Below are 72,089 nucleotides of genomic sequence, written 5' to 3'. Positions count from 1 at the left end.
GATATACTTATAAAATTCTGCCCGGGCCTTTAGGTAAGGTCTGAAATTTTCCTCAGGGCTGTCTAAAGCAAGTTGGAAAATTTGTCTAAGGTTCTTTTTCTCTACAAGGCAACTTTTGTCAAACCACGAGTTCCTCCCTCTAATTGGATTTATATAAGTAGCTGTTTTATTACTCACAATAGATATTACTTTCCCATAATTTACCAGTGCATTTTCTATTGTAGTACTATTAGCTAGGTCATTTATTACCGTTAAGGCACAGGCTTCTTTAAGGATTTCACTGACTGCCTCTATTGTTCTAGAGTTCCAATAAATTCGTTTTAATCTTTCGTAACTAAGAAATATCTCAGAATTTATAGAAGATGGAACAGCTAATCTGGGTAATACCATAGAGACTACTAGTGGCATATGATCACTTTCTATTCTATGGCAGACCTCAAAAGCTGTAATCAGATTCATCAGGACTGGACTAGATAATACATAATCAATAGAGCTTCTCCCTCCTGCAGCCATAAAAGTGAAACCATTTGTATTTGGAAAATACTCCGAACCATTTAGAATAAGTAAATTATGGGTGATACAAAAATTTGCCATCAATATCCCATTCTTGTTAGTAACTGAATCCAAACCAACCCGGGGGAGATTCAGTGGAAAGGGAGGCATATTAACATCGAGCATACACTGCTCACAAAGATAGTCATTAGAGGGGCCAATTCTAGCATTAAAGTCCCCCATCAATAAGCACCCTATAGGATCAGGTTTGTTAGTAAACTCATGAATATAATTAGATAGGTGGTCCCAATAAATTGAACTTGTTAAATTATTGTTAGATGCTGGTATATAAATGTTAACTAATATTACTTTAACCGACTCAAATTGGAGAAGAATTGCCTGAGCAATTTCCTCACAAGGGGTTAATATTACATGCTTAAGGCCACTAATTATTTTTATCATAATAGCTAATCCTCCCTTATATCGACCCCTTATACCGGTTCTTACTGCCGGGACACAAAAAGATGTATACCCATGTAAGCAAATGTCATAAGGACTCCATGTCTCCTGTAAACAAACAATGTCAAACTTATTGATATAATCAGTAAAATCAACATCCCCACTTTTCCTTCCCCAACCCGCAATATTCCATGAAAGTAGCGTAAAACTTGGGGAACTCTTAGGAGCACCCTCCGGCAGTCACTGGAAAGGATCAGGCACAATTGACGATGTAATTTGATCATCTAACTGGATACAGCCATTCCAGTTAGGATTATACAGGTCACTTGTCAGTGATACTGCTTGAGAAGTCACTTCTAGAGTAGTCTGAATCGTCTTTCGGGATTTGGCTGTTAAATCTTTGGGGATTGATATAACCATTGATTGATTTGTAAGAGAGAGACCAAGGGGTCCCTGCATAGCCTTTCCTTCAGTCTGTTTAGGATCAGGGTCGTCTTTCTGGTGAAACTTGTCGTGAGGTTTATCAAGGGGTTTATCAGTATGTGGGCTAAGAGAAATGAGTTCATTTAAGTCTTTAGCCCAAATTTGGTGTCGAGATTCCACTTTTTCCACCGCTTCAAAATCTATTAGGAACTTTTCCTTAGTTGCTTGGTGAGCGTTAGGTGATAAAGGTTGTGCTTTATTCCCATGGTTGGTTTGACAATCCTCATTTCTTGAGATGATTGTATCAGAAGATAGGGACGCTTCTGTTACGTCCTGACTGTTGATTACCAATTGAATTGCTTGACACATTTTAGACCATTCATCCTTAAGTATATTAAGTTCATTGATGTTAAATTGTTTATCCTTCAATACACGTCCAGAGCTATCAGAAGCAATTCCATCATTTTTCCTATCTTTAAGGGATATAAGAGGGTTTAACACTCTATTGGTATATACCCTCACACAATGTATGTCATAATTTTTTATCAATAAGAACTTTTTAGCCAATAATGTACTGGGAGCAGCCGGGGAATTAAAGGTCAGAATTAGTCGTGAATAATGACCTACACTTGGTAGGAAATGAAAAGATTTTAACATAACCTTCCTAAATTCCCAACCCAATAGCCTGCTTAAGGAGTTCTTGATATTGTACAAATTGGACCATCTACCCTTATTGATTGAGTTATATCCTGTAGCTAGCATCACCTGGGAAGACTGAATAGTTAGGGCTGAGGAAAATTCTGTGGGATTGGGATACTCGTAAAGAGGAATTGAATGTAGATTAAGTCCGTTTGAATAGTTTGTTCTCTCCTCATTATGTATATTATTTATTAATGTCTCTAGACCCTTACTAATGGAGGCACAATTTTTTAATAAAAGTTCAAAAGTTTTTGAGATTAAAAATGCTTCCTTTGCCAGGAGTTCCTTCCATGGGCATTTTGTTGATAAGTGTTCTAGGTCAACACTATTTTTGACCTTAATAGATGTTAACAGATCCTCATCCTGCAAGGAGTCCAGAATTTCATATCTATTGTGTAATTCAATATCATTTTGAATGTCTGGGGCACCTTGACTGCTGGAAAAGTGGTTATCTATTTTAGTTTGTTTAGAAGGCTTATTATCAAGGTCATGTGAGACCTTAGAACGGCGACGTTTCCTTAATTTCATTTTAAAGCCTTTTTAACCACGATTGATCCCAAAGGTAAATCCCGTTGCTGGAAATGTCAGGGACGGGCAACTCACAACCCCACTCCCACAAGTGTCGAATCTGCTAATGAAACTGTTCCCCACTTCTATGACTCTGCATATTGGAAGCCTATATCCTCAAAAAAAAAAAAAAAAAAAAAGGAGGGAAGGTGTTCCCCTGGGTCCTGGGCCCTGCTCTGTCCTCCAAACACTGCTGCCGCTCGTGGAGGGCGGTGGTAAAGTGGAGGCTTTATGCCTCTCGCGTTGCTCCTCCCTGCAGCCGCCTCCCGTGGAGGGAAGGTGTTCCCCTGGGTCCTGGGCCCCGCTCTGTCCTCCAAACACTGCTGCCGCTCGTGGAGGGCGGTGGTAAAGTGGAGGCTTTATGCCTCTCGCGTTGCTCCTCCCTGCAGCCGCCTCCCGTGGAGGGAAGGTGTTCCCCTGGGTCCTGGGCCCCGCTCTGTCCTCCAAACACTGCTGCCGCTCGTGGAGGGCGGTGGTAAAGTGGAGGCTTTATGCCTCTCACGTTGCTCCTCCCTGCAGCCGCCTCCCGTGGAGGGAAGGTGTTCCCCTGGGTCCTGGGCCCCGCTCTGTCCTCCAAACACTGCTGCCGCTCGTGGAGGGCGGTGGTAAAGTGGAGGCTTTATGCCTCTCACGTTGCTCCTCCCTGCAGCCGCCTCCCGTGGAGGGAAGGTGTTCCCCTGGGTCCTGGGCCCCGCTCTGTCCTCCAAACACTGCTGCCGCTCCTCATCTGTTATAGAAAGGCATCATCCAATTCCTCAGTTTGACTTAGGGGTCTGTAGCAGACGCCCACAATAATATCCCTGTTGTTTCCCTCCCCTTTAATTTTAAGCTGGATGCTCCCCACCTGGCTTCCAGAACTGAAGTCTGGGATTTCTTCACAGGTGAAAACATCTCTGGTGTATAATGCTGGCCTGGTACAGCCAGGCCCTCAGTGATGCCCTTGTCACATGCTAGGGTTGCCTCAGGGAGTAGCGCCCACACGCCCCACAACCCTAGCACATGTTGAGGGCGTAATAATGGTGGCACCCTGTATACATGGGTGCCGCCATTGTTACGTAAGCTGTGCATCCAACTTTTTCAACTTCTTAGCCAAAGCTTCATAACCCCTACTGATATTCTGGAGGCTGTGCCTTGCAGTATCGTTGGTTCTCACATGGACCAAAAGGAAGTCTTGTCAGCCTCTGTCAGATCACAGATTTTTGCCCAGGGAGACAACACACTTCCCGAGACACCTTTTCAAGCCCACAAACCACTGCTTCTGCAGCCTTCAGCAAGGAGATCCCCAATACTACCACACACCTCCTCCAAGGCTTAGCAGTAGCTGTTCCCTGTGGTGGTACTCCTAGGGTCCCCTGCACTATCCCTGTGAACTGTCCTTATTGCTCTTCTTCATCATCCCTGATAAGAGAGAGGGAGAGAGCTTCAAATCGATTCTGTAGCTGTAAGCTCCCAGAACGATCCCTGGTTTCCCTACTGCTGTGCATGACATTCTGCCAACCATCTATCTCCTGTGTTTGTCAAATGACCTCCTCTCCAGCAACTTCCTCTGTGTGTTCCCCATCCATTCCATTCTTCCTCTGTCCAGGAAAACCTCTTGCTCCATAATATGCTGAAGTGTAGATACCCAGGCCTCCACCTGCTGGACCTTCTCTTCCAAGAGGGCTACCAACATGCACTTGGTGAAGTTCCCCACATCCATAGACAAGAAGATAAACATCCCACAAGTATTGTCATTGACTGCAGCAGCTCCCTCAGTGTGCATACTGATAAGTGTTAAGAAGGTATTGAAACAGGACTGTAGGCTTCCCCCTCAAAAAGTCCCCTGTTAAATACCCATGTAAAGGTTTAGTAGTTTGGCAAGGTGGAAGTCAGGTCGTAACTTACAGAACTACTAAACCAAATCCCTGTTGGCCTGGTCTTTGTCTCCAAGCTCTGTCAGCGAGCTCAATCAACTGGACCTATCCAGAGAGCTCCTGGCTGCTGTCTCCTTCTAGAAGCAGGTGTCAAACCTCACTACCTTTGAACAAAAGCCCCCACAAGCCCTTTAAAAGAAAAAATGAAAAAGACAAAAAGGGAAAAATTTAAGAGGAACCCATCAAATACTATTCCCACCTCAGCTTCTCCTCTGAGCTTTAAGTCTTTCTTGAATGTGAAAATGCACACATATGGCCCTCAACTATCTTTAGGGAGGAGGCAAGCCACAACCTTCTGAAAGTGCTCCCAAATCAATATTTCCATGGAAGACATCCCCCAAGGGTTAACTCTGGCATGTTCACACAAAGAGATATGAGCTTTCAGATTGTGCCCCACTCAGAACAAAGGGGCCAGACACAAGTGAAGGGGTGTAAAAATTGGGCCGCTAGTTACAAACCCACTAACCTACAATGGGGTCTTTGTTTAGTGTGGAATCTATGGCATGACCTCCTCTTCCCCAGAAAGAGGAGATGACATCTGGGCTCCACTGTCAGTCTGTTACCCAAATGTTACCCTATTTGACCATATTAAGTAAAGTATGTACCACACAAAGTACATGTCAACAGTGAAAGTGTAGTGAAAGGATTAGTATGCATTTCTCACAACATTCCTGTAAGCTTAAGAACTTTTGTGTGTGTGTATGTGTGTGTGTGTAAGAGAGACAGAGACTTCAAGTTGTTCCAACTTATGGCAACCCTAAGGCAAACCTATCAAGGAGTTTTCTTGGCAAAAAAATTTCAGAGGGGTGTTGCCATTGCCTCCCTCTGAGGCTGAGAATGTGTGAATAGGCCAAGAACAATTAATTTTTCAGTTCTTTTAATATATTCTTTAAAAATATCAAGTCTTACAAAATTTTCACTTTAACCATATTAAACTATGTACATGTAAATACATTTAGGCTGTGTGTATGATACTGTGATTTAAAGGTATAATTTTAATTTTGCTAGTAGTTTTGGCATAATTACCATTACATTCAATGATATGAAGGAATTACAATTTTTAAGTAATATTAGTACATAAAACATTATTCTGTATGGTGTGATATGGAAGGAGGCCAATGGGGGGGAGGTGATAGCATGAGTTACCACACCATGCGATGCCAGCCCTAGTGATGCCACTAGGTACAACTTACAGTGTCCAGGGAATCCCCAAGGGACTTTTCTCTTTCCCACCCTGGTTTAAGTCATATCTAAGAGCTAGAACTAGCAGTAATAATAATACAGCTACCAATATCGAGCATGGTGCAGTGGTTTGAGCACTGAACTATAACTCTGAAAAACAGAGTTCAGGTCTCCACTGAGACATGGAAACCTGCTGGGTGACCTTAGGCAAATCTGTCTCAGTCTTAGAGGGAGGCACTGGCAACCCCTGCCCAAACAAATCTTGCCAATAAAACCCTGTGATAGGCTTGCCTTAGGGTCGCCGTAAGTCAGAAATGACTTGAAGGTACACAACAACAACAACAACAACAACAAGAACTTGCATTCCTAATATTAAGATTATTTAGGTCAGTATGCCTAAGAGGCTTTCATTCATTCTAAGAGGCTTTCATTAGCTTTACAGGTTTGAACTCCCTTCTAATGACTCCTCCTTCACTTTCCCTCTAAATTTCTGTGCCTTGGTAAAAAGAAGCTTAAAATTCTTTTTAAGATAGATTTGTCTCACCTGGTGAGTGTAATATGTAACCAGGTTCTTCAAGTATAATATGTTTTCTGATTCCTTCATATGCCTTGCCCTTTCTGTCATTATAAACCCTGAGATATGATGCCCTGCTTTCAGATAAAATATCACATTGCAACATATGGGTGCTAATCTGTGTGCAAACATATTTCCAAAATCAAGAAAAGGCTGGTTAAAATCTCAGTAGCAATGAAAGTCTACCACACTAAAATAGATTACGTACACCTCACTGAAATAGATCATGCTACTTCACATAAAACCTAGCCAACATAATCAGTTAAAAGGCAGGATGGGAGTGGTAGTTCAATAAAATCTGGAAGGGCACAGTTTCTCCATCCCTGGTGTAGAGGGTGCAAAAGCACAAGAATTCCATTAATGAGTAATGGAAAAGTCTTTCTCCATGTCTCAAACCAGGCAAACTTAAACATACAAAACAGACTTTGAGTTTTATCTTTTCCTTCAGGCCTGTTTCATTATTCACAAATTATGCTCTAAAGTTATAGAAAGAGTCTGTAGGCAAGAAACATTTGCTTAGAATGTCCTTTTTAAATTCCTGAAGCACAATGTGTTCTTTACAAGGTCAAACTGACATGAACATAACAGTCTGAATGAGTTATAGAAAACCTATTGTGCAGATTCCTTCCTGCAGCATGCCAAATTTGACATTATGGAGCTCAAAAACAAAAATCTAATTCTTATTAGCTGTAATTAAAATATTTTATTTATGTCAGTTAGGTACATAATGCCCCTTAAAGATGCTATCTTAGACTTGATAGAGGTTGAGCTGTCTTTACAGTTAAAACATCAAAAAATGTTCTAAATTCAGTAGATCCCACTGAAAATCTGATGTGTGTTATTTTGAAAACCATGAAACTCCTTATAAAGCAAGCATTCTTTCCCCTCTTATTTTCAGCTTCAGTTATCTAATAGTATTTGTATCCATCATTCAGGCAGTCTGACCCACAACCCACCTAGGTTAGGATACTTGGATTTACTTCTACCAGTCCAACTCTTTTGAGAGTCAGGCTTCTCGTGATCTTTTGGTTGATATATAGGGCAAAATCCATTTCCTTTTTCATCCATTGTTATGTGTTCACATAAGGAACCCATGTAAGTCTTTTCCCCCTCTCCCTTTTGGCCTAAAAGTTAGGTATGAATCATGGTAACAGTTCTGCAATATGTTGGCTATTACCATAGCTTTGAAAACTTACTTTTGTGGGACGAAAGCTCCCAGAATATCTGCAAAGCCATTGCTGATCAGAAGACTCTGGCCACGATGTCTGGGAGATTCTGGGGTATGTAATGTAAAAGTAAGTTTTCTAAGCTCTGTCCACTGCTGAGGTAATGCTCCCCATAGGTATCCAGTGGTCTGTTGTTGTCAAGAGTTCCAAAGCAGAAAAAAATTAGCCCATCTACTAAGACACTTCAAGGGAGCACAAAGTAAGGAGTTATCTACACTGACCTCTCCCACCCCAAAATTAGCCCCCTTGCACATTTTCCTGGCCCCCACAGTATTAAGAGTACTGCAGTGAGTTTTTTGGTTGGGCAAGGGGAAGCTTCTTCATGTAATAACTCTTTGCAGGATCTTACAAGCTGAAGATTTTTAAAATGGACAATTATCCAGAGTCACTCCAAGTGAGAATGAAGTAGAAGGGAAGAAATCAGGTCAAGGACAAACTGATTTTACTGCAAAACATTCATTTATTTATTTCAAAGGCAGAAGAGAGAGCAGTAGAAAACAACAGAACTGTATATATACAGTGCGCTCTTATCATAGGTGGATGCACTATACACGGCTTTTAGCATATGTTGAAAGCTGAGTGGGAGCACACAGCAGCAAACGGAGCACAAGGGGCAACACATCCCATTGAAAGTAATGGGGTGCATGCCTGTAGCGCATGTGTGCCGCCACACCACCACACTATGCACGAGCCCCATGACTTTCAATGGGGCTCGAGCATATGCTTTTTTTACGCGGAGGGTCTAGAACAGATCCCCTGCATAAAAAAGGGTGCACTGTACAGTGCAAGCTGTTTCTCAAAATAAAAGTGTGGGGGGGAGGTACAGGTGCTAAAATCTTACTCCTGACCAATATAAGAGGATTACAGGGATATAGCTAAGCATAAGGGACCACAAACTAAAAACACACAGATTTTCTCACTTTCCAATGTGAAGTAAGATGGATGGATGGCTCAGTGTGAGACATTTACATTGAGACACTGAGACATCTGTCTGAGAGCTCTGGTGCCACAATAAACTACAATCTCCAGGATTCCCTAGCACTGAGGCAGAGCAATTAAAGCAGTCTCAAACTGGATTATTTCTGCTGTGTGTCTTGGACCTCTGTGTAAGTAAAATTAGCAATTCATGCATTTGGCTAGTAACTCTCCATTGTTCTCATTGTTCAAAGATAAAACATTACAAAGCTTCCCAGGAAAGTAAAGCAATTCAAGCCAAGGGTATGGGGGGGGGGGTAAACAATATTTTTAAAATGTCTCTCAATCTGTGCCTTCCAGTTTCCACTTTATGGCAATCCCAATGCAAGCCTATTGTGGGATATTCTTCACAAGATTTGTTCAGAGTGGTTGTCATTGCTTTCCTCTAAGGCTAAGAGAATGTCACTTGCCCAAGGTCACCCAGTGTGTTTCCATGGCCAAATGGGAATCTGACCTCTGGCCTCCCAGAGTGCTAGTCCATCACTCTAACCACTATACCACACTGGCACCTATAAAATTTATATTCAAGCAATGAAAAATTGCTTTTTCTAATCTTTTTTAAATCATCACTCAGAATAAATTTAAAAAACCCAAAAAGCTGGGTTTTCCTCATTACCTGGGTAGCACAATCAATAGACAATTCCTGTTTTGTCACTGAAACAAAAATCAAAGCATTTTTTCCCAGCAACTGCCTTTTTTAAAACTAAAGGGTCAAAGATATCCAAGAGAATAATACACATCAGATTTGTTAAAAGTCAAGAGGATTTAAATCTGTCATAAAGAAATGTTTAGTCAAACAATGTTGAATCTATTTATGTTCAATATTTTACCGTTTATCTTACACCCTTTGTTTCTTCTTCATACATCAATTAGAAGGGATCAAATGTCTAAAGAATCCTAGAAAACAATGCTTTGGAATGTACTTATAAATTATTTCTGCATGCATACATTTGAGTTATTAATCCTGTCTAAAATCATGAAAACTGAGCTAATGACAGGGTCTGGAAGAAAGAAAACATGTGCGGAAGTGACTTGAGAGTCAGAATTCTGCTTTAAACTTTTGTAATATTTGAGCCTTCTCTTACTTACTCACTGAATCTGTCTTCCCCAAGGAAATTAATTTTTTTTCTGACTTACACAGAACATACCACCTGACAATACCTTATGAGCAATATGCTCAAATTTTCATTCAAAGCTGCCTTGAGAACAAAGCTGTGCAAGTGTATTTAAAAGCAATTTAAGCCCAGTACATACCTGCTTGAAGGTCTGTTTTTTTCCTCTGCAGGGAACAGGTTCTTTTTCTGCCACACCAGTTACGTCCAAGTGTGCTAATGGCACACTCGTGACGTAACTGGCACAACGTGACGTGCGGACGCTATGCATCCGTAACATCATAATGGTGGCGTCCGTGTACACAGGGCGCCACCATTATGCCACCGCCAGTATGTGCTAGGGTTAGGGACCGTGCAGATGCTGCACAGTCCCGTAACCCTAGCACGGCACAAGCACGACACTTTTGTGCTGTCTGTACCATGCCTATGACTATTTTGACTTGTGCCATTAAATGCACAGAAGAGAAACAGATTTTTGGCATTAAAAAAGTAATTTCCTGGTACAAAAGAGAAAAAATTCAAAAGCATTTTCAATCTAGATAATTAGTGGTGACTCATTTCTAAAGTGTTCGTTGACCATCTTGTGTGCTAGAGAGACATTGTTTGGTTTGGATCCACGGGGTGGTGGCAGTGAGATAGAGGATCGCAAGGGGTCTCATTCAGCTCAGCAGGGAGCGGGAAGGGAGACCTAGGAGATCCTAGAAGGGAAAGTGTAAAGGGACTCCCTGGGGGTAAGAGCCAAAGACAGGGTGGCTGTGTGGCTTTGGCCCCAGGGATCATCACACACCCAAATCTATTTCTCTATGTCTCGGACTGTTGCAGTGACTAAGGATGGCATCTCTCCTCTGGATGCTGCCTTCAGTCAGTAATGGGCTGGAAGAGGGAAAACAAACTCAAGTTGAATCCAGAGAAAACGGAGGTACTTGCAATAGGTACCCCAGGTCCAGGGACAGAGATTTGTCAACCACTCCTGGATGGAGTCACACTTCCCTTAAAGGACAAAGTTCACAGTTTGGGAATACGCCTGGATCCATCTCTACAGTTGTCATCTCAAGTAGATGCGATGGCCAGGAGTGCTTAGTACCAGCTTTGGTTGATACGCTAACTGCGCCCCTACCTGGATGAAAAGGACCTTGAAGCAGTGGTACATGCACTGGTAATCTCTCGTTTAGATTTCTGTAATGTGCTCTACATGAGGCTACCTTTGTACCAAGTCCGGAAGCTGCAATTGGTTCAAAACGAGGCAGCCAGACTGGTCACTGGAACACCTAGATTCGACCACATAACACCGGTGTTAAAATCCCTTCATTGGTTGCTGATTAACTTCTGGGCGCAATACAAAGTGTTGCATGGCTTGGGCCTGAGTTACTTGAGGAAAGGCCTCTCCCTCCTACCTCCCCGCACTCTCTGAACATCTGGAAAGAACATATTGGAGTACTCAAAAACCAGGCTAACAACAATTTCTTACAGGACATTCACCGCTGCAGCCCCCAGATTGTGGAACAGCTTGCCAAAGGAGATCCATCTTATCACCACCTTAGATGCCTTCAAGAAGGCACTAAAGATGGATCTCTTCCAGCGGGCCTATCCACCCGATCTTTTATAAGAAATCTTAAATACTCCCACTTCTGATCTGATTGTATGAATGTTAATGTGAATGTTAGTTGATGATTATTTTGGTGAATTAATAGTAATGTTATTGTTTTAACGATTGTATTTTATTTGGAATTGTTTTATTTCTGTAACCCTGCCTCAATCCACAGGGAGAGGCGGGAAATAAAAATAAAAATATATATTTCACACACACACACACACACACACATATATATGATATTATTATTATATCATGTCCAATGAGATAAGGGAAATGTACTGGTCCTTGTTTATGTATATAGTTTGTCTCCTGCCTAGAAGTGACATACCACTGGGTACTTTTGGCTTCTGGCTGCCTTCTGTCAAATTGCATCAGCCATCAGATTGCATCAGCCAGTACTCTTAACAGGGCCTGTTTGGGGCTTTGTTATCAGTCAAATCATTGTTGATCTTCTCATATCTTTGTTCATAGTTGTATTGGCTTTCTGTCTGGAATGGACCTGTTCTATGCTCTTAGTAATATACACAAACATTCTACAGTGGACCTTTGTAATATGCTGGGGTTTGGTTCCAAGATCCCCCATGTATAACAAAATCCGTGTATGCTCAAGTCCCATTAAATATAATTACATAGCAAAATGGTGTCCCTTATAAAAAATGGAAAATCAAGCTTTGATATTTGAAATTTATACTTTTTTGGAACATTTTCAAACTGTGTATGCTTGAATCTGTGTATAAAATATCTGTGTATAAGAAGGGCCGACTGTACATTACACACAGCTTTCTGTTTTACATTTTATACACCTCATGAACTGAACATTTACATTTCTAGGACTTAAATTTTGCAAATCAGTTAGAATGCAAATAAGTCATCTGAAGAAATAGACTTATGCTACAAACCTCTTTGTTTCAGTTAGTCTCAAAAGTGCTACAAAATCCATTTGTGCTCATGGAAGAGAGATTGGGGAGGGGGGACACAGGTTGTGGTTCCTTGATTTAGTAAAACTGGCAAGATTCATTTAAAAGGTAACAGATCTACCATAAACCAAAGATAAGAAAAGTTTGGTGGTATGGGGAGAAAGAAAAGAAAAGAATGAAGAGCCATAAGACAGTAAGCAAGTTAGTAAAGAGAGAATGTTGCTGAGGTTGTTTTTGCTAATTTAAAGTCTTGGAAATACATTAAACAGAATTTAGTTGTTCATTCACTGTCCCTGCAAATCTCCATTTATGTTTTATGACAAATTCAAAAACTCAGCATCTCTCTATTTTGTACCCATGTGTAACATATGTAGTAAGGTACTCACCCAGGTGGAGAGAGCTGAAGGGGCTAAGGGCAGCCAGGTGGTGGAGGTTGAGGGGAAGGAGGAAGTTAACCCAGAGGTGGAGCCAGTGGAGGAAGGAGGAGGAGCTGGAAGGACTATAAAAGCAGAAGGGCTGAGGCGTGCGAGGGTGGATGTGGAAGAGCTGTTCGGGCAGCAGCAGCCGGGGAAGGGAAAGAACAGGGTTTAAGGAGGCCAGAGGGGGACAGAGTCCCTGTGCCTCTTCCAAGAAGGGCCCTACGGCCAAAGCAGAGACCCCAAGAGGAGGAGAGGCTACAGAACCCTCAAGAGGAGGGAGCCTGGGCTTTTGTGGGCTCTGGGGAATGGACAACCAGAGACCTTGAGGATTTGGAGGATGAGTGGTGGAGTCCACATGAGAAGCTTTGAGAAACAAGCCATGTCATAATGGGAAGTGGGAATGTCTGACTTGAAGACTGGACTTTATGTTTTGAGTTATCATCTACTTGATACAAAGCTATTTTCTTATTAAAGGTACAGTTGTATCACACTTGCCTGAGTAAGTTTGTTGTGCATGTGGGAGAGAACATAAGGGGAGGAGTCTGTTTCCTTGCAAGATGGAGTCTGCTATGCCAGCCCTGCCCACATTGGTGGAGAATGCGGGCAGCGACCCTAGGGCGGGGCCAAGGGCTAAACAGGAGCAGTTATTCTGTTGGCTTGCTGAACAGCAGCAAATTCTCCTCCAATATATGTCCTCCCAACAAGCCAGGTTCTTAGAGCAGGTCTGCAGTGCCCAGCAGCAAGCCCAAGAACAATTGGTCACGAAGTTGGCCCCAAGATGATGTAGAAGCATTTCTAAATACGTTTGAGAGAGTGGCAGCCGCGGCCCAATGGCCACAGGAACAGTGGGCCCTGATTTTGACTCCGTGCCTAACTGGACCAGCACAAGAAGCCGTAGACACAATGTCCTTCGAGGAGGCAAAGGATTACCAAAAAGTAAAAGGGACAATTTTACAAACACTTAACATCTCGGAGGAAACATATCGCTTAAGACTGAGAGACCTACAGTGGAAGCCGGGCCTGCACCCGAGGACCTTGGGACAGAAGGTGCGTGCCTGTGGCTTGCGGTGGTTAAAACCTACAGAGAGGTCAGCAGGAGAGGTAGCCGAGTTGGTCCTAGTGGAACAATTTGTGGGAGCTCTGCCACTTCCAGCACGTAAGTGGGTGCGTTGCCATCATCCCAAGGATTTGGAGATGGCGATAACTTTAATGGAGGCCTTTACCGCAGCGGAGGAGAGTGAGTTGGTGCAGCCCCGACGATGTCCAGAGGTTATGCCGCCAGGAGAAAGCCGGGTTCTACCTAGTCAGGGAAGAGGACTTGAGCCAACCCTAGCGGGGATGCATCGTGGATTGGAGGAAGAGGCACTTGCGGATACGGAGCAAGCCGAACCTCAAAGGACAACGAAAGCGAACCCTAAGGTGACGGCTCATCGTTCAGTGGTCTGTTATGCATGTGGGATGGAGGGCCATATTCGTCGACATTGTCCCGGTATAGAATGTTCCTGGGTGGACGCGGGGAAAGCTACCCAGGTAAGGGGAAAACCCTCGCCACTGTGGGTGGTGGAGGCGAGAATAAATGGAAGGAAGGTGGAGGCTTTAGTAGACTCGGGTGTAACCAGACCTTGGTGCGAGAGGTACCCGAAGCCACAGGGGCCCAATGGGTAAATGTGCGATGCATACATGGGGACATAAAGCCCTATAAGGCGGTATGGGCCCAAGTGGAAGTAGGAGAGAAGAAACAAAGGTTGAAGGTGGGAGTTGTACCCTCCTTGAGAGGAGAAGCCCTTTTGGGGCGGGATTGGCCCGGTTGGCGTGAGTTGTTAAGGGAGGCAGAGAGTTTGGAAGGGGAAGCTGTAGGGCCTGTGGTTGTCGATTTGGCGGGAGTAAGAAGAGCCCAGGTGGTTGCCTGGCAGCAGGATGATCCCTCTTTAAAAGAAGCCTTTAGACAGGTGCAAGAGGAGGCCAGCGGGGAAGGGCCTCGGTTTGAATTAAAAGGAGACCTGTTATATTGAGTTCCTCCAAAAAAGGACACGAAAGACCCAGAAGCACAGTTAGTGGTACCGCTGGCCCTGAGAGGGGAGGTGATGAGGTTGGCCCATGAGATTCCCATGGCAGGTCACCTGGGGACAGAAAAGACTATGCAGCGGGTAATCCAACGTTTTTATTGGCCGGGGGTGTTTGCAGAAGTAAAGGCTTTTTGTAATTCATGTCCCCAATGCCAATTGTTCCAAGTGAAGGGACCTCCAGGTGGGAAGCTGATACCTCTACCCATTATAGAAGAGCCTTTTTCCCAGATAGCAATGGATATTGTTGGACCGCTAGAACAGGCGGTTGTAGGTTTCAAGTATTTGTTAGTAGTGGTAGACTGTGCAACCCGTTATCCAGAAGCAGTCCCCTTGAGATCAATGCAGGCTTCACGGATTGCTCAGGAGTTGGTGAAAATCTTTTCACGAGTGGGATTCCCCAGGGAAATCCTGACAGATCAAGGAACAAGCTTCATGAGTCAGACCCTAAAGAAAATGTGGGAGATATTGGACGTACGTCCTTTGAGGACCTCAATTTATCATCCCCAAGCTAATGGCATGGTGGAAAGATTTAATAGGACTTTAAAGAGTATGTTAAAGAAATTCATAGAAAAGAATCCCAAGAAGTGGCCGCAGCTAGTGGAGCCCCTTTTGTTCGCCTTTAGAGAGGTGCCGCAATCGTCATTGGGATTTTCCCCTTTTGAGTTGGTCTTTGGACGGAAACCTAGAGGGATCTTGGATATCGTTAAGGAGAGGTGGGAGGAGGAACCTCAAAATTCCCAGTCGGAGCTGCAGTTTATCTTGCAGATGAGACAGCATTTAAAGGAAATAGGACAAGTGGCCCGGGAAAATCTGGCCAAGGCACAAGCCGATCAGAAACAAGATTTTGATAGGCGAATAAAAGAAAGGGAGTTGCAAATAGGGCAACAAGTCTTGGTTCTTCTACCAGCCCAAAAAGCCAAATTATTTGCAAAGTGGCAAGGGCCCTATGAGGTAATCAGAAGGGTGGGACCGGTGGATTATGAGGTCAGAATGGAGGGAGACCCTCCTAAGAAGAAAATTTTCCATATTAATCTTCTAAAGGCATGGAGGGTCTGAGAAGCCCTCTTCAGAGATGGGGAGGAAGAATTAGAGGAGGAAGATGAGGGGTTAGTAGGGCCACAGGCCAAGGATTTCCAAGAGACCGGGGATATACCTGTCTTATCAGCTTTAAATGAAGGGCAGCTATCACAGGTGAGAGAGTTGCAGCAGAATTTCGGCAATGTTTTTCAGGGAAAGCCAGGTTGTACCGATCTTTGGGAACATGCTATTCAAACTGAGCCGGGTGCTATAGTCAGGTTACCCATTAGACCCTGGCCTTGGAGACTACAGGACGTGATTAACAAAGAGGTAGCTGCAATGTTGGAGCTGGGGGTGATTGAACCTTCCGTTAGTCCATGGCGTAGTTTGCCAGTTCTGGTCCCCAAACCAGATGGATCAGTAAGGTTTTGTGTGGATTTCCGCCAGTTAAATAAGATTTCGAAGTTTGATGCCTATCCAATGCCAGGGGCACTAAACTTGTTGGACCGACTGGGGCAGGCCCAGTTCTTGTCCTCCATAGATCTAACAAAAGGGTATTGGCAGATTAAGTTAAGGCCAGAGGATAGGGAGAAGACAGCTTTTGCCACACCCAAAGGACTATTCCAATTTACTCGAATGCCTTTCGGCCTGCATGGGGCAGCAGCCACCTTTCAACGCCTTATGGACATAATTTTGAAGGATTTATCCTTTTGTGCTGCAGCATATATTGATGATATTATTGTTTTTAGTGACTCGTGGGAGGAGGCCATTTGTCTCTAGTTCTGGAAGCATTGAGGGCAGCTGGCCTTACCGCAAATCCAAAAAAATGTGCAATTGCATGCCGGGAGGTGAAGTACTTGGGCCATATAGTAGGGCAGGGGAAGATAAAGCCCTTAAATGATAAAATAGTAAAAGTGCAAGATTGGGGGATCCCGCAAACGAAAAAGCAAGTACGACAGTTCCTAGGTTTGGCGGGCTATTACAGAAGGTTCATTCCCCATTTCGCGCATCTTGCCAGTCCGCTGACAGATCTGACTCGGAAGGGTCAGCCTCGACGGGTCAGGTGGGGAGCAGTCGAACAGAAGGCCTTTGAGGGGTTGATGGCACATTTGTGCAGTTTTCCAGTTTTGAGGGCCCCCGATTTTTCTAAACCCTTCGTCCTACAAACGGACGCTTCGGATAAGGGCCTAGGAGCAGTTCTGTCTCAAGTGTGGGAGGATGGTGAACATCCGGTTTTATATTTAAGTAAGAAGTTGAAACCAGCAGAGGAGAAGTATGCAGCAATAGAAAGGGAAGCCCTAGCGATCAAGTGGGCTATCACAGTGCTCCGGTATTACTTGTGGGGGGCACCCTTTCAGTTAGTGACAGACCATGCACCTTTGACATGGATAGCTTCTATGAAGGACACGAATCCCCGAATTACGCGTTGGTACATGGCCTTACAGCCATATGCGTTCTCAATTTGTCATCGACAGGGTCTTCTCCATTCTAATGCTGATTTCTTTTCTCGACAGGCCACCTGGACGCCCTCACGCCCGTCATCTCTCTTAGGGGGGGGGGTTATGTAGTAAGGTACTCACCCAGGTGGAGAGAGCTGAAGGGGCTAAGGGCAGCCAGGTGGTGGAGGTTGAGGGGAAGGAGGAAGTTAACCCAGAGGTGGAGCCAGTGGAGGAAGGAGGAGGAGCTGGAAGGACTATAAAAGCAGAAGGGCTGAGGTGTGCGAGGGGGGAGGATGGATGCGGAAGAGCTGTTCGGGCAGCAGCGGCCGGGGAAGGGAAAGAACAGGGTTTAAGGAGGCCAGAGAGGGACAGAGTCCCTGTGCCTCTTCCAAGAAGGGCCCTACGGCCAAAGCAGAGACCCCAAGAGGAGGAGAGGCTACAGAACCCTCAAGAGGAGGGAGCCTGGGCTTTTGCGGGCTCTGGGGAATGGACAACCAGAGACCTTGAGGATTTGGAGGACGAGTGGTGGAGTCCACATGAGAAGCTTTGAGAAACAAGCCATGTCATAATGGGAAGTGGGAATGTCTGACTTGAAGACTGGACTTTATGTTTTGAGTTATTATCTACTTGATACAAAGCTATTTTCTTATTAAAGGTAGAGTTGTACCACACTTGCCTGAGTAAGTTTGTTGTGCATGTGGGAGAGAACATAAGGGGAGGAGTCTGTTTCCTTGCAAGATGGAGTCTGCTATGCCAGCCCCGCCCACAACATATTTTTTATCAATTATTGTACATGCATTAGAAACATTTTAAAGAACGTTTCGCACTGGGGTTCTATGATCATACTGCATAACCTCCATGTCAAATCATCTAAGTGTTTCTAAGAATTTCACATTACAAGATGATCCTCCCTTCCATTGCAAGATAATCAACATTTAGTTATCTATCGCTACGACATGTAGCAAGACCTAGAAATAGTTACACTGCTTTGAAATATTATTTTTGAATTTAAAAAATACAGTAGAGAGCAACACATTTTGGCTGGTCTTAGAAATTAGATCAAATTTCTGGTCAACGGGATTCTGACCATCTCCCCCTCTCTGCACACTGCCACTTGCCACATAGTTCTTGTAAGTTTTAACAGAACATTTTTAGCAAAAAATAAAAAAGGTCCTCAGATTCAGTCTTCTCAGAAAAGGCAGAAGGTGCTCCACCTGAGGATAATGGAGCAGAGAACAGAATATGGGAATTTCAGCACAGAATAAGTAAAGAAATAGTAGAGGAATACCTGGTTAACCTAAATGAATATAAGTCTCCAGGACTAGATGAACTACATCCAAGGGTATAAAAAGAACTGGCAACTGTAATATTGGAGCCATTGACAATAATCATTGAGAACTCCTGGAGGACAGCAGATGTCCCAGCAGACTGGAGGAAGGCATCTTCAAAAAAAAAAAAGGGGGGGGAGGATCCCAACAATTATCATCCAGTTAGTCTGACATCAGTACCAGGAAAGATTCTGGAGCAGACCATTAAACAGTGAGTCTGTGAACATCTAGCAGGCAATTCCATAATCACAAAAAAGTCAACATGGGTTTTGAGAGAAACAGGTCATGCCAGACAAATCTGATCTCTTTTTTTGATAAAATTACCAGCTTGGTAGATGAAGGGAATGGTGTGCATTTAGTATATCTTGATTTCAGTAAGGCCTTTGACAGGATTCCCCATGACATTCTTGCAAACAAGCTAGTGAAATGTGGGCTAGACAAGGCAACTGTTACATGGATTTGTAATGAGGGCCCTTAGGGCCAGATTTGAGGACCCCTTCAGGGCCAGCATGGCTTTGGCCAGTTTGAAATCGTTGGACCAGGGAGCGAGATCTGTGTCGGAATATGCAATGGAATTCAGGCGATTGGTTGCCCAGGTGCCAGACTGCACAAAGGGGGTGAAGATCCAATACTTCAAAGAGGGGTTGCACCCAGAGATAGTGAAGTGGGCACTTAAGAAGGGCAATCCCCCCACTGCCCTAGAGTGGATCCGGCTAGCTGGAGAGGCAGAGGCCATCCAACATGAAGTTAAGATGCTGACCCAGAAAAGGTATAAAGACTCCAGAGGGAGAGAAAGCAAGGCTTCGGGACAAAAGGGCAAAGGACAGCAGGGAGCCATGCAAGAGAGCGAGAGGGAACGACGCCGATGGCTGGGCCTGGGCTGAGGATTGGCCGCAAAGGGCATCTGATTGCGGGCTGCCCAGAGAGAAGCCAGGAAAAGAAAACAAACCCCTTCCAAGGCCCACCGGCAATGGCATCCAAAGGAGGGAAGGGCAAGGCCGAGATGAAAAGCCCAGGTGACTGGGGCCTGCAAGCAGCAACTGAGGATGAGGGAGAGGTCTGGACTGACAGCGACAGCACAGGATCCGAAGAGGCGGCTTTAAACTTCCCGAGCCTGCCTTAGAAAGCGGCAAAAGGCAGGCTGCGAGTCAAGACGGCCGCAAACCAATGGTGAGTGGGGGCATCCCCCTGTACACTTTGACTGTCACTCTAATGGTGGGATCGGGGTGGAAAGCCATGGAACTGAATGCTGCAGTGGACTCAGGGTACACAAGGTGCTTGATCAACCCTGCAGTTGTCCAAAGCCTGGGCATAAAAACCCAAGCCCTACGGGACCCCATACCTTTTTTCCAAATGGATGGGACTGTTATGGGGCGGCAAGCATCCGAGGAGAGAACCAACACGGTGTGGCTAGGAATAGCAGACCATTGGGAAAAAATTCAATTGGTAGTGGGACACACTTATCATTACCATATGATGTTGGGAATAGACTGGCTGCATCACCACAATCCCACTACCAAATGGAGGCAGAGGGAATTGATATTTGACGACTCTGTTTGCAAAAGACACTTGCTGGATGCAGCCATAAAAGTCCCTCCACTGTTAAAGCCAGTGGTGATTCCGAAACCGCAGTCGGCTGAGGCAGCGGCCCATTTAGAACCCATGGCTAGGAGACTGCCTTCCCCCCTTCTCGGGACGGCTGGGGGGGGAATGGAAGTTAAAAACGACATCCAGGAGGGAGCAGCCACGTATCCAGCATGCTATCAAGACCTTAAAGAGGTGTTTGAATCCAAAGAGAGTGATACGTTGCCGCCACACCGGGAAACAGACCGTGCTATTGAAATAGAACCTGGGGCGCCCCTCCCTAAACTGAAATTGTACTCAATGACCCCAAGTGAGTTAACCACTCTGAAGGAGTTTGTCGAGAAGAACCTGGCCAGGGGGTTCATTAGGCCATCTATGTCCACGTTTGCCGCACCAGTGTTTTTCTGTGAGAAGAAGGATGGGTCCCTCCGCTTGGTTACTGACTATCGCAACTTGAATGGGATTTGTAGTACCAACAAATACCCTTTGCCTTTAATGAAGGACATGCTGGGGTGGCTGGTCACCGACAAGGTGTTTTCCAAGTTGGACCTAAGGGATGCTTATTACCGAGTAAGAATATAAGACTGCATTTAATTGCCCCTTGGGGGCATTTGAATATTTGGTCCTCCCATTTGGTTTATCGGGGGCCCCCGGGGTGTTTATGCGTTTAGTTAACGAGGTGCTACATGATTTGCTGTTTGAGGGGGTCCTGGTGTACTTGGATGATGTCCTAATCTATTCCAAAAACTTGGAGAGCCACATTCAATTGGTGAGGGAAGTGTTGAAAAGATTGCTGGAGAACCAGCTCTATGTGAAATTGTCAAAATGTCACTTCCACACTGATCGACTAGACTTTTTGGGGTACCGGGTGTCAGCTCAAGGAATTGAAATGGACCCTGGCAAGGTTCAAACGGTGTTAGAGTGGGCACCTCCCAAAACCCGGAAACAAGTGCAAAAGTTCCTGGGATTTGCAAATTTTACAGACAGTTCATCCCAGAGTTTGCCAAGATAGCCTTATCAATTACTGACCTACTTAAGACAAAGCCTTTGGCCAAGAAAGGAACAGGGCCAAAGGCCAATGAAAATAGGCAGCCCAAACCATCTATGCCTATTCAATGGTCAGATAAGTGTCAAAAGGCTTTTGACCAGCTCAAGCAATTTTTTAGCACTGAGCCTATTTTGCTTCATCCAGATCCGGATAAACCATTTGTGGTACAGGTTGATGCCAGTGACAACGCCATGGGAGCAGTTTTATTGCAAAAAGGCAATAATGAGGTGCTAAGGCCCCATGCATATCTGTCACAGAGGTTCCAGAAGGGGGAGTTGGGGTGGCCCACCTGGGAAAAAGAAGCGTATGCTATTAAACATGCTTTGGAGAGCTGGAGGCAATTTTTGGAAGGGGCACCCCACCAGTTTGAGGTTTGGACTGACCATCGTAATTTAGAGGCATTGCAAACCCCTCAGAAACTGACTCCTAAACAGCGACGGTGGGCCAAGGACTTTTACAAATACAGGTTTAAATTAAAATTCTTCCCTGGCCGTCAAAACATTTTGGCCGATGCGTTGTCCAGGCTTCCCCAACACATGGGGAAGGAGAAAGTCCCCCTAGAGACTATGTTCATGCCAGAACAGCTGGGACTTGCTATGGTGACACGCAGTCTAGCAAAGAAGGAGGAGGTCAGGCCTCCCCCACTATTGGACACTATTTTGCAAAAAATTAAGCAGGCATCAGACAAGGATGATTGGCTACAGGGCCATAAAGACCGCCTAACCCTGAATGCCCAAGGGCTCTGGGTGAAGGACTCCAAAATCTATGTTCCTGCCTCTATGAGAGAGGAGATTTTGAAATTGTGCCATGACTCTAGAGTTGTGGGACATTGGGGTTATTTGAAAACCTGGCACAAATTGCGGAACTCATACTGGTGGGATGGGGTGCGTGCAGAGGTAGAGGCTTATGTAAAGAGTTGTTCTACTTGTGCTAGAGCTAAGCCAGTGATGGGCAAACCTAGAGAGTTGCTGCACCGCCTACCCACACCCGAGGTACCTTGGAAACATATTGCTATGGATTTCATTACTGACTTGCCTGAAAGCAAGGGAAGAAACACCATTGGGGGGGTGGGGGGGTGGACTTGTTTTCGAAACAAGCACACTATGTAGCCTGCAGAGGAATCCCTACTGCTTCAAAACTGGCGGATTTATTTATTATGCATATATATAAATATTATGGCCTGCCAGGCAGGATTGTGAGCAATAGAGGAAGCACAGCCTATCATCCACAATCGGACGGTCAATGTGAGAAAATGAATATGGCCTTGGAGAGGTACCTCCGGTGTTATACCAATTACTTACAGGACGATTGGTATGACTTACTGCCACATGCTGAAGTAGCTTTTAACAGTGCCGTCCACCGGCGTACATGACACTCTCCATTCCAGATCAATTATGGTTTTGAACCCAAAACTCTCCCTGCTTTGCCTGTGGACTCATCAGACCCTGTGACTGTGACTCAATGGGTTGACAAGGTGAAAGGTGCCTGGCTAAAAATCACTAGGGCTTTGGACGATGCCAAGAAGCAATACAAAAAGTTTGCTGACAAGAAAAGGTCTTTGGGGTGGGACATAAAATCCAGGGACATGGTGTATTTGTCTACTAGGCACTTGAAGACCAGACATACATCTAAGAAGTTGGGACCTAAGTACATTGGCCCTTTTCCTGTAAAGAGGTTAATTAACGAGGTCACTGCGGAATTGTCTCTCCCAAAATCCTATAGACATTTGCACCCTGTTTTTCATTTTAGCTTGCTGAAACCGGACCTGAGTACAGGACAGTGGAAGAGGGACGACTCACCACCGCTTCCTATGATGATTGATGGGCAGCAGCATTTTGAAGTTTCTAAGATCTTAGACTCTAGGGTCCATAGGGGCAAGCTGCAGTACTTGATCCGCTGGAAACATTTTTCGGCGGATCATGATGAGTGGGTGTCTGTAAAACATGTAAATGCTCCTGACTTGGTGGCCTGTTTTCATTCACTGTATCCTGACAAGCCTTCCATGTCTGCTTTTGTTTAATTGTTCTTTTCTGCTTCTGGGGGGGGGGGGTCTTTTTCTAGGGGGGCAGACTGTTAGAATCCTGATGTATTCTATCAGATATATTATTGGTGTGGATAATGGGGGTTGGGATATGCTTTGGCTAGTAGTGTTTAGTAGAGCCAGGTGGTGCTTATCTAGTGTCCTTGAAGGCCTTGCTCTCAGAGGCTTGGTATGCAGCTTCCAGCTAAGGGGGATAGAAGCTGAGGGGGGAGTGATGGAGGATGAGAACCAGTGAGAAAGAGGAGGGGTTTTCTGCGCAGGCTTTTGGCTAATGGGAGGAGTAGTCTAACTAAGGGGGATTTAGCTATAGGTTTGGTTGGGAGGGGTCAGTTTCAGTTAGGAAGCTGAGTGATGTAGAATTGCTGATTCTGGATCTATTAATAAAGTGCTGTTGATTCATCAATCAAGCTGACTGGTTGATTGTCTAGGATATTGGTCTCACACTCTGACACAATTCCATAATCACAAAAAAGTCAATATGGGTTTTGAGAGAAACAGGTCATGCCAGACAAATCTGATCTCTTTTTTTGATAAAATTACCAGCTTGGTAGATGAAGGGAATTATGTGCATTTAGTATATCTTGATTTCAGTAAGGCCTTTGACGGGGTTCCCCATGACGTTCTTGCAAACAAGCTAGTGAAATGTGGGCTAGTCAAGGCAACTGTTACATGGATTTGTAATTGGTTGACCAGCCGAACCCAAAGTGTGCTCAACAATGGCTCTTTTTCATCCTGGAAAGAAGTGACCTGTGGGGTCCCACAGGGTTCTGTCCTGGGTCCAGTGATATTCAGTGATATTCAACATCTTTATCAATGACTTGGATGACAGAATTGGGGGCATAGTTATCAAATTTGCAGATGACACCAAACTAGGAGGAGTAGATAATACCCCAGAGGAAAGGATCAAAATTCAAAATGACCTTAATAGATTAGAAAGCTGGACCAAAGCTAACAAAATAAAATTCAGCAGAGAGAAATGTAAGGTACTGCACTTAGGGTTGAAATATGATCTAGCAGTCCAAGTAGACCACTAATTGATGATCTAGGAGTCCAAGTAGACCACTAATTGAACATGAGTCAACAGTGTGATGTGGCAGCTAAAAAAGCCAATGCGATTTTAGGCTGCATCAATAGAAGTATAGTGTCCAGATCAAGGAAAGCTATAGTGCCACTCTATTCTGCTCTGGTCAGGCCCCATCTGGAATACTGTGTCCAATTCTGGGCACTACAATTTAAAAAGAATGTTGAGAAATCGGAGCGTGTCCAAAGGAGGGCGACTAAAATGGTGAAGGATCTGGAAACCATGCCCTATGAGGAACGACTTAGGGAGCTGGGGATGTTTAGTCTGGAGAAGAGAAGGTTAAGAGGTGATATGATAGCCCTGTTTAAATACTTGAAGGGATGTCACATTGAGGAGGGAGCTAGCTTGTTTTCTGCTGCTGCAGAGACTAGGACCCGGAGCAATGGATGCAAGCTACAGAAAAAGAGATTCCACCTCAACATTTGGAGGAACTTCCTGACAGTAATAGCTGTTCGACAATGGAATACACTCCCTCGGAGTGTAGTGGAGTCTCCTTTCTTAGAGGTCTTCAAGCAGAGGCTAGATGGCCATCTGTCGGGGATGCTTTGATTAAGATTTCCTGCATGGCAGGGAGTTGGACTGGATGACCCTTGCGGTCTTTTCCAACTCTATGATTCTGTGATTCTATGATTCTAGATTTTGTTACAGAGAAGTCACCAGGAAGGTTTGAAATAGCTCTACTTTTTGAGGACAAAGTTTGATGAAATGTGCAGCTCTCCTCCATAGGGAAGGAGGCACCCAGTCATAGAATTAACATGATGCAATCGAGATACTATATAGCCATCCAGTGCCAACCCCACTGAGAAAAAGATCCCAAGGGGTTCCAGTATTAATAAGGAGTGAAACACACAGCCAAATAAAGTAGTTTCAAACCGCTTTAGAAGCGGAGCATTTAGATGACACATGCCCCCAAATTGGGCAGAAACCACATCAAAGCTGTGCTCTGGGGCTAAAAATGGAACAAAAAGAATCTGGAATAATCTGATTTAGCTCAAAAATGCACACCTTCAATTTTACATATAAATGACCTGACACGAGAGCAGTTCTAAAGAGGTGATCTATCCTAACCTTAACCCTAAAGCTACATATAAGTGTCCCAGTGCAGGTGCGCATTAAAAAAGCACAGAGCTGCCATACTTAAGCAGTCAAGGCAGCAATGCAAAAAAAGTAAACGTGTCACACCTCCAGTGGATGTAATTATAACATACACAAACCAGACAATATAAGAGGGGGCATGGAGTGAAAGGGGGTGAAGGGGTCATGTGTGTGGGGTCTCCATGATTGTACTTTGCCAGGCACATTTACTGGGCACATTGATAAGCCAATTCCCTTTCCCACTGGAGCACCACAGGTGTGGCTTATGGCCATTCGAAGGGGCGGCCATCCAATGGGATGACATCTAGGCAGCAGGCAGTCGCTGGTGATGGGTTTGTGCAATGGTGCACATGCATGATGGGGAGACAACAAAAAATATTACCCAGCGGTGTAGTTTCATGCCACACTGTGCGGTTAGGCCATGCATATTCATGCTGTTTTGGGAGTGGCTGGTGCGGTCAGTGGAGTTTCTCAAAGGTGCTACAAGATCTTTCTGCATATAGTGATATACAGTATATAATTGTGGGAGAGAACTTGGGTATGCACATGATAGCCTCACTGACTTTCCTTGCCTTTCAGTCACTAATCTTGCCATTCTGAACAAAAAGATCTGATGTGAATTTATTCCCATTTACTTGAAGGTGAGTAGAAGCCCCCTCACAATCAGACCCCCTGTTTGCTCAGAGTCCTGCATAACATGAAGGCTTCTTACTCATGTTAGGGCTCATTCAGACTGCCCAACCATTCTGATAAATATCAGGGCATTCTGTTTCAGGATTTCATGTGTTGTAATGCCTTGTAACAGTTGCCCCCACATCCATGTTTTGTCTGAAGTATAACAATTTGTGGTCCTTGTTTGTTGCCTGTTGCAGGAGATTTTAGCACTACCCCCAATCTGCATGTTATTCTTTTCTCCCTCTTGTGGTGTCATTAAGCTGTAGTGTAGTTGTGGTTTCTTTCAATCTCTGCCATTCCCTACATGGACTCAATAGATCCCATACCTGCTATCCCCCCATTCTCCATCTTGCACATTATTTCTATTTTCTATTTTTAATTTTTAATATTTTTATATCATCATAGTGCTTACAACTATACTACTTTAGCACTAGCGTGATAAAATGGGAGGGAGAAGAAATATTCAGATATTAATCTGCCAGCATAATCACAGATGGTCCTAAATTAAATGATGTCTTATTGCACAGGTTTAAATATCTGGAATATTATGATTGGTTTCATGACCAAATAGCTGATTTCTTTATTCTGCTACTGGTTATGGTTTCATATTGACAATGGGGGAGGGATGTAATGTCTTCTTGTCCTTGTAGAAAATGATTGCTGATCTTAGTATTTATTAATAGATGACTGTACTGGAAAGTTTTATTGTATCTGACTAGCTTACCTGTTTCAACAGCTTATAAACATCATCTGTCAATATTGTGTTACAGAGTGCTACTGTCTATTCTGTAATGAATTAGAAATGTTGTAACAGTTCTATATTTGAACCTAACTGGATTACTATTAGGGAACAGCAATACTGAGAAATTCACTCCTGAGGAATTTAGTCTTTGTGAATTCGGATGTGAAATAACCTATTCTACAGCCACAGCTAAATACAAATTAATGGGCAGTTCAGAACACAATTATTCTTCTAATTTCACACATCTCTGAATTTTTCAATGCAATTCTTAGCTCAAATAAATACCAAAGCAATTTTTAAAAATACATATCCTACCTATAATATCAAGTGCCCCCCCCCCCCCGCCCCAGTCTTTTATCTGTCTACTAAACTGAACAAGGGCATCTGCTAGGATCACAAAGTATCCATACTGGATACCTTATGTAATGGGACTAAAGTAAAGATTGTAATAAGATTTTGCATCCATTTCATCAACTACCTCATGAACAAACATGCAATATTTCTGCATTATTTTGCTCTAGCATATTCTATCTTCAGGCCACCCAGGCAGCCACCTATAATAGACAGAAGATAGAAGTAGCTATAATATTCAAACCTGAATATATATTTTTTTTACTTTTTCAAACCTTGAAAAAGATTATACTCTTCGGCATCAAGCAACATTGCTGCTCAGCCTTTGAGGGATATTTCATTGTACAGTATTCTTCTTGTGCTTGGTGCTACTCAACCTTGTTGTTCAGCTTTCTGAAGACATAAGACAAGAGTGTTCTTTTGTGAATAACATTGCTGCTTACCATTCAGAGGATAACGGACTCTTAATTAGTTATTGTTTTGTGAAGCTTTGACCTTCTGCTGGAAAAAGACTATCTGTTGTTCATTAATTCAGTGTTATATATTGTTACTGCAAATTATTGATTCCTTCATTCTTACTATTTTTGTGTATGTATTATTGGATGTCTTATATATGAATTGTGAATATACTTTTTTGTCAAAAATAACCAAGATTCATGCATATTATTTGTGTGTGTGTGTATCCATTTATAGAAGTAGATTCGTAGTACATATATTGGAGAGTTATTACATATTTCATTAGTATGCTTTTATGACCAAGTTCTAGGATAGTTTTGTCAGTTTACTTTTCAAGAGAGGTCGCTAGTTATTCAGTGTGCTCTACCCCGCACTGCCATTTAAAATTTTTCAGAAAGAATAGACAACCTCTGCAAAACACAAAAGAGGGTGCTGTTCAGGCTGGACCAACTACACTAACCAAAATTTCTTTCTGAGCTCAGTCTGAAGTGCTAGTTTTCATTGATAAAGCTCTAACAACCTTGAGGCAAAGATTTCACCAAAACAGGCTCCTTCCTGGAATTTGAGATCTTCAGTGTGGGACTTGTTCTATATCACTCCCTCCTCTGAGATTTTAGATTGGTAGGTGCACAACACAGTGCTTTTCCTCAAGGTGATCTTCAGCTGTAGAATTACTTGTTAAGAATAATCAGGCTAACTCCATCCTTATGGAAGAAAATTCAGTTACTTTATGAATTTATCAGATTATTATTTTAAGCCCTTGATCCCAAAGCAGTCTAAGTCCTAAGGTTCTTTAAGTTACATTGAGTTACTTATATTTGGATTGTTATCTCATCAAATATGCCACTAAAATTACTGGAACTTGCTTCAGAATTAATACATTGCAGGACTACTGTGAAATCATGTTTTAAAGTATCCTATGCTGGCCTCTAGATGGCTCACCTGGAATTCCTATTGTAAGAAACGTTTCACAAGAGAAGAGAATTCCCTTGAAACACATCATCAAAATGCTATAATTCTCTATAGCAGCAATTGCACAAATCATATTAACTTATATTGTATATTTACGTGAACATGTTGTCAAATTATTCTGTTTTCCTGTATGTTTCTTTGCTTTTGTAGGGCCAAGAATAATATATGGATTGGAGTGAAAATATCTTAAAGACCAATGTGATTTTCTGTTAGTAATTCTTGTGAGTCGCATCTTAAAATGTATTTGCAAGGCAGGCTTTAATAAACACTTAGCAGGTGCTCTCTCTGCTGTGTGGTAGGTGATATATTATATGGATCTCCCCATGGCAGAGCCTCCAGTGACCATGAAACCAGAACAGCATCCCTGAGATGCTATTAGCAAAATCAGGAATGGAGCTAAGGTCTTTGGCTGTGTTGCTGCCCTAGGATCTGCCTCTTTTGATCCTGTGTTCGAAGGAGCTGGTTGACTGAAGGCTAAGCTAGGCTTTTTTTTCCATTCATTTACTTTGGGGGGGGGGGAATTCCTGGGTTGGGTTGGGGCCATTACTATAGAACAGTGATGGCAAACGTTTTAGAGACTGAGTGCCCAAACTGCAACCCAAAACCTACTTATATATCACAAAGTGCCATGTCCCTCTGACTTTCTAGTAACAAACTCTGGTGAACTCTGTGCTGAGGTGATGGCGTGTGTGCCCACAGAGAGGGCCCTGAGTGCCACTTCTGGCGCTCATGCCATAGGTTCACCATCATTGCTATAGAGGGCTTATCTTATCCTTTGGAGTGGGGACTCCATAGTGTAATTTCGTTTACCAGCCAGCTGGGCTTTGTGTAGCCTTTCAGTGGCCTGCTCAGCTGTGGTTGGCTGTCTTTTCTTGCTTGCCCTGCAAGTCTTTGAGGCCTGGTTTTTGATTCGCATGGTTAGGGCCTTCAGGCCTCATTGGGGCCTGCATGAACACACTGGGGCTCAGGTGCTGTGCAGCCACACTTCTGCCTATCAGATCTGTGCCTCTCTTTCTACTGCATCTGAGGTCAGACTTCACAAGGTCTGAACGGCTGTGCTACACTTCATCTCCTGCGTGGCTGCACCTCCACCCCACTGGGTCAGGTGGGCCTAGCTTGGGTCTGTGCGGCTGTGGCATGCCTTTTTTGCCCATGTGACTGTGCCCCCTACTGTATCTCAGGCTTTAGGCCTACTCAGGCCCTACCTGTATCTTTGCAACCTTTGGTACAGTGCAGCCACACTGGGACTCCCTTTTCCCCATTTCAGCATGCCTCTTCGCCCAAATGGCTACACTCTCCACCCTGATTAAACTTGGCTTTAAACCTGGTTGGGGATGCAACAGACCTCTTTTCTCTTCAACCAGCCTTTTTTTTTCCTGCATGGCTGCATGCATCATACTGTTAAACTTTGGCTGCAGGCCCAGTCAGGGCTGGCCTGGCTATTTGCGGCATTAGGGTTGATCGGGGCCTGCTTGCAGCCTCGGAATCCACTTGGCCACACCGGGCTTCTTTTTTCTTACTCCTCTGGGGATGGATTAGGCATCCTTTGCCCCTCTTGAGGCCAGATCAGGCCTGCAGTGCTGTGCCAGGCCTGTTAGGGGCAGTGCAGCTGCACTGGGCTCCTTCTTCCATTGGGCCTCCTTCAACTTTTGAAGCCTATGTGAGGCCTTTTGTTGGGCCTTTGAGCCTATTAAGGGCCAGGACAGCATACTGGTTCTCCTTTACCTCATGTGGGCTTGTTTTTGTTGGGGCATAGTCTCTCTCTCTCTCTCATACTCACACACACACACACACACACACACACACGTATACATATATTATATTTCCCTCTTCCTGTGTGCCATTAGTAATCATGGCCTTTTTAGTTGCTTTCTCATTGTCTGGATTTGTGCAATTAGGGTCACACTTTCTCAGCTTCAAGAAAATATTTTTGTTGCTGGGTTGCACTCTCTCAGCTTCTGGTGATTTTTCTTAGTGCTGTTGAAAACTATTTGATTGTTCATGGTGCCTAAAAAGGAGAAGGGTGGAGCCAAGGGTAAGGGCAAGGCACAAGTACCACAGCCTGCTAAGAGACCCTTGGTGGATTATTCCTCAGAATCTGATTTGGACGGAATCGCTTATGATGAGATTATTGGCTGCATTCAGGCACTGGAGGGGACAAAGTGCCAGTGGCTCAGTCTTCTCAGTAGGATCATAAGAAGGCTAGGCTTTCCAAGGCTAAGCAATTTGTCATTGAAGTTCATTCTCATCTTGATGCATTAGAGTGGCAGTGTGCTCAACAGGCAGAGGTGATTGCATCTGTTCCTGTGGCTGAATCTGCTCCAGTTCCTTCAGCAGAGGCTTCAAGTGGTGCTGATGCTCCAGAAGTGCCAGATCAGCCAGGTGAGACTTCAGATTTTTAGACAGTTCCACAATATGGTTATCCTTGGCAGTGGGGTAATGATAATATACATCGGCCTCCCGGTGCTTTGCACGGTACGCCCCTAACTCGAATACTTCATCCTCCTCGCATTCACCATGGGGTTGGCCCCCACAGGCTTTTATTCCTTAGAGTGGTGGTCTTGTGGTTATCACGCCCCTTTTTTGGGTTGGGATCCGGCATCCTTTAGTTCTCCTAGCGCCTTGTCTTATGCATCTGTATTTCCTTCAACTATTCCCTTTGGGGAGCTAAGACCTCCACTGTTGCATTTGTTGATCATTTGTTACAATCTACCCAGTACAAGATAATTTCACAGGGAATAAGTAGATTTGTTCACATTGCTGGATAGGGAGCTTGAGAAGAAGGATAAAGATGAGCTAGATGAAAAGGAGAAGGAGAGAATAAAGAGACAGAAAGTGGATCATAACCAAACTAATTGGCTTTTTGAGTATTGCATTTATGCGGGCGTTGTGTCTAAGGCCAATCCATTGTGGGGCCCTGCTATGATTCAATATTTAGATATTATTCACAGGGTGTATGTAGACTATTCAGGCCTGGCTTAATCTGTTTCCCCTGGAACGATTCAGTCGCGCTAAGAGGGAGAAACGTTTTCATGACAATGGGAGAAGCACTTCAGGCTTTCAAACACTGCCTCCTCCTGGCCCTTTTGAAGACGTTCCTGGCTGCTTTCAGGAACATTTCAGCCAGGTCTGAAAATCTTCAGTGTCAGGAGAGCGTTGCAAATCTTATTAGCTATCCCCCTCGCTTTGTCGAGCAAATTGAGGTTTCCTTCACCCCTCCAAACTTGTCTGGGAAGCATTGCTTACCAGACAATTTGAACCTTAACAATCTTCATGTCATGAATACCTTGAATAATCAACGCCTTGCCCTAGAGCAAGCCTAAATTGTTTCCACCTAAATGTAGAAGAAGAACATGCAGAGGAGGCCCACTGCACTCTTCTAACAAAAATGGCAACAAGCCATGCCGACAGAGGCCTCTCCTTCCACACCACTCAAAGTCAGCACCTTCTCCCAATCCAAGATGTGTTCCAAAGTGGCCCATGCAAGGCTTGATGGGCCACCCAATAAACCATGCTGTGACTGCAGGTCATCACATGATGCCTCACCTACCACAACCAGGTATCTGTAAAGCAAAGGAAGAAATCAATGAATCAACTCTCGTACATAACGCCTGTAAGCAGAGGATGCCCAAGATGTTTGACAGCAGCTACATCAACACTACTACCACCAGCAGTGGCTGCAGCACCTATATGGAAGGAACAGTTAGCAAATTTAAAGTTGCCCAGGCAATTATTATTTTTAAGTAGACGGTTTAAAGTTGCCCAGGCCCAGGGCAGAGAGAGCCTTAGAAGTGACAGCCCAAAATTGATGTTTAGTAAGTGGCGAAAAATCAGAATGAAGAAACAAAGAGCCAGGTCTCCTGACTCTTAAAGCCCATTCCAAAAATGTGCTAAAGGCCTCAATTGCAGCACAAGATACCGAATGGCCCATAGGAAGGGCCCTGTCCATGTAAAATTTACCTTCAAAATGAAAACCCAACAATTCAAAGTCCATGCAATGAACTGGCAGCAAATGGAAAACTGACTTTATATCACCCTTGGCCAGCTCTGCTCTGACCCCTTGTTTACGAATTTCCTTAACTGCACAATCAAATGTTGTATAACGTGTGGAACAAAGCTCCGGAGGGATAGCATCATTCACTGATTGACCTTAGGGTAGGACAAATGGTGAATGATGTGAAACTCACCATCAGCTTTTTTATGGAAAACCCCAAAGGGTGAAACTCAAAAGTTTAGGACTGGTGGCCCATCAAATGGGTCTATGACACTGCCTTCCCACACTTCTTTGGCAACCTTGTCCCTAACCGCCTGCTCCATCCCCCACATGACTTCAAGTTGTTAGCCTAAAAGGAGTGTCTGATATACTGAAACAGAATCCGAAAACCATAAAGAAAACCTTAATGTAAATATTCAGCACACTGGCAGTCAGGATAATGCTCCGGAAGCTGAACCAAAACGGAAAACTTAATTGGATTGGGCCCCTTTTGGAGGTGGGAGGCCATCCCCTTCCTTTCTCCTATTGGCTCCCTGCAAACCTCTGCCTTTGGTACAGTTATGAAAGGAATGGGAACAAACAACATTCATGTTTGTACTTGCACACTTTGCAATTACACACCTCTTGAAAACTATACTCCCACCATAGCAATTTCTGCTGCTGACCTTGAGAACCTTGAGATCATGAGTTGAAATTGGACACTCTCTGAACCAAGAGTCCACCGTGAGACCACTCCACCTGCACTGGGTGAGCTGGTGTCATAAGCTGCATCCATAACTCTGAATGCAGCATATCCCACCTGATGTTTGGTAAGAGGGCAGCACACATCTTAAAGGCTTCATCATAAAGAAACCAAGCCGGGCCTGAATAGTCTACATACACCCTAAAGAAACAGATTAATGTTAGCCATTCCACTCCCTCTAGCATTTTTCATCTCCTCTTGGTAAGCCTCAGCTGCTAGATGTACCATCCCTGGGCCTTTACACCTGCAAGCTGTAGAAGCATCCCACAGACCTGCTGTGTTATGCAAGACATTTGGATATTATTAAGAGAGACACGAAGAGCATAACCTCCTGGCTAGCTAAATGGATATGTCTGTGGTTGCTCTTCATGCCTTTTAAGGGAATGGGGTCCTAGAATTTTTTTCACCCTCAAACTAGTGAGTGTCCTGACAACACCAAAATTTCAGAAAATATCCTGCCATTTGTGACTGTGGGTTGCAATATTTTCTGAAATTTTGGTGGTGTCAAGACACTCACTAGTTTGAGGATAAAAGAGGAGACATTTATTGGTTTAGCAACAGCTGTGGACCCCAGGTTTCAGAAGCAAGTTGGCCTGTGCACAAATAATGCATCTCTTTGTCCAGCTTTGTCAGTCTTCTTGTTACTTGGTGTACAAAACTCATGACTCCAATATTGTTCACTGCAACATTTTAGTAAAGAAATGTAATATGTTGGTGGCATATAAGAGGTCTGTTAGGCCAAGTTCAAGAACAATGACTTGAGTATAAAATACTTTGCTATCGTTCTTAGTGGGGTCTGTTAAAAATACAGGATAACTTTTGGTTTCTAGGGATCTGCATGCACAGGCATCTCCTAACACCCAAACAAAATAGCAATCAGAATACATAACTGCTGAGGAGAGGGCAACAGGATATCCATGGAGAGAAATATGCATTACATCACCCTTGATGAATACAGAGAGGTTCCTCACCATTTGCTGCTAAGATCTCTTTTATTCTTTGGATTATCTATCTTTGCTCAGGGATCCCTCAGATGCTTCTCAACCCCACCTAATTTTAGATCTGTATTTGTTTGGAAAGTTAAGATTTGGGGTGGGGGTGCCCCTTCAACATGAGTTATTTCTTATATGTAGGTCACTACAGGGTTTGCTGACATGATAACTTTGCTTTTCAAAAACACTTAATGCTTCTCTTTTCTTTCCTTTTTTTAGAACACCAGTTTGCTGTCTTTTGATTGATGCTTGGTGAGGTATTTTTCTGACCAGCTCATCAGAGACATTACAAGTGATGTATGGAACTATGTTTATATTTGGCATTAAATATACCTTTAAATAGGGTGTGTTGTAATTTTACATTGCAGTTCTTCTAAGGAGCTTTCAGCACTATCAGGTTCTCCCAGGCTAGAAGCAGCCCAACAGTGCAGCATTTTTAATCAAATATAACTCTGAGGCCACTGCCACAAAATTGCAACCAAAATGTTTGGGTACTGTTATGTATCTAAGGAAACAAATCTGAACTTCTATAATTATCTTATTCACTTGTTTGCAACAATGGGCCTTCCAAGAGGAGTTCTAGAAAAAAATCTGTTTTGCATTAATTTGTTTCTTTATTTGTTTAAAAGATGGGAATAAATAAAATTACATTCTTCCTTGTTTTCTAAAGTTTAGTGCAGAAGACAGTATACTCTTTTGTACAAATAAAAAAATGCTATGATTCCCCAGATTCTCTCTCATGAAAGGCACAGGAATCCCACATTATTTCAGCATTGCAGCTTTTAAAAATTACATTGTCACATTGAGATTAAGCTCACCTCAAAGAAGAACATTTTTAGCTTTAACAAGTAGAAGAGGATACTAGAATTCAGATACTCATCAGAAGCTAAATCCAATATTAACCTTACTTGGAGTAAACTCACTGAAACTACTGAAGCTTGTTCGTTAAGGCTAACACAAATCCCATTTATTTAAATGGATTACTGAAAGTAGGACTAGCATTGGAATTAGCCCTGCGAGAAATTTCTTAAGAATAGTTGAATTTAGCTATATAACAAGTTATTGGGAAGAGCAGGCTCTTCCAGGCTCTCCCTGAAAGGAAGTCTCCAAACAATGCTGGATGGGCAATTTTGGTCTTCCAAATAGAATCATAGAACCATAGAATCACAGAGTTAGGAAGGTCCTCAAATTCAATCCTTGCCTTGAGCAGGCTCTCCAGGTAAAGCATCCCCAACAGGTAGCTGTCCAGCCACTTTTCTCAAGATGTGCAGAGGAAAACCCCATCTCACTCAGCAATTGGTTCCATTGCCAAACCACTCTTGTTGCCAAGGAGTTTCTTCTAATGTTCAATCAAAATCTATCATTATGAGACTTAAAACAATTAGACCTGATCCTACCCTCTGGGGCAGCAGGGAATAGGCATGCTCCCTCCTTTCTGTGACAGGCCTTGAGGTATTTATAGAGTACAATCATGAAACCCCTCACTCTTTACCTTGCTGAACATGCCTACCTCCTTCAACTTTCCTTATATGTTCTGTTCTCCATACCTCTTATCATCCTTGTTGCCCTTCTCTGAACCCACTCTACCTAGTCTATACTCTTCCTAAAATGAGGCATCCAGAACTGAACACAGTACTCTGTATGAGGTCAGAGAAGCAATGAATATAGTGGGTCTATTACTTCCCTCAACTTGGGAAGTTTACTTCTATTAATGCATGTTAAAATAGCATCCACTTTCTTTGTTGCAACGTCACACTGTTCATCTTACGATCAACAATAATTCCAAGGTCCTTTCTGCATGTAGTACTCCTGAGCCAAGCACACACACATACACCCATCCTATACCTCTGCATTTTGTTTTTATAACCTGAATGTAGATTGTTTCATTTGTTTCTGTCAAATGTCATTTTATTAATTAATTTATTAATTTCTGCCCGATTTTCTAGTTTATCTAAGTCCAGAGACAATGGGAAGAGAACAAGGATACACTTTGGAAATGCATCAAAGGTAGAGGTAGTGGAGGGAGACAAACATTGTTTTCCTGTAACAGAATTACACATTGCATGACCTCTTTTAACCATGGTGAACTTGGCATCACCTGCCTGCCACTGCTTGGATGGAAATTTATGTTCCCCCAAATTTGATTCCATTAAACCTGAACTTATAAGTAAACTAAGCACTCCCTAAGTAGTTTATAATATGTAAGCTAATTGCCCCCAACAAGCTGGATACTCATTTTAGCAAACTATGGAAGGGAGCAAGGCTAAGTGGACCTTGGAGTCCCTGGGGATCAAACTCACAATCTTGAGGTTCTTTCCTTATCATTTATAAAGAAATTTATGAACTTAACCAATTCTCATTTGTTTTTAAAAAAATGATCAAATCTATTGTTATTCATCTGTGCTCAAGACATCAACCCAAAGCAACATATTCCTGTGTCCTACTGACTTCAGTGCATATGCATGCACTGTTCCAGTACTGTCTACTTAAACTAATATTTCAACCAGATTGGGATGTCCAGGATCTCAGGCAGGAGTTTTCATCAATGCTAATGCTGAATCTGAGATGCTATAACTGGAGATATCACTGAATAACTTATAAGAACAAAACACATGCTCTGTTACTGAGCTATGGGTCCTCAGCATCATTAATTTTCAATCTATATCCTGCTTCCAGATGTTTTGAGGCTTCAACTCCCCAGATCCACAGCTACTGTGACCAGTGGTTATGGATTCAGGGAGCTGAAATTCAAAATCTAGAAAGCCAAAGGCTGACAAACTGCTGTGCATAATAAGGACAAAGCAACCTAAATGTAGGCAGCAATTATGACCAGAACAAGGAATGCTCAAGGTGAAGAAGGAAATGGCATTTCACTCACACCTAAATCATGCCATGACCAGAAAATCCCTCAAATACTCCCCTCTTGTTCCCTGGTAGTAAAACTCTGATAATAGTAAACAAATTAATACCTTCTTGGCCTTTCATGATACTCCCAAAATACTGCCTTGAGATGGCCACTTTATTCTGCCTGAGGGTCAGCTCTCTGGCAGGAATGCATTCATAGCATCTTCAAAATGAATTTATTGTAATGTCTTATTTCTAAAATAAGAGATTTCTTCATCAGCTGGTTTGTGAAAACACATGCTATGAGGAAACCTCCAGATCTTTGGTAATCATGGCTGAAAGTAGTAGTAATCTTAGTTCAAAGAAGAAGTTTCACTTTATTTTCTAAGAGGAACTGTTTGCAATCTGTGTGACCAGTTCAAAAAGATGTACACGCTAAATAAATCAATCAAATTAGATGTTCTGGTGCAGGCCACTAGTTCATATTTTAAATCACCTGCTGATATCAGCAGAATGGTTCTGAAGTTGTGCAATCAGTTATTGATCAAACTGAGAGACAAGAGAGATTAAGTTCCCTATTTTTTTTAAGGAGCCTAATCTCAATGTGGCTTCATTTAGCAGCAGGAAATGCCTTTCTCTTCTGTTTTAGCTGACATTTTTTATTATTAGTGTGTGAAATGTCTACATTAAAGATACACAGACTAAATGTTTTTCCTAAGATTATTTTGACTAACTAAACACACTGTAGGTGCTGTTTCAACCTTCAGAAAGATTAGGAGAATTCTCCTTTAACTTTTGCTGGTGGATAAACATGCAGAAAAGATGGGAAGTAGAATTATATGCAGCACTATTGAAAGATTCAACAAATATTCCTCCCATACTGAAGTCACAAGATTAAATTATCCTCCATTGTGTACTGTAAAGATTTCTCAACCAGTAGAAATAGTCTATTTCTAAGATAAACTACTATGTCAAGAGAATTTTGCTTCTCACAGAATCATAATCACCACCTTAATCTTAAGTGATTCCATCAAAATTTGAAAAGTTAGGTTCAAAAGGAATTTGTTCTACTAGTCATTACACTGCTTAGAAAGTAACCCATTCTGGTTATTCATTGTGATGATGGGAAAAGCTAATTTCTTTATTATTTGTTGACTTGTCATTACAGTTAGCCCTCAATATGCATGGGGGATCCGTTTCGCAGATACCAAAATCCATGGATGCTCAAGATTCAGTGTCTCCAATGGTAATGCGGCCACACCACATGGCCACACCACCATACCTCTTCTTCTTTATCTACTTCCTCCTGCCTCTTCCTCTTCCTCCTCCTCCTCTGCCTCTTCCACCTTAATGTGGGCTTGCTGTCTGTGGATGGTTGAATCCGCAGATGGCAAGACCATGGATACCAAGAGCGGACTGTATTTTTCCATCACTTTCTGTGACTTTCCTGGAGGAAAAAAGCATTACAATTGACAAGAAAGGGACATAATGTCAAAATTCCATGTTAAAATGCCCTTCTGAAAATGACTACAAACTGTCACTTTTTTCACTGGTAAAGTAATTTTCTTCTTACTTGTCACATACTGTTCCACCTTCATCATCTCAAAAGTTACACACAACGTTATTTTTATATTTCATTTTAAAAATTTAAAACATCATAATATAGAGGATTACAAACTATCTTTAAGTCATTTCTTGAAAGCCATTTACAACATCTGAAAATCCTAATCTGAATAGAGAACAAAGCTAAATGCAAGAAAAAGTCCATCAAATGGATACTTTCAACTTTCATTTGAATTCTAGCAAGTCAAAGGTTCTATATAGACTGGCACTTTGTGCTAGCCTGGGGGCGGAGTCAGGGTGTCACATGACTCACACTCTTGATGATGCCACTAGGGCACCATGATGCCACACGCCACTCCAGATGGCATGCGGCATCATGACACCCTTCCAGCACTGTGTCCAGATGATGCAGTGCCAAAGGGGTGCTATATAGTCATGCTGCCATGGCTATGGAACCCTTTTGAGGGTGCAAAAAGGAGCTGCTTTTTGCAGCTCATTTTTGTACCCTCAGAAGGCCAGATCAAGGCTGTGGCATGAGGTTCAAGGATGTGGCATTGATGCCTTACTGTAGAACCCCTACAATTTTTTATAAATGCTACTTTGCTGAAACTTCTTCCGCCACTACTGGCAGCGTGAAAACAGCAATACCATAGAGAAGCTGTGTACACTTCATTGAAAATTAATTACAGTTATCCAAAACTAGACTTGAAGATTTGTTTGTGGGAATAACAACTCTCTCTCGCTCTCTCTCTCTCTCTCACACACACACACACACACACACATATATCAGAAAGGCCTATGAGAGATTTGTGAAGTAGACATTTCTGCCAGTTACCCAGACTATAGGATCATATATTTTATGGCTGAATGTTATTGCTTGCTCTTAATTTGCCCTCCAACATGCAAATTGCATTGTTTACAGTTGCATCAAATCTGTGACTATAAGTGAATTAGACACTTATGCTGCATCCACACTGCATAAATCATCCAGTTTGACATTACTTTAACTGTCATGGCTCAATGCTATGGAATTCTGGGGATTGTAGTTTGATGTGGCACCAGAGCTCTATCACAGAATGCTCAACATCTCACAAAATTACAACTGATTAAGGATGTGCATATCTTACAGAAGCAGCAGCAGCATTTGCTCGCATTGTCTCAAGTGCTTTCCTTTGTTCTTCCCAGCCAGCACCCCACCTTCTTCTTCATAAGGAACTTTGTATTTCTGGTTTCGCAGACCATGCCAAACAGAGGAGAACAAATCTTTCTGTGTCACAATCTCTCACAGTTTAGTTTAACAGTACAAGCATATCCTCTCTATTCTAGAGAAAGGCCTGAGACTAGACCAGGAGACCCAGAGGTTCAAAACACTGCTTGACACTTCATTAAAACTCATACATTCTGAATAATAGATACACAAATACAAGGAAATAATTATCTGTAATCAGGTATGTTCTACAGTTTATCCCCAGAACTTTTCTTTTCTCTGATAATCATGGGGATTGCAAACTTCTGAACCATCAGTAAAGTTGATCCTCAAATGTGGGGGCACTGGCTAAAGCATATATGGATCAGACCATGGATTTCAGACCCCAACAACATAGTCATAAATTTCAAAATCAAAACAATGCTTCAAAATGTACCCTAGGATTAGGGCCTAAAAGGGACAAAATGCTTCTTCCCGCCTGAGTCTTGAATATTTTACAGTGAAAAGGAGTTTTGTATGTCTTCTCTAATATGTTTGGTAATAAATTGCCAAAGAAAATGCCAGCAGCAGTGTTTATCTTCCATAAATTATTTCAAGTACTTTTTTTTTTTTTTACTAATGCTATGCTTTTAATGTTGCATATAATTTTATATAAATATTTTATTTATTCCTGGGGTTGAAATGGAAGCAATAATTCTGAAAATTTGTACTTCTGAGGAACTTGGCTTTTTCGTTTACACTGATTCATTCTAACTGGAAGTTTGATACTTTTTTTGTTAAATATTAATATTTGTTAAATATTGCATCTTTAAATGCAAACAGTCTATCCACAGCTTAGTTAAACTGGAGTCATGTTTAGTTCCACTGAAGCAAAAGAGCCTGTATCAGTCTAAATCCCAGGATTTTGACTTGGAAATCTGGATCCAGTGATGCATAGTTTTTAGAAAGCCAGGCTGGGACTCCGAAGGCTTCATATTCAAGTTCTTGGAGAAGCATGGAACGCACTGGATGATCATGGGCCCATCCATCCCTCCCTCCCTCTCTCTTATACAGGCTTAATATCTCTTACCCAGAATTCCAAAATCCAAAGTCCTCCAAAATCTAAAACTGATCACATGGATGGCTGAGATAGTGATCCTTTTGCTTTCTGATGGCTCAGTGTACACAAGCTTGTAAAATGTGAGCTAGACAAGGTCATGATGTCACCTCCCCCCATTGGCCTCCTTCCATATCACACCATACAGAATACTTAGTAATGTTTTATGTACTAATATTACTTATACATTGTAATTCCTTCATATCATTGAATGTAATGGTAAATTACCAGCTTGGTAGATGAAGGGAATGCTGTGGATATAGTATATCTTGATTTCAGTAAGGCCTTTGACAAGATTTCCCATGACATTCTTGCAAACAAGCTTGTAAAATATGGACTAGACAAGGTAACTGTTACATGGTTTTGTAATTGGTTGACCGGCCGAACCCAAAGGGTGCTCGACAATGGTTTCTTTTCATCCTGGAGAGAAGGGACCAGTGGGGTCCCACAGGGCTCTGTCCTGGGCCAAGTGCTATTCAACATCTTTATCAATGACTTGGATAACAGAATTGGGAGCATACTTATCAAATTTGCAGATGACACCAAATTAGGAGGAATAACTAATACCCCAGAGGACAGGATCAAAAATCAAAATGACCTGAATAGACTGGAAAGCTGGGCCAAAGCTAACAAAATAAAATTCAACACGGAGAAATGTAAGGTACTGCACTTAGGGCAGAAAAATGAAATGCACAGATATAGGATGGGGGACACCTGGCTGAACGAGACAACATGTGAAAGGGATCTAGGAGTCCAAGTAGACCACAAGTTGAACATGAGTCAACAGTGTGATGCGACAGCTAAAAAGGCCAATGCAATTTTAAGCTGCATCAATAAAGTATAGTATCAAGAGAAGTAATAGTGCCACTGTATTCTGCTTTGGGACCCAGAATTTAAAAAGGACATTGAGAAACTGAAGTGTGTCCAAAGGAGGGTGACTAAAATGGTGAAGGGTCTGGAAACCATGTCCTATGAAGAACGACTTAGGGAGCTGGGGATGTTTAGCCTGGAGAAGAGAAGGTTAAGATAGCCCTGTTTAAATATTTGAAGGGATGTCATATTGAGGAGGGAACAAACTTGTTTTCTGCTGCTGCAGAGACTAGCACCTGGAGCAATGGATGCAAGCTACAGGAAAAGAGATTCCACTTAACATTAGGAGGAATGTCCTGACAGTAAGGGCTGTTTGACAGTGAAACACATCCCCTCAGAGTGTAGTGGAGTCTCCTTCCTTGGAGGTCTTTAAACAGAGGCTGGATGGCCATCTGTCAGGGATGCTTTGATTGAGAGTTCCTGCATGGTAGGGGTTGGACTGGATGGCCCTTGTGGTCTCTTCCAACTCTACAATTCTATGATTCTATGAAATTCTGTTTCAGGTAAAAAAATATTTTAAAATATTATCTATAAAATTATCTTCAGGCTCTGTATATAAGGTGTACAGTGGTTCCTCCACATTCACTGGGGTTATAGGTGAAGGGCCCCATGAATATGGAAAAACTGCAAATTAAAAAACACTATTCTTTTTACCTGAGTGAACACCTCTCAAAGAATATCCAGGTCCTCCCATGTAACTCTATGAACAAGATCTGCCAGAAATTGATCACAGAATTATGTTTGAGGACTTACAAATGCTAAAGAAGTGTTTTCTCTAGGAACCTCTAGGTTCTCCAGCACAATTCTGTGGTCAACGTCCAGCACAGTTGCATTGGTGGAGCTAGAGATTAATAGAGATAATATTTTAATCAAATCTGCAAAAGTCAAAGCAGCAAATGTGGAGGGTCAACTGTATATGAAACATAAATCATGATCTATGGGACTATTTCCAAGTTATCTCATTACATATAGGTATGCATTCCAGCATTCCAATACACACACACACACACACACACAAAATCCCAAACACTTCTGGTCCCAAGCAGTTTGGATAAAGGAGGCTCAACTTGTACCACAGGATTGTTATGAAGATAAAATGTTGAGGTGGGCCTTGTACATTACTTTGAATTAATTGTAGTAAAGGTGGCTTATAAATGTAACTAAGAGCCAAAACAGTCTTTACACTCTGCATGCTCCCAAGCCAACTGGAAGCTGCTGGGAAGCCGCCTGGCCATTTACATGGGGACCAGCTTCCCAGCACTCAGGCAGTATGGTGTTTATATGCCGCATGCTACTTGAGCACCTTAAAGCCAGCTTCCAGCCACAGTGGGGCAGAAAAGCCATTTTTTTGCTGGCCCGAAAAAAGGCAGCTTGGGGCCACAGCATGTGGTTACTGAGGCCCCAATCTGGCTTCAGAAGAGGCGTCTTAAAGCTGCCCCTTCCAGGCAGTCTGTTTTGCTCCAACTCACTGATAAATACACTTTGCTGAAATCTGTCATTTTGAACTATTTTTAAATAAATAAATAAATAAATAAATAAATTGTATTTGTAGGGGAAAGCAATTGCAACTGTGAAGGACTATTAATAAACCAAGCTAGAGAAACAGTTTTCTACATTCCTCCTAAGTACCTATAACTTTTTATACACAAGAGAAACAGCACACTGGGGGAAATTTGAGTTTGATCAGAACACAAAAGCAAATGTTTCTCCCAATGTTTTCGTTGTATGAAAATTAATGGCCATAACAAATCCATTTCTTCTCTTGTTTTAAATCAGGAAATCCCATTAGATCCATTAAAACAGTCTCCTATATCATATATGTTTATCTAAAATGTATTTAACAGTGGTCTTATTTAAATGCACTTAATCCTTGTCAGAATCATGTAGAATATCCACAAAAGGGCCAGCTAGGTGAAGTAAAAATTTATTCCAGTATTTTCACACATGTTTATAGCATTTCTGAAGTGATATGCCTTTGTTTGCTTTCTATTCTACACTTCAGTTACAGCACAGTTTAATTTCCATTGCTGACCACAGGGTAGATTCTTTTTTTGCATGGAATTAGGCTGCTTCAGATGCATTGGTTACGAGAGATTTTGTCTCAGGGTTCAGTCACCCAGCAATTTTCCTCACCACAGGAATAATTTGTGACAGAAGGTTTTGAAGAGTTCTGAAAACAAGATAGCTCACAATTATTATATGTTCAGGCATTTACAAGAACAGAGTGCACATAGAATGAAGACAGCTTTGAAAAGCTGCCGTTGGAGAAAAATAAATCCGTCACATTACATTATATGGGTTATGGGGCTAGAGCTAGGACTGCCCCTTCTACATAGGCTTTAAAGGCTTCTATGGCAAGCAAATGAGGGGAAAAAAAACAATCTTAAGCACTGGTAGCCATAATCAAGAAGAAATTTCACAGAGCAGAATGCATGCAGTTCCATCTCAGTGCTGAGCGCTGTGCCCAGACTAAAAAAAGTGACAGAGAACCAAACTAATTTCTAAAATAGAAAAGTGATGCAAAGTTTTGGTGTTCTGGAAGATACATGCCCTTGACAGGTAGCTTCCCATCTATCACTTGAACAAGAGTTAGGGCCTGCTTTGGTAGACACTTTGCAGACAAAGTCACTCGGATTCACTCTGACTTGGATGCTGTAGCTGAGGCAAGTCCAGTGGATGTAACCATAGTGCATGCTTGTCCCATATTATTGGATAAGTTTCAATTTGTCCAGCCTGAGGATGTGGATAGGATCCTTGAAGAAGTGAGAGCTACCAAGTGCGTACTGGACCCTTGCCCTTCCTGGCTCTTTTCCGCTTCTCCATGGTGCAGAAAAACTCTGGATTGGGGCTGCAGGGCTTCCAGTGGGGCTGCCCTGCCCCCAACCCAGAGCTAAAAGGGGCGGGTGCAGGCCGCCTGAAAAGGGCGGTCTGTACCACACCTCTATCTTTCCTTTCCATATGATTCTAAGGAAGCTGTCTCTGTGCTGAACCAGTGTCTGCTGTCAGTAGTGGATTAGATGAGGGTAAACAAACTGAAGCTTAATCCAGACAAGACAGAGGTACTCCTGGTCAGTCGTAAGGCAGATCAGGGAATTGGGGCTATGCCTGAGCTGGATGGGGTTACACTCCCCCTGAAATTTCAAGCTCACAGCTTGGGTGTGCTCCTGGACTCCACTCTGAGCCTGGATGCCCAGGTTTCAGCAGTGGCCAGGAGTGCATTTGCACAATTAAAACGTGTGCACCAGCTGTGCCCTTTCCTTGAGACGTCAGATCTGGCTACACATGCTTTGGTTACATCCCGTTTGGACTACTGTAACACACTCTATGTGGGGCTGTCTTTGGAAACTGTTTGGAAACTTCAGCGAGTCCAAAATGCTGCGGCTAGAACACTGACAGGAGCCAGTTACAGAGAGCATATAACTTTTGTATTGAAACAGCTTCACTGACTACCGGTTTGTTTCCAAGCACAATTCAAAGTACTGGTCATGACCTATAAAGTCCTACACAGCTTAGGTCCAGACTATTTGAGAGACCATATCTCCCCATACGAACCACCTAGAGCCCTGAGATTCTCAGGAGAAGGCTTTCTCTCGGTCCCACCACCATCCCCAGTTCGCCTGGTGAGGGCACGAGAGAGAGCCTTCCTAGTGGCTGATCCCACCCTGTGGTACTCCCTTCCACAGACGACTAGCCTGGTCCCCTTACTGTTGGCCTTTCGCAGGCAGGCAAAGACATTTTTGTTTAAACAGGCCTTTTGAGATCTGTCAGGCTTGGTTTTATTGGGGGGTGAGAGGTATTCTTGGATTGTTATGTATGTTTTAAATTTTATATTTGTATTTTTTTATATTTTTACAATTTTAACTGTTGTGTTTTATGTATGTTAGCCGCCTTGGGTCCCGCTTTGGGGAAAAGGCTGGAGAAAAGGAAGGAAGGAAGGAAGGAAATAAATAAATAAATAAATAGGTACATGATTGACTGAAAGTAGGGATGTACATGTGGCCCCCACTACAGCTCAAAATGCATCAATGTAATTATGAGTTGGGCCAATTCAGACAGAATTTAGCTACATCCAATCTATGTCAATCAAGTCCCAAATCTTAATGAAAATTTGGCAATCTGGATTGCCACTTGTCCCCCACTGATTTGCATTGGAAGCAATTCATTTTTGTTCATTTCCAATACAAGTCATTCCTAATGCAAATCAGTATTTTTCCACACATTTGCATATCATGGAGACATGACAGACACTAAAGAAAGTTTTTACTCAGCCTAGTTTTAGACAGGTAACTGCAGGGTTTGTTTGTGGGGTTTGTTTGTTTGTTTTGTACTAAAGTCCTACAACGTTTGTTGTTGAATGTATATGGAAATCTTGGTGGACCCACCAAAAATAGCCTTGGGGTCCATATGCTACCTGCAGGCCTCACTTTCGTAGTTTCTTTCCCAATGGGTCAATGGATAGGCTTCATAGATTGCATACAAAGAAGTGATTTATTTTCCTCATGTTACTTTAATTTCTTTTCCTTCACAGTAACTTTTAAGGTAAATAATTCAGTCTTTTTAACAGTCCATTGTAATGCTTTGTATTCCATGCTACTCTATGTCATAGAATCATAGAGTTGGAAGAGACCACAAGAGCCATCCAGTCCAACCCCCTGCCATGCAGGAAATCTAAATCAAAGCATCCCCGACAGATGGCCATCTAGCCTCTGTTTAAAGACCTCTAAGGAAGGAGACTCCACTACACTTTGAGGGAGTTTGTTTCACTGTCAAACAGCCCTTACTGTCAGGAAGTTCTTCCTAATGTTGAGGTGGAAGCTCTTTTCCTGTAGCTTGCATCCATTGCTCCAGGTGCTAGTCTCTGCAGCAGCAGAAAACAACCTTGCTCCCTCCTCAATATGACATCCCTTCAAATATTTAAACAGGGCTATCATATCACCTATTAACCTTCTTTTCTCCAGGCTAAACATCCCCAGCTCCCTAAGTCGTTCCTCATAGGGCATGGTTTCCAGATCCTTCACCATTTTAGTCGCCCTCCTTTGGACATGCTCCAGTTTCTCAGCATCCTTTTCAAATTGTGGTGCCCAGAACTGGACACAATATTCCAGGTGGGGCCTGACCAGAGCAGAATACAGTGGCACTATTACTTCCCTTGATCTAGACACTATAATTTTATTGATGCAGCCTAAAATCACATTGGCCTTTTTAGCTGCCGCATCGCACTGTTGACTCATGTTCAATTTCTGGTCTACTTGGACTTGCAGATCCCTTTCACACATAGTCTCATTCAGCCAAGTAAGCCCCATCCTATATCTGCCCTAAATGCAGTATCTTACATTTCCCCGTGTTGAAATTCATTTTGTTAGCTTTGGCCCAGATTTCTAATCTATTAAGGTCATTTTGAATTTTGATCCTGTCCTCTGGGGTATTAGCTACTCCTAGTTTAAGTATGCCCCCAATTCTGTCATCCAAGTCATTGATAAAGATGTTGAATAGCACTGGCCCCAGGACAGAGCCCTGTGGGACCCCACTGGTCACTTCTCTCCAGGATGAAAAGGAGCCATTGTTGAGCACCATTTGGGTTCGGCCAGTCAACCAATTACTAATCCATGTAATAGTTACTTTGTCTATCCCACATTTCACTAGCTTGTTTGCAAGAATGTCATGGAAAACCCTGTCAAAGGCCTTACTGAAATCAATATATACTATATCCAAAGCATTCCCTTCATCTACCAAGCTGGTGATCTTATCAAAAAAAGAGATTAGATTTATCTGGCATGACTTGTTTCTCTGAAACCTTTGTTGACTTTTTATGATTATGGCATTGTTTACTAGATGTTCACAGACTCTCTGTTTAATGATCTGCTCCAGAATCTTTCCTGGTATCGATGTCAGACTAACTGGACGATAATTGTTGGGGTCCTCTTTTTTCCCCTTTTTGAAGATGGGGACAACGTTTGCCTTTCTCCAGTCTGCTGGGACTTCTCCTGTTCTCCAGGAGTTCTCAAAGATTATTGCCAATGGTGCCGATATTACATTTGCCAGTTCTTTTAATACCCTTGGATGTAGTTCATCTGGTCCTGGAGACTTATATTTGTTTAGATTAACCAGATAGTCCTGTACTATCTCTTTACTTATTCTGTGCTGAAATTCCCCTATTCTGTCCTCTGCTCCATTATCCTCACATTGAGCACCCTTTTCCTTTTCTGAGAAGACTGAGGCAAAGAAGGTGTTGAGTAATTGTACCTTTTCTCTGTTTCCTGTTAGCATTTTGCCATCTTCTGCACGCAGTAGCCCTGCCGTTTCCTTCTTCTTCCTTTTGCTGAAGACATACCCAAAAAAAGCCCTTTTTATTGTTCTTAACCTCTCTAGCAAGCCTGATTTCATTCTGTGCTTTAGCTTTTTTGACTTTACCCTTACACATGCTCACTATTTTTTTGAATTCCTCTTTGGTGATTTCCCTGTTTTTCCATTTCTTATACATGTTCCGTTTAAAACTTAGCTCAGTTGAAAGTTCCTTAGTCATCCATCCTGGTTTCTTGAGACATCTCCCATTTTTCTTCCTCATTGGAACTGTTTGAAATTGTGCCTTCAGTATCTCCCTTTTGGGAAACTCCCATCTGTCTTGAACTCGCTTATCTTTTAGTATTCCTGACCATGGGATCACCCCCAGTATTTCTCTAAGTTTACTAAATCAGCTTTCCTAAAGTCTAGAATGGTTGTCTGACTATACCTGACTTCTCCTTTCCACTGTATAACAAACTCCAGGAATACATGATCACACCCACCTAAGCATCCCACCCCTTGCACTCCATTAACTAGGACATCCCTGTTGGTTAGGATCAGATCCAAAATAGCTGATCCCCTTGTTGCCTCTTCCACCTTTTGGACAATGAAATTGTCTCCAAGGCAAATGAGGAATTTGCTAGACCTTGAGGATTTGACTGAGCTTGACTTCCAGCAAATATCAGGATAGTTGAAGTTACGCATCACTACTACATAGAAATCACTTTCCAATTCCAATTGTAAACAAAATTCTGCATTTATATTTTATGTGAAACTGTCATTAGTTTCAAAGTGGTCTGTGATTCAAAAAGATGAAGAACCATTGCTCTGTTGCTTGATTTAGGAAGGCTTCTGTATTGGACAGGTTTGATCTACTTTGCTGTGAACAAGCAATATAGAAAGCAGGATCAGGGGGGTTCCATATCATGAATGAACCAATTTGTCCGTGGCTGAAACCAGATTGTGGTCCCTAGCAGAATATTTCTTATCTTCTGAAAGACAGTGTTTGGGAAAACTGATTCTGTGGGAAACTGTTGTGTTACACAACCAGGATGTGGGCAATAACCCAAAGCCTACAGTTTAGTCCAATGTTACTTTCCTTTGACTGTTTATATTATTTTACACTGTTTTATATTGCTTGAGCTGATTGATTCTGCTCATGGTTTGGTCAACTGTATTTTCTTTTTAAAGGTTTGTGACCCAAATAAATGTATTGCTCAAATATATTTACTCATTTCTTTGTTCATTCATTCATTCATTCCTATCCTTACTAATAGAAGAGATTAGTGCATTTTGGCACCAGAAATTGGATGTTACATGATGACACAATCTGAAATAAAAATGGACAAAACTGAAAGCCTGTTTCTCTTTCTTTCAAATTCAATTTTTTAAAGAATTTCAAGTTCTTTCTGATATATATATATATATATATATATATATATATGAAATATGAAAATTTTGGCAATTTCTTATCAAGAACTGAACCAAATAAAATTCTTACTCATCAATAATCTGAAAAAAATCCAGGTAAATGTTTCAGCAAAAATGTGAAAGAACTACATCCTCTCCCTGTACTAGCCCTATTAGCAGTGTATGCAATGATAGAAACAAGGGCCTCAGTCCTACTTAGTACCAACTAGAGTACAGCATTCCCTCCACATTCATAGCTTGGACATTCGCAAATTTGATTATTCGCGAGTGTCATGCTGCATGTGCACACACTCCCCCTCCTCTTCCCTCCTGGGCTTTTCCCCTTAGGGCAGAGGAAGCCCAGGAGGGAGGGAGCAGCTGGGAAGGGTGTGTGTGTGCTGCTTTCCCCCTTCTCAATGCCCCAGAGACCTTGGGCAAGCTCCCTGAGGCATCAGAGGAGAGGCGAGAGAAGCTTGCACAATTCCCCACCTCCCTTCCAATGCCTCTGAGAGCTCAGGTAAGCTGTCTGAGGGATCAGAAGGAAGACAAGGGACTCGCCCGTGTGCTTCTCCCCCTCTTCTCTGATGTCTTAAAGAGCTTGCTTGAGCTCTCTGAGACACTGGAGGAGTGATGAGAGAAGCGCGCGCAATTCCCCCTCCTCCCTTCCAGTGCCACAGAGAGCTCAGGCAAGCTCTCTGAGACATCAGAAGGAATGCAGGAGACTATCAGACAAGCCTCTCTTCCTCCCCCCTCCTCTGTTACTTCATAGAGCTTGTCTGAGTTATCTGAGGCATTGGAGGACAGGCGAGAGCATTGCACGAGAGTCCTCCGGCTTCCTTATGAGTCCTCAGAGAGTGAAGGTAAGCTCTCTGAGGCATCGAAGAAGGAGAGAGGAGCATGTGCATGCTTCTCTTCAACCCCTCCCTCCCACCCTGTAAATGGCCCAGCTGATCCAGTTCAGGGCAGCAGGGAGAGAGAAGAGAAGCAAGTATGCACTCAGCTTCTACCTCTTCCTCACCCTGTAACTGGGGAAGGGGATTATTCATGATTTTTTGACATTCACAGGGATCCTTCATGAATGTGGAGGGTCAACTGTAGAACCATTGTTAAATAGTGAGTCAACACATTAGTTTATCCCATTGAGTCAATGGGTCATCTTGACATTAGCAATACAATTCAGGCCAAGGTTTATTATTATGGAGAAGGGTAGATATTCTCATTGGAAACAGAAAACACCCAAAGGCATTTATCATTGGAATTTGATCTAAAACAGAAACAAATGTGTATATTTTTAGTCTCACACACATGTAGAACAAAACTTGGAAAAGTTAGATTTTTGAACTAAAACTATTAGCTAATGGCTATGTTATCTAGGGGATTCTGACTGTTGTAGTCCAAAAGGTAACTTTCTGAATCCTAATGTAGAGCTCAGAAGATCTGTTTAATGCTACATGAATGTAATGAAAGGATGAAGCCAATAATGACTGAGCAATGGTAAGATGTTGCTCTCATAAGAAGTTGTAAGATAAATGTTTATAGTCTCACATGTAAAACAAAGGGAAGGACAAATCATGTCACTTTCCAGTCATGTCACTTTCACAAATATTGACTCACACAATTTTTCTATCCCTTTCCCACATTTGAAAACATGCCTTTAAATTTGTTTTCTTAAAATATTATGTTGAACATATTTGCTTTCCAAATATGTATTTTACATGCACTTATTACATTTTTGAGGCAAGAACTGCAGTGCAACATTTAAAGAAGTGGAACATGTAATAAATAGCTATGTTCTGATCCAGGAATGATGGGTCAGTTGCTACTACTTTTTGCAAAGTCCAAATTCCTCAAGCATTCCTTCCACAAAACTTTCACAGAAGTTGACAAACAATGAATGTCATATTTAGTTTGTGTATGTGATAAATTCTTTATAACTTAATATGCTGCATGAATACATATGAGTAATAGCAGAGAAAGCATAATGTATCACTCTTAAAAAATGCCATAACTACATGTAATTATAGCTCTCAGGCATTGCTAAAATTCTAAAATACAAACTCTTGCAATGGAAATGACAAGTGAAACTTGCAAATACAACTTCATTTGTAGGAACAGAAAGGCTCCTACCAGTTCTTCAGTCAGATAGCATGAAAAATGCATTTGCAAATAATGAACAGTAAATGATGCTCACAGGTTGGGAATTTTAAGAGAGTTATGAACAAATGACTATAGTTAAATGCAAACATTCAGCCTGTTTATGTGAGGTCTGCAAGTGAGGAAACAATGCAACCTCACACACAAGACCCATTTTCAAAGTCTGGCCATCTCAATCATTGACTTACTATACCAAGCCTGCTTATTTCTTTCTCAGTGAAGATATATTCAGGAAGCTGCTTCCTTATACAGGAAACTGCTAGAAACTGCTTGAAAGTGAAAACAGTCTCATTCTTCCATCCCTAATATAACCCATAAAGAACTCACACTTGATCTAAGAGCTTCATAAAGTTAATGAAAAACCCACAGAATTTGGTAGCTATCCTGGCTTAAGCCATGTTGACTACAGAACACTAGGAATTTTGATCCAAAAAGTAACTTTTCTATATTCTACTTCGATTATTATACTTTCAGCATTTCAATGTGCCCTTTCCTCCTCTAATCTTTCAGGTAATATGTGGAAAGAGCTATATTCATGTATATATGTATAATAACTTACAAGAATAAGATTGATTGGGATGCTGAATTTCTTTGGGAAACAGTTGCAGCTAATGCTGCCACGTTTGCATGATATAAAGGATGTTATAAAGACAAATGATTTATTACTATGAGTTTTAATTCTGTGGATAGCTTACTTGCATTTACATATTTTTAAGGTCTTTGTGTGTATTTTTATCAGTACACGTTTTAATTTTTATATACTTTGAGTTTTGGAGAAATGGCAGGATATTTATGAAAATATGAAAATATGAAATAAATATAAATATAAATAAAATATATATAAAATAAAATAATGATAATGATAGTAGATTTATGAAATAACCCTACAAATATGTAATAGTCAAACTTAAATTCTGCATATTTTCTATGTTTTGACCATAATGCAGCTTTAAATCTATATTTCTTCAATCCGAAGCTTGAAATGAGCTGTTGCAGATAGTACAGATTTCAACTATTTTAATAACTGAGATGTTAAGAACTAAAATATTATTTTAATTATTGAAATGTATAAATCTCAGCCAAATATTTCTCACTTACGCAAATATCATTGAAATATATCTTACTTATTTTAAGAGATCCTGAATATTGCATGATCAAGTGCGAATGAAATTTTGGCGCGTTACAGACTGCCCCTTTGGGGCAACCTGTAGACGCTCCTTTCCCCGCCAAATCTGGGCCTCAGCTGCCAGAACGGCAGCCTCTGGGGCCCCGATCCGCTGCTTTCAGGCCACGGGAAAGCAGCAAAAGGCCGCTTCCCTGCGGCCTGGAAAGGAGTGTCCTTGGGGCATGATGCCCCAAGGACACCCGATGGCGGCGGGGACAAGCAGAAAGGGGCTCCTTCTGGCACCGCAGAAAGGGTGCTCTATGCGCCCTGGCATGGCGCCAGTACGTCACAACTGCGCCACCTCATTTGGAGGCGGCGCGGTGGTGATGTAGCGATGGCAGCCCCCGTGTGGAACGGGAGCCGCCATTTTGTACGTCCTTGGGACGTACTAGGGTTAGGTGTGTGCGTAAGGCATGCATTTTCCCCAACCCTAGTACATCCCCAGGACACACTTTACGCCCGTCTGTAACAGGCCATAGTCACCTGAAATTGTCTGGAGGCATTTGCTCAAGGCATGATTCAAAGAAATGTTGCACTTCTGATAAAAGTATTCCTTCCTGAAAAATTTGTCCTGTGCACTTTTTTTAACATTTCTGCTGCCTATTCTCCAAGTTCCAGATGCCATCAAGGAATAGTAACAGACATTAGGTCTTCTTGAATCCCAACCTACACGTGCTCTAATAATATCTAGATTAAAATACTTCAGTGCCTTCTACACAGGGATGCCTTTGAAGACTTGGTTCAAGAATAAACAGTGAGCTAAATGGTAGGGTTGCCACATAGTAGGTTAAGTGCTGAAGTCTTCAGTAATCACCGTGTATTTCTAGGAGACATTTCATAATAGGCAACTACAGTGCTATGATTCTATCCAACATCACCTCCCAATTGGATCTGGATTGCCTTAGTACTTAGATTTACCTCGATTTTACTAAAATTCTGGGCCCATTTGCTTTTTTCTCATGTCACCCCCACAATCAGTTATCCTGGAAGGCTCTCATGCCTGTCCTACCCATGTGATCATAAAAAGTACACCCACCCACCCCAGTCTCAGGTTTTGACCTTAACATCTCAGGGAATGGGATGCTGCTAATCTAGGAACCTTACTAACAAATAATAATAATAATAATGATTTGTTTTATTTATATACCACTATTCCAAAGATCATAGCGGTGAACAGCAAGTAAGCTAATTAGCAAGTAAGCTAATTTTGCCCCCAACAGTCTGGGTACTCATTTTAGCGACCTCGGAAGGATGCAAGCCTGAGTCGAGCTTGGGCCCTTTAGCTGGTCTTGAACTAGCAACCTTGTGGTTTTGAGTGAATGGCTGCAGTACAGGCATTTAACCACTGCGCCACCAGGGCTCCTCTAATAGGAACAGGGAATTTATTTTGCCATTTTTATAAGTAGCTACTAACTTGTTTCGTATTTGACCTTTAAGAGGCCTAAATGACTTTGAACCAAAGCACCTTAGGGATACTCTCACAGACTTATTGACCATTAACTTTTCAGATACCTTCTTAAGTGTGCCTCCAAGTTCTGAAGAAAAGAGAGCAAGAGCAAAGAACAGGACCTTTGAAGTTGTGGAATGTCTATTCATTTCTGGAATGCCTTTCTTCTCTTTATGCACAGGGTTATTCAGCAGTTTCTTTCTGTTGAAAATATTGTTGCTTTCCTTGGGTTTACACATCGGATTTGGTGCTGCTGTTTTTATTTCAGCATTTGTTGGTCTAGTTGTTGATTCTCTCTATGTTTTACTGTGAAATCTTACTATTCTTAGCATGAATACGATGCAGAGTACAGAGTAAATAAATATTTAAAAGACATGAAACTCTGACTTAAAACATTTTTAATACTGTACTTCTGCTGTGTATAATATTCTTTCCTGCTCTTTTGGTACTACCAAAAGAGCAACAAATCTGAGAGACTTGTTAGTACATAGTAGACTAAAACAGTCAGTAGAATCAATTAATCTCATAAAAAATTATCATGAAATACTGGTTTCTTTTGAAGGACATCCCCAGATGCAGACAAGCACCCCTTATCACTATCATAATATTGTTTCCTTCCCTAAGAATGTGTTTGTTTCTGTCTATGTTTCTAGCTATATATCTAGCCTTTATATTAATGGAAACAAGTTCTGATTTTCACTGATTGTTTTCATTCATTTTCGAAGAGGAACTGGCCATTTACAAATGAGCAAACCATTTACAATAGATGTAATGTGCTAGTACAAAATGTGATGTTAGAACCAGCCCAAAGTAGCAGCTGTTTATTAGATAGTCTTCTTCTGTGGCACAATACTCTGAGGTAAAGAAATCATGCCGTATTGTACCCTGAAGCATAATCTGTGAATTTTTTTAATTAAATTAAGAAATTTGCATGTTGAATGGATGCAGTTAACCTGATACATTTAATTTCAACTCTTCACACTAACTGCTAATTTTGGAAGTGGAAGGAGTTCCTACAGTGAAATATATACAGATACATAATGCTCATCAATTATTTCGTTTAGTATTAAAATAGCCCTCCCTCAGGTTCTGAAAACATATCTTGAATACAAAGTTTCTTTCACTGATAAATATATTTTCCTGTCTAAACAAAGTTTCTCCTTTCTTTGTGTTTTATGTGCTACTTTGTTACTGAGACTAACACAATGACTAAATCAATACAAACTACCCTCTAGGCAAGGAGAGACCGTGAAGAAAGTGCACCATCATTAAAGTGAATTACAGACAAGCACTTAAGGAGACAAATACGTATTTTGTTACTATAAAGCTTCAGGTTTTTATGACTTTGGAGATGATTGAAAATGTTTACTAAACAAGTATGATGTAGTGAGCTGGAAGTTTTGAAGCCAACCAATTTTGGAACTGTAGCTCAAGATGTTGGTATTTGTGTTCAGAAATGTAAAGTTGTGGAGGAGAGCAAACTCAGTCAGGAATTTCTAAGCGAAGCAAGTGCAACAGCACTTTGCTCTGGTAGCACTCCAGATGATTAATGTATTTATGCTATATGATATAAAAAGAATCAGTAGCTGCTAGTAAATTATTGAGTTCAGGGGGAGAGAAAAAGGAAAACATAGCACAGGAAGTGAGGGAGGAGGTATGTAAAGCAACAGGATCAGTTCAGAAAGTGATAATATTAACATAGAAGATTTTCATACCTGGCTGGATCGCTGATAAAAAAGCCGACAAAAGTCCCTCAAATGTGGAAGCCTGGCACATTTCCTCAATCGCCATGCAATCGTCGCTCCCTCTTAGAATCCTGAATCATTCCAGGGGATGCTAAGTTTGCGTTCATAGGAAATCCGCTCCCCTTGAGACTATTAAGGGACACTAGAGGGAGCGACGATTGCATGATGATTGAGGAAGTGTGCCAGGCTTCCAGACACATGTGCTTCCTCTATGTTGAGGGACTTTTGAAGGATGCTTTACCAGCGATTCAGCCAGGTATGAAAATCTTCATAGATTTACATATCTGAACTATTGTACTCCTTTATGGACTCACTGAACAATTAAGCTACTTGTTCTCCTCTTACTAAGAGGCACATGCATAAACTAGCATATACTTGCAGTCAGTCAGAGGCTGAAAAACATGGTAATTCTGACAGACAGATTCAGGCATTTTTTCCCCACAAGTGGAGCCATCATTCATTGCTCCCATCATACTCTTAGGCATCGTTCCAATACAGACTTACCTGCAAGTAAGGGCCGAAACAGACAGCCCTGAAGGGATGGCTTCATGTCACCGCTTTGAGCACCAGATCAGGGCTATGGCAACTGCATGCCATGGCCTTGATCCGGCTACTTGCCAGCTCAAAAAAAGGTGGCAAAATGCCACTCCTTTTTGGGCCAGCAAAAGGCTGCCCTTTCCGCCATTCCAGCAGCTTTGTAGCACTCCTGCGGCATGAGGCTTATAAATGCCACACCGCCAGAGCACCACAATGCTGCCTGCCATCTAAAAGCCATGCCCCATACAGCCCCCAACCTGCACTTACAGCCAGTCTGTTTCAGACCTAAGTCTCATTGAACTCAACACAACTCCCATAGTAGGGGTGTTCACTATTAATCTAAAGATATAACAAAGAAGCAGAGGATTAGAGTTATTATCTGAGAGGTGTAGTATGTCAGGCAATACACCTCTTTTGTGACGCTGCACCTTTCTAAACAGCAAGTGGGTCAAGAAAAGATAAATCTGAAATGCCAGTGAAAATTCGTTCTTCAAAAATAGTTTCTTGTATTGCTTGTATATTTTAATTTTTAAAAGATCAAGAGATATCATTCTTTCCTTAAATTAAACCTGCTTAACAGTATTGTTTGATGGGCATACCATTTATTAAAACTGTCAACAACATGCAGTGTTAAAAATCAGCATTTGAACAAAATGACTCGATTTCCTTAAATCAGAAAGAAAGGAATGTGAGGCCCTGAGGGGATTTTGTTATTAAGAAAAGGCCTTTCAGACCTAACTTATGGTTCTCTGTTCTGCCTCTGTCATTTTGAAATGAGTGAGCCTTGGTGAAAAAGAGGAAAGGACAGGTTCCATTCATGTTTACCTTCTGCTGGTCAATGGAGCTGGAATTTGTGTCAAGGTCATGGGAAAGGTCAGTGGCCTAGTTTGTTTTTCTGCTTGAAACACAGCATTCAATAGGGTTTTGTAAAATCCAGAGGGCTGCATCCAATTGTTAGTCTCAAGCAGAGTAGACCCATTGAATCAATGGCACTTACAAATGTGCTAATTCACTATTCTGCAACTTATTCAATAGGTCTACTCTAGTGGGGACTAGCAATTGGACTTAACTCAATGATCTATCAGGAGTGGACCAGACATGAACCTTTTTCCCCATTAGGGCTCATTGCTGTATTGTTTCCAGAAGTGTAAATATTCTCTTTGGTAACAAGAAACTATGCAGTGTATGTATATAATAAACTGAAAAAGGGTTCCCAAACTGAAGCAAACAAGCTTCAGCAATAAATGATCTGATACCACAAAATAAAGTACCTATTTGCTTGCTTGCATTCACTCCTGGGACTTATTTACATATATCTAAGGCATGATAAGCACATTTAAATAATGTAGCGGGTGATGTTTAAAAAGTGTGCTGCTGTAAATACAAATTCTGCCAGTCTTACCTTTTTAAGTGCATGCATCTATAATGGATTGCACTGCCAAGCAGCAGAATATTTCATCACAATGTATGTATGCATCTCGATACAAACCCAGCTGAAGTCAAGATGCTTAGCATACAGAAAATGCAATCAGCTTAAATCCTAATATTTAGCTTAACAGTGTAGTGAATCAGATTGATGGTTAATAAAGCCTGAATCTTCTGTCAGGTTAAACCAGCTATTCACAACCTCTTGCACACTGAGGGCTAAACTAGCTCATGTTAACTCAGTGAAGTTTGTAAATCATTTATTTGGTAAATTTATAACTGGACTTTTCATAAGAAATGCCCAGGAGTGATGAACAACTGTAAGATATGTAATAAAAAAATAGTCAAATAATCCAAGAATAAGCATTCAAAATAAAATAGTTAAAACGATGTCACAATGAGTCAAGTACAAGCATTAACTTTTTTAAAAAAGTTTGTAAGTATACCTATAAGCCCTCGGGATCACATGGATAATATGACAACTTAGACTAGGACTGTTTATCTTGAGAGGAAAATATAACCATGTCACCCAATGATCCTCTCATCCACATTCACATGTCAAAGTCTGGATCTTGATTGAGCATGTTCTCTTTAAAGGACAAAAGTATTCTTATTGTGCAAAATCTATTTAAATAACGAAAAAGACCCCCCAAAAAAAGCATTTACTTATTTAATATATCATCTGGTTTGTCTCTTAGAACAGCAATGTCAGGTGCCTACAAGCCCCATTCAGGGAGTAGGGATGGAGAGGGAATCATAAGTAGGCTGGGCCTAAAAGCAGATGTATGGATTACTGTTGTTACATCTTTAAAAACTTAATATATTTCAGATTTAAGAGCCTCTCTCAGTACATAAAGCTATTGGATGCCAAAGCATTAGGATTAACCCAACATGCCTTCACAGATCATAATGTATTGCATTAGTAAACTCCTGGATCATGAACAACATAGAATAAGGAGGAAAATAGTAAATTATAGCATTGCTGCTAATCTAGCCTCTAAAGCAGCACTTTCCTATCTATTGTGCCAATTTACTATAGGAAACACACAAAGATGCAAAATAACATATAAAGATAAAGAAGATTCAGCAGGGAAAATATAAGTGAGCAAGATGAAGTGTTAATACTTAAAGAAGATCTATACAACTTGTTACCAAAGTGAATACAGTTCACTAACCATGTAACAAGATAGATATCTCCTCCTCTTCAGATTTGCAATCCACGGAGAAAACATTAAAATCCTATTGTGGTTAACATAATGTTGAAGAGTTTCATTCACCCTATGAAATCACTGCCTGGTTATGGCCCAATTTGTTTTGCTAGGGATGGATGAGAACTCTGTTCAGTTTGTTTTCTAAAAAAAGGAGATTTTTTGGTGTGGCGGGTCAACCAATGTAATCCTCTCCATGTTGGGACTCCACCTGTTGAATCTGACCAGTCCAAGAGTGGTTTAATATTTTGGTTTGTGTTATGATAAGAACTTCCCAAAATTTGCATTTTTCTATAAGCGGAATGGAAACAAATTATTTTTAAAGGCAATTATTTATTGCTTCTCAACCCACAAAGGCCCCTGAGATTATGTACAATTGATAAAATCATTTTTAAAACATTAAAGGCCATGTCCAAAAGCACAATCTTCTCTACACATTGGAAATTCAGGAAGTAAAGAACCACTTTGATCTCTCTCAGGTTCCACAGTCTGGTTGCTGCTATAGAGAAAGCCTACCAGCCAAGCCACACTGAATGACGGGACAAGTAACAGAGCCTCTCATGATGTTCTTAGCTTTCAAGCAGATTCATATGGGAGGAGGTAGTCCTTCAGATAGCCTGCCCTGACTTGAGATTTCAAAACATGTGAATTGTATGGCAGCAATGTTTCAGTGTCTAAAGGCACATGAAGTAACAGCTAAACTGAAGCTAAGAAGGTCTGAATCTGTTCATTGCTTAGCTGTCAGAGAAGATGCCTGTGATGTTCACGAGAAGTACCTTGAAGAAAGAAAGGTGGGATATAAATGTGCTCAATAAAAACATATGAGAACATCACGTATCCTTTCACAACAGCTTCCTGATGGGAACTAGCACAAATTGCTCTCCATAAATATTAGTCATCTACTTTCTTTTCTTTTCTCTTTTCCAGCGCTCTTTATAAGTTCACTCTTTCTTCATATCACTGTTCCTTGTATAAGTTCTTGTTGGCGGGTTACAGACTGCCAAAAAATACATAGTGACTACATATTAGGGTTAGGAAGGTGCGGTGCTTCCGCACCCCCCTAACCCTAATACGTAGTTACTACGTATTTTTTGGCGACAGCCGTTCCAGACGGCCGCCGCCATGTTTATGTCTTGGACGCATAGCGTCCAGACGTGTCACGGCGCCTATGATATCGCGAGTGCGCCAGTGGCACCTCGCGGCATCATAGCTGCACCGCGGAAAGAAGCTCCATTTTGGAGCTTCTTTTTTGCTCCATAACGGAGCCACGTGGTTTGGCTGCAGCGGCTCCCTCACGGAGCAAACAGCGGCGGCTGCAGACCGCCGCAAAGCAGCAGTTTATAACCCGCCGTTGATTCAAGCCTTTGGCCTTTTGTAGTTAGCAGTGGTCTCGGCTCCCCCAACTGGCTTTTTAAACCTGTGCACCATCTACTGTTTAATCTCAAGCTTTGTACATACAGACTGTTCCATTTCTGAATTTGGATAGAACCAGTTACAAATACTGAGTTCATTGCAATAAATTCCTCTTCTCTATAACAAATGTATAACTGCAATCCACTGTGTTATGTTACACTGTAACAAGAATTTACTTATGTGATTGTAATGTATAACTTCTCACCTTTTGTGCAACCCTAACTTTTTAGTTATTTTAAAGTTAAGGGAGGTTTGCTAAATAGTCCAGAAGGAACATCCCATGGTACCACTTTGGTCTTCTATTGCTTTTAGTGCTGCTGCCTTATATTGTATGTTTAGGTGGTAATGAGCTAGACAGGAGAAGAGTGGTTCTATCACAACCCAACATCTTGTAACACTCAAATGTTATTTTAAAAACAACAAGTATTAACTACAAAGGAAATGAAGCTATGTAAAGTCGAAGGGTTCCATGGCCAGCATCCATAGTTTTTTTGTGGGGTTTTCGGGCTATGTGGCCATGTTCTAGCAGAGTTTCTTTCTGATGTTTCGCCAGCCACAGATGCTGTCAAAACGTCAGAAAGAAACTCTGCTAGAACATGGCCACATAGCCCGAAAACCCCACAAAAAAAAGTGAACCTATCTTTTCTTACAATAGAATCACAATGTAATGTAGTTATACACTTATTATTGAGTTGAGCAAGTAAAGAAGAAATAATTACTTTTTAAATTGTAAGGTAAACAGTTAAAATGTAAACTGTTATAATAATTATTTTTTAACTGTAAGGTGACTAACTACCTATTGGGGTTTGGAACAATAATTGTAACTAATGGCTTTAAGAAGTAACTTTCTACTCTCAGTTTCCTCCATATTTCTCTGCTGTGTTCATTCAGGAACTCATCTATGGCAACAACAGATATCTGACCTGCAGATGGCATTTGTATTTTCAGAAATGGAACCTAACCATGGCTTCATTGCCTCGTATGAACTGTTAATTGTGCTCTGTTAAGTAATTCCAGATATCTGTATGCCTTGGTGTGTCTGTGCCTTCATGCCACCTGTCAATTTATGGCAACCCTGGTGGCGCAGTTGTTAAATGCCTGTATTGCAGCCACTCAGTCAAAACCAGAAGGTTCCAAATTCAAGACCAGGAAAAGGGCTCAAGCTCAACTCAGGCTTGCATCCTTCCGAGGTTGCTAAAATCAGTACCCAAATTGTTGGGGGCAAATTAGCTTACAGTTGTAAACCGCTTAGACACTGCTTAGGCAATATGAAGCGGTTGTCACGGCCAGCCAAGATCAACTCTTGGAGGATGAGGAGGAGGATGAGCCTACTCCAGAGCAAGAGCTGATTGAAGCTCCACCAGGTGGCAATCCTGCTCTGCCAGGTCCCAGCTGTGCTCTTCCAGCCCCAGAGGAGGAGGCCCAACCAGGTCCTAGTGCTAGAGAGGGGCCTCCTATGGTGCAACAGCCTAGTGGTGACTCTGGGGAGGAAGCTTGCCTGGAGGAGCCTATGTTCAAAGAGAGAAGGGCTGAGAGTGCTTGCAGGCGCAGATCCAAGAGGATTGCAGAGAGGCAATCAGCCAACCAGCTTCAGGTGGCACGGTGGAGAGTTTCCCTTACTTAAACTGTTGAGAGACCTTCACTGTTTGCCAGAGTTTATTGCATGATCCCTTGGTGTGATTGCTGCTAGCACTGGCTTCTTGTATCTTGATTTCTTGTTGCTTTGACCTCGGACTGGACCCTTGTTATCTTCTGGCTGCTTTGACCTCGGACTGCTTTGACCACTCTGACTCCCAGTATCCTGACTTCGGCTTGGCTTTTGGATTGCTTTGACTTCTGGTATCCTGACCTCGGCTTGACTTCTCAGACTGCTTTCACGCTGAATCCTTACAAGGTCTGTGTTTTGCATCCACTTGCTGGGCTGAGCCATTCTTATTGGTGTGTGTCTGTGAATGCTGGCTGCAGTCCAGGACAGCGGTATATAAATGAAGCTTGTTTGTTTGCTTGTTTGTTTATAATAGTTTCTTGGGCTAAGAATACTCATAGTTGGTTTGCAGTTCCTTCCTTTGCAATATAGCTTAACACATCTGGTATTTGTTGGCAGTCTCCCATCCAGGCACTAACCAGGGTTGACCTTGCTTAGCTTCTAAGATTAAATGGGATCTGGTATTTATGCCTACTATTTGGACAGTTATCAGTTATTTATGCAGTTTTCAGTCTCCATTTTGAGACTGAAAGTGCTGAGCTCATGGCTACAATGTCTAGCCTAATTTCTGGATTTCTTTCTCTCTCCCCCTCCCCCCCTCAATTTTTTTTACCACTTAGGCTGATCAAGAGTTCTGGAGAACTTGAAAACTTGCACATTTTCCAGGTATTTTTAAAGACACTGACCAATTGTCAATATGGTGTGCTCCCCCCCCCACACACACACACACGCACACATACACATGAGCACAGCTGTCTTAGGCCTTTCTTAAACTGGATTCTTAGTGAATGACATGCATGTGAACTACTAAAGGATCTTTTCTAGTATTAACAAAAACAAAAAATGAACTGCATAAAATCATGCAACAGATCTAGGAGAAAGAAACAAAGGTACTACATTGCTGTTCTTTTCGACCTAGACAGGATCCCCAAAACAGAGACTGATGGGGGAAGCCAAAGAGCTAATACACAACATACAGTATTTGCATTGGATTCTGTAAGAGACCCTGGCTTCTATAGTTTCCGCCTCATCTTTTTGTTGATGACGCATATCACAAGCCTAAAGTAGCTTGCTGAAACAGCTGTTCTAAGTACTGTCCAACACTAGCCTCCAAACCAGTGCATAGTTTGAAGGCCTTTTGTTTATGTGTTTGCTTATAGCTTACACACACACACACACCCTCAGAAACCATGACCATTAAATAAACTGGTAGGCTGGCTTTCATAGCTTGACTATGCCTATGAGGTAATCTCTGGAAAATCCAGAAAGTAAATGAAGCCTATTGTTAGCTGAGAGAAGGATATGGAAAATTTACTTATTTATTTTTTGAGTTCCATCAGTAAGAATAATGCTTTATAAAGTATAAGATAATGGATTCTTGTCCCAAGAACACTCCAGTCTAAAATTATACCCCAAGGAAATAGCAGAAGGGAAAGGAGGAAAATACATGCACATGTCTCAGTTATAGATATAGAAATAATGGGTAATATTTTTAATACTAACAAAAACATTTTTCTTGAGTGTTGGGAAACCCTGAGAAGAAGAAGACTGGACTGAGGAGAGTCAAAGAATCATAGAAGGGGAAGGGGCCCCATAGGCCATTGAGTCCAACCAACCACTCAATGCAGGAAATCCAACAAGAGCATTCCTAGAAAGTAACTGTCTAGCCTCTTTTTGAAGATTTCTAGAGAAAGCGACCCAAGCAGCTCTCTAAGCACATCTCATACTCACTAAAGGATTTCCCAGTACAATCACAAAGTCATCCCCTCTTAATTTATATACTTCGTTTTTAACCTGTATGCCTATAATTCTCTAATTCTGTATTTTAGCTCTTTGTTGATTTTATAGCCTTGGGCAAAAATGTCTTTATTTGGTTGAACATTTTGGTAATCTTAAATTATCTTTTAATTGTAATTTTGATCTACAAATATTGTGAACATATTGTTAGTTTGGTTAACTTTTAGTCCTCAGTCAAATTGTTGCTCCCAAATAGAGTAGTCTGGGAATTTGGTAAGACAACACTTATGTAATTTCCATATCCAAAAGTCATTCAACTAACAGTTTGCTTCACACTGGTGACAGCATAAAGCACCAGAGAGCAGATGTCTGACTTATAGTATGCAAGATATGCCATGTTGTCTACTCACAACTCTGCTTTCAAACACTCACCATTATTTCTCACAGCATATGCCACTGGAGGCAGTTGCCTCACTATATGCCTCCTTTCTTATTTTCTCCAGAACTGGAACTCAAGGCAACTTACAAATTACAATAAATACAATATAGTCAAAACATACAAAAATTTGACATTAACTGGAATTAAACTATTGAGAACACTAAAAACAGTTTAAAACATACAGTCAAAAATGATAAAAAAAAACCTTTTTGTTAAAAAAAATACAACTACATGGTTTTAATATTTTGATTAAATCAAACCCCTTTCTTTAATCATCTAATGACAGAATTGGCCATTTTTTGTTTTTTTTGTAACTGCCTAGAAATTCTCCAGTTTATGATAGTATCAAAGGGCTTTTAGTGACTAGGTAAAGTCACTAAAAGAAATAAAGAAATAAACATGAGTATCCATATTTTATCACCCACTCAAATCACCTTGTAGTTTTAGGTAATTTATTTTCTGTAATGTTTCCAGTCATTGATGTGCAGTTCAGCTCTGAGATGTCAAAATATTCCATGGTCATAAGATAGCCCTGCAGTGACAAAACAATGTGAGACGTCTAGTCCATTCCTTAAACCTCCCTTGAAGTTTTCTGGTGGCCAGCTGATTTGTTCTTTGTGGGCAAGGAAAGGTGAAGATTCTTTTGACACCTTACTATGCACAGCTACTGGCATTCCGTGCACATATTTGGGAACTCTGGATTACACCATAAAGGGGATGAGTTGGCAAATAAAGGAATAGGGACTTTATGACACTTTCAAAATTTATGAATATTCTTAATGAACTCTGAACAGGAAATAGTAAATCATTCTCTCAAGAGTGAACACAGAAAGGTTTCCATTTGGCACCAAGACACCGCATGTGGGTGCAATGAAAATTATTTTTATTATGAGAAACAACTCCAGTGTTGGCCCAGGAAAGAAAAAAACTCAGACAATTCAAAGCAATCCTGGGATAAAGATTTATCTTTGCATATGTTGGTTAATTGCTTTTAACGTTTGTATTTTTAGTGTTTCATACTGTTTTAACTTAGACTCTTTTAAAATTTGTTAGCCACCTTGAGTCTCTACACTGGGAGGAAGGTGGGATATAAATGATGATGATGATGATGTAATTTTGACAAATGGATACTTGTACAGGCAGTGAGAATTACCCTACTGAATACTTTTTTTGTTCCATTATCCCCCTCCCCCCAAAAAAGAAAAAAAACTTGATTATCTTCAGTCCAGGATTTTGTCAGTCCAGCATTCTTCTAATCAAGGTTTCCTAAAACCTGAGAAGCAAGGTTTTGGCTATCGTTGAATAATTTTGAATATCCTTTCCAACCCTATTCCATCATCATGCCTCCCATTTAAAACAAAATTTTACCCAGATATGTCCAATTTTTAAAAGGTTTTTAACATTTTTCAGTCACTATTATATCCATTAAAGGCTATTTAAACCCACCTAACTATTCCTTTGTGATCCCTACTTTGTATATAAGGACATGAACTAAAAAGAGAGAACTGTACTAGAAATGTAAAGAATGTAAAGTATGCTCATACTTTTTCTCATTCTTGATAAAAGAGTTAAGAAAATGGTGAGGGGCTGTGTGATTTTCAAAACTGGTTGCACAAAAATGTGAATTGTTGTACCAATTTTTTTGCACACAACCCTTGTTTTTATGCAGTAAGTAGAAATGTACCAAAAGGAAAACTGAATCACTTTTGTGTACAAATGACGTTTGAGCTGGGAGAGGCAGTCCCAAAGTCTGAAGACTTGCCATGAACTGTGTAGAAACGAATAATCTAATAGGAGGGAATTCTAAAACTATTTTTAATTGCATGAAAGAATAAAAGAAGCAAATAATTATACTGTCAAACTAAACAAAAAGACAAAGTTCGCAGTTTGGGAGTACTCCTGGATTCATCCAACTGCCTGCCTGAAGAAGACAAGCCCTCCCTTCAGCCACCATCTTGGGGGGAGAGAGGCAGGCTGGCTCCAACTGCCTGCCTGAAGAAGACAAGCCCTCCCTTGTATTTTTTTAAATTGTATGGGTGGGTTTTTGTATTGTTGCGCTATGTATTGGTTTTGATGGTGTTTTTGTAAACCGCTGTGATCTACAAGGAATAGCGGTCTAGAAATAAAATTTCTTTCATTCATTCATTCATTCATCTCTACATCTATCATTTCAAATAGATGCGATGGCCAGGAGTGTTTGGTACCAACTTCGGTTGATACGCCAACTGCGTCCCTACCTGGACCAAAACAACCTTGAAGCAGTAATACTTGCACTGGTAATCTCTCGTCTAGATTTCTGTAATGCACTCTACATGGGGCTACCTCTGTACCAGGTTCAGAGGCTTCAATTGGTTCAAAATGCGGCAGCCAGATTGGTCACTGGAACACCTAGGTCGGCCCATATAACACCTGTGTTAAAAAATTCTTCACTGGCTGCTTCCGGGAGCAGTACAAAATGTTGGTTATTACCTTTAAAGCCCTTCATGGCTTGGGCCCGAGTTACTTGAGGGACTGCCTCTCCCTAAACAATCTTCCCCACGCTCTCAGAACATCTGGGAAGAATTTATTAGAATACCATAAGTTCAGGTTAATGTCAACTTCCTATAGACTGTTTACGGCTGCAGCCCCCAAACTATGGAACAGCCTACCAAAAGAGATCTGTCTTATCACCATCTTAGATGCCTTTAAGATCATTGATGGTACTTGCAGCAAATTAGCATGAAGATGTAACATGTGGTTTTCACTGGTAGCAAAGTCCTTCATTAGTTATACGACAGCTACCTCCAGAGTACTCTGTGGCCGTTTCGACTCACAAAAAGTCTTCATCAGCATTATTGAATTTTTCTGTGCCGGATTAATATTGCAAATTATGTATTCCATGCTTCCATGCCATTAAGCAGTTTAACTTAACTGATAAGAAGATTGCTGACCAGGCCACAGAGTACTCCGGAGGTAGCCATCGTATAACTAATGAAGGACTTTGCTACCAGTGAAAACCATGTTACATCTTCATGCTAATTTGCTGCAAGTACCATCAATGATCTTTTTCCCAGACTTTTGGTTGGATTCTGTTGTTGTAGCAGTAGAATAATTTCACTGCCAACACTGTATATATTTATTCCATGGACTTGGATCACTATTGACATTCACAAGAATACAACAGTGTTTTTCATGTATATACTGTTGTTTGTTTGTGACTATTGAGACTTGATATTGTTAATATAGATGTATACGTTTTGTGAATGAGACATGTCCCTGTTTGTTATTCCAATCATTTGTATATATCAATTGTTGTTTCCCTCTTTCCTTGACTGTCATATATGTGTCCCACAGTGAGTTATACTCACACAAAATGCATGAAGGACCTTCACCCTTGAGGTAGGCTCAGCTAAGACAGTGAGGTCACTCTCCCAATGAACTTTATGGTTGAGTGGAGACTGATGGCTGGTTCTAAAAACACAACTGAGTAAAACACTTTGATGGTGGTTTTATTTTGTTGTGTTTTGTTAAAGGTAAACAATCCAGCCTCAAATCCAAATGCATTATTTAAGTGTGCAAGTCACATTTGGCTGGGAATGGAATGTGAGCATTACATTTGGGGTGAGGATCCATTTGTTCTTCAGCTGTTCAAAGAACAATCCCAATGGGATGATCTACTGTGAAGTGACACCCATCCCTTACAAGCTCTAGAAAAACACGTTGATTTAATATTGCAATAACCATGAAATTTTCTCTTCCCCCTCCCCATACACATGCAACTATGTGGCAGAAAATATATAAAATATATGACAGTGTGTGATGAACTGATGTAATGCAAAAACATATAATCAGAATATGTGTCTAAAATTGTGAGTGTGGAGCATTTCTTGTGAATTAGGAATGTAAATCCATGCATGCAGGAACAATCCCCCCCACCCCAATTTTGTAGGAGAAAATTAAAATTCTTACACAGTATTCTCCCCATGTTAGAGTATTGCTGAGGAACTATTCTGCATAGAATTTGTGTGTGTGTGTGTTTTGCACACACAAAAAAAAAACCCTGTTTTTTGCACAGGAAAATGTTTACTGTGCAGACATTAACTATTTTCTTTTTGCAGGAAGCCTTTGGTGAAAACATTGTTTTTTCGGTGTAAAAAAATTGTTTTACACAAACTTTCCACATTCTGTGTTTTTCTACCCAAAATGATTCATCTACAATGCTTTGGAATGTTTGAATATGGGAAGAAAATTGCACGAGATCTATTGCTGGTCTATTATTTTCCCAATGGGGCTTCCTTACCATTGGGAGCACTGTTGTTGTTGGGGTTTTTTAAACTGGGAATACATAATATTATATATTCTTCTGTCTTTATTTTGAATCACTTTTAAATTCATACTAAGAATCCTTCCTTTGAAAAGGAGCTATAATTTTCCTTTAGGGAACATAGACCCTTCAATAAACGTATCGAAAGGTTGTTATTTTCAATTCAAATCTGATGTGACTTTGACTTTGGCAGAAACTTGGAAACAGCATCGAATTCCAGGAAAAGAATAGATAAGGAAGTTGTTTGATGCAATGGAATCAGACAGACTGACTAGAAAGTTATGTAAACAAAATATAAATAAAATCTCAAAAGACTGGGATAATGTTCTTAGTTATATTAAGCATGAATTTTATATATATATATATATATATATATATATATATATATATGAAAAAAGGTATGGGTATAAGCAAGATTGTATCAAGAAATATAAAATATCTCTTTAATTAGAATTGTATTTTTTGTTATTTTTCATCCTTGATTTGCTTCACATAAGGTCTGAAATGTATATATATTGGATCATATCGAAGGAATATAAAACACAACATGGACTGTAAGAGGCAGCAAAATTTTTTTTAAAAAAAACATGGATACAGATTGTTTCCTTTGTCAAGTTTAAGGTAAATATTTAAATATGTAGGCATAAAGGTGTGAAACAATACAAGAAAGGTCCTAGGTAAGAATCGTTTTACGTTGAAGTAAATGAGGCATATTGATAATCAAATTACAACTAAAGATATCTGGGTAATTACAAATATTGAGAAGTTATTTTTAGTTAGAGAGAATGTTTGTTATAAATGTAGAACGATGATGATGATAATATGGGTCAACTGGATAAGTTGTATTGTTGCATGTTTTTAAAAGTAACTTGTAATAAAATCTTAATAAATAAAAGTTAAAAAAACAAATCTGATGTGACTTTAACAAGTGAGCAGATTTTAAGATCATATTTTAAATGCTGCATTTCAATATAACCTGTGCATTTTGTTTTGTTTTCATTGTATCCACTGCTGCCTTCTTTGCTCTCTGAAATATCTAATATTCAAGAAAGATGTCTTTGCAATGAGTTGTTTCAACTCTGATGTTCAAAGCCCTTTAGACACACGGGGGGGGGGGGGGGGGGGGAGGGGGGACAACCATGGACCTTACTCCTCTAGTCTCCTATTAAGCGACTATACAGACCATCTCTTTGGGGCAGTCTGAAGCCGCCCCTTTATTGGCCAGATGGCAACCGCATGCCACGGTACCGATCTAGCCTCTGTGGAGCACAAAAAGGAGCCAGAAAAATTGCTCTTTTTTGTGCCCTTGAAGGGGCGCCATAGCCACCACCATGCGGTGTGATGATGCCCCTTTGGTCCTGTGCCATTTGGGTGCTGCACCGGGGGTGTGTCATTGTGGTACATGCCATGTAGACCAGTGCGTGCTACAATGGCGCCCTGCCAGCAGCACCCCACTCACAGGCCGGCACTTTTCGCCAGTCTGTACAGGGCCTACGTCTGCATCCTCCATGACTTAGCTGTTTGTATCTGCTTTGCATGGTTACTATAAATGAATATGGCAGCAATTCCTGACATCACTGTACTCTGGTCTGGTCGTGCCCTATTCTGGAAACAGCAAGAGGGAACTGCTGCGAAAAGAGAGATGCACAATGCTCAGGGGAAACTGGAAAGAATATTTTAGTGAAATCAGAGTTGATGGGTGGGGAATATTTAGAAAGGTGAAAAAGAGGAGAAAGAGATACTTGTCTTATTTTAAACAGATACATTTGTCATGACTCATAATGTAAGTCTGGGTGGGAAAATCTACAGCTGGGAATGCAGAGGGAGAGGACTATTTTTATTATTATAAAATCATGTGCTAATAAAGCTAGGAAAAGGGTGGGATTGTATATAATGAAGTTACACATAGCTGGAAAAATGAGGAGGGGAAGCCCAAAGAGATTCCATGTTTTGTTTCATTTTGTTTTTAAGATACATCATTTAAACATATTTTCTTATCCATTCTCATCTGAGGTGAACTACTGATGTATTCACAAGGAAATAACTATTATATTTATGTTGAAAAGACATCTTATTTTGTCACCATGGGGTACCCAAAATTATGTTTGCCCGATAATGTTAAGGAAGAGGAAGTGAGGCATTTGCAGGTGAGGAATGTTAAACTGGAAGGATCCATCACATTTTTAAAATCTGCACTTCATTCCTGCCACTTCTCCCCCCCCCCCCCCTAATGTGAATTATAATACTAGGAACAAATTTAGCCTCAGGAGAAACATAGGCATGTGGGAGACTGGGGCTGGGTGAGCAAGAGGTATTACTTTCCTCCCTTCTGCAAATTGCCAATAAACACAGAACGGGGAATAGATGTGAGGGGTTCTGCCATTAATGTGTTATTATGTATCAATACATTAATGTATTATCACTTCAATGCATGCTGGCTTCAGGAAAAAGTGTACCTGTTTTAAATTAATTTTAATCATTTCCTCAAACAGGCCAACCTGCTTTCATGTGCAGTGATCTGATATTGCATATTATATTAGCAGATGTCAGGAAACTAACTGGAAATAGCAACAGAAATAGAAATCAAGTTTAAGAAAGGAGAAGGGACATTGAGTTTCCTCTAAAAAGAGAGAGTATAAATTTAATAAATAAATAAATTGCAGGCTATGCAAAAGTTTTGTGTGGGTGAATGTATGGCATAAAAGACAAGTTAATCTGGAGTGCAGAAAGCCTTGCTTATTTACTGAAGTTATAATCTACCATTCTGCATCAAACATGTGTACATGGTTCTGTCTCCTTCCCACCTGCAATGCTTTTTATGCTCACCACAATGCCAAAACAAAAACTTACACAAAGTGAATGCAAACAGAAAATAAGAGATGCATGCCAGGGGTGGAGCTTCCACCCTCCGGGGGCCAGGCCTCCTCCTCTTTGCCGGCCCCTGATGGGGCCCCAGACCCCGCCAGAGGCCGGCAAAAAAGCCAGTGGGGGCCGCCAGTGCTGGAGGCCTCCTCTGGCAAAAAAGTCGGCGGGGCCGCCAGCGCTGGAGGCCTCCTCCTCTTTGCTGGCCCCTGACGGGGCCCCAGGCCCTGTCAGAGACCGGCAAAAAAGCCGGTGGGGGCCGCCAGTGCTGGAGGCCTCCTCTGACAAAATAGCCAGTGGGGGCCGCCAGTGCTGGAGGCCTCCTCCTCTTTGCCGGCCCCTAACAGGGCCACAGGGCCCGTCAGAGGCCAGCAAAAAAGTCCTAGAGGCCCGCTGCCGCCGCTGGAGCCCTATTGGAGGGCCCCAGAGACAGCAACAGGCCTCCCAGAGGCCCACTGCCACCGCCGGAGCCCTGTTCCAGGGTCCCGGCGACGGCAACGGG

This window comes from Sceloporus occidentalis, unplaced genomic scaffold (genome assembly GCF_023333645.1).
Source record: "Sceloporus occidentalis isolate IW3139 unplaced genomic scaffold, rSceOcc1.0.p SCAF_2, whole genome shotgun sequence".
Lineage (NCBI taxonomy): Eukaryota > Metazoa > Chordata > Lepidosauria > Squamata > Phrynosomatidae > Sceloporus > Sceloporus occidentalis.
This window is presented reverse-complemented; position numbering follows the sequence as displayed.